The sequence below is a fragment of the Opisthocomus hoazin genome, chromosome 17 (assembly GCF_030867145.1).
Source record: "Opisthocomus hoazin isolate bOpiHoa1 chromosome 17, bOpiHoa1.hap1, whole genome shotgun sequence".
Lineage (NCBI taxonomy): Eukaryota > Metazoa > Chordata > Aves > Opisthocomiformes > Opisthocomidae > Opisthocomus > Opisthocomus hoazin.
In genome coordinates this window covers 4,307,002-4,358,240 of record NC_134430.1, presented here as the reverse complement: position 1 = coordinate 4,358,240, position 51,239 = coordinate 4,307,002, and the positions used below count along the sequence as shown (strand labels likewise).

Here is a 51,239-nt window from a genome sequence, read left to right as displayed (position 1 = left end):
GGGTGGGTGGGTTTGTCTGTGGTGGTGACTGCAACAATCAGTGAGTGCAGCGTGGAGAGAAGTCTTACCTGGGATGAAACTGAGATAAAAATCATGGCTTTGTGCTGTGAGCAGTTATTGCCTCCCTGTAGACTGCGAGGATCCGGAGCACCTGCGCAGGCGTGGTCCCGAGCAGGCTACAGCCAAGGAGACGCAAGTTTCAGGCTTCTCAGAGTTGAGGAGTTAAAGAAATCTAAGTGTCCTTGCTGTAAATGCAAGGTAAATTATTCATTCTCTCTCCCCCCCCCCTTCCCTCCCTCTAGTTCAGTTTTTCTTTTCATGCTTTAATCGTTTTGACACCAAGCTGTACAAAAGTAATTTAAAATTAACATGACTGACACTTGGCAGATAGCAGGACCCAGCGCAGGGCTCCACCTTCTACTCGGGACTGCGGAGAGGGGCTCTGGATTGGCTGTGGGTCTGCAGGCAGCTGATGGCGACCAAGGAAAAACACGGCAAACAATTAATTTGCTAATTTAGTTTTCTGTTTAATTTGAAACCAGAAAATTGTCAGGCGCTCATCAGCCCACGAGCAAGGCTGAGTGGGCTTAGGGCAGTGCTGCACTCTTGACAGCGCAGAGCGGACACATTTGATCAGCCAGCAAAGCAATTTCTTCTACCAATGGCGTTTAATAGGCTTGGTAGGGTGCTTTAGCACCCAAGTTCTGCAGCGTTAGGTTTGTGTCGCCTTGCCTCAATCTGGTGCGTTTTGTGCACGTGAGAACGGCCTCTTTCACGGGGAGAGAGGTAATGTGCACACGCGTGTCGCAGAACAGCTGCAAGAAGTTGCCACCTCAAGCACAGAACACGCCATAGCCCGTCATTAACCTGGTACCTCCAAACGATGCCTCGGTCAGCTGGAATTCTTACAGGGACAACTCCTGTGCACGATAAATGATGGCGAGGCGTAACAAGCCTGTATCAGGACTAATGAATGCCCTTTGATGGAGAAAGAAATGCTCTAATTTGATTTCCTCCCTTCAGCTGTGAAGGAGAGTGTGTAATTTCAGATCTGCATGGAGCAGAGTCCTTTATGCTCAGTTTTGGCCCTATTTTTGATGCAATAAACGGAATTCTATCTGCTTATTTCACATGCCCAATTCAGGATTTCACCAGTGGCTCACCACTCGGGAAAATGTGCGCGTTTGTTGGGACTGAGAAATCACCACGGCTCTGAATTTTGTCTCATGCCTTTGCAAGGATTTGCTGTTGTGCGTGCGAGTGGGTGTGCAAGAAGTTGTGAACACATTAAATCAATTAGTCGGTTACCAGCAGAGGGAGCGTGGGTCAGGGCTGGGTTCAGCGAGGAGTCACTAGGCTAAAAATGGGACAGTCTCCCAAGGAAGCGTCGCAGCACAGCTCTCGAAAAGAAGAACTGTTGCAGCATCAGCACGGTTTGTTTCCTAAATCCGAATGAACCGAGAGATAGGATCTCAGCTGCAAATCTGGGACCTTGCTTGGCCTCCCTGATTCACAGATTTCCTCTTCTCCTTCTAAATGATGCTCTCTGTAAGCCAAAGTCACTAGATGGTACTGTTGCTGTTTAATATTGACGCCTCTGTGGGCCAGCGATTCGGGAAACTCACATTTCTGCTGAGAGCTGAAGAAGGGCTGTGTAATCTGTCAGGGAGACGCAAGCCAGGAGCCAGGGAGAAGAAGTAGGTCAGGTCTGGTTCCTGGGATTCAGTTGTCGGCGGGAGAGCGGAGGGATGGCAAAGATTTCATCTGAGCTGGTTTTCTTCCAGGTTTTCTGCCCAAAGCGGGGAGAGTCAGGCACTTGTGTAAACCCTGTGAAACCCAGGTCTCGGTCAGCCTCGCTCGTGGTTAAACACTGCTGGGGCTCAAGAGGAAGGACGAGCCCTCTGCGGCTGCGGCCGATGGAGGCTGTGTGGCGTACTGACCTCGGCGCACGTGGAGTCAGCCTCCTGGCAGGAGGAAGCGCTGGCTTGGGCAGCAAATCTTGACCTCTGCAGCACACGAAAAACCAACCTGAGGCGAGCGACTGGTCGCACGTATTCCTTAACCACTCAGAAATACCCTCAAGCTTTCAAATGACATCATTGCCCGGGTCCCATCCCCGTTAGGAGGTCACCAACCTCTCCGGCGAGGAGGGTAACAAACAGGTTATTGTGCTCTGCAAACAAGCCCCAGCCTGAGAGAGACTCCGTCCCCGGACAGGCAGGAGAGCTGCCGAGCTGCCTGCCCTGCCTGCACTTGGGTTTCTATTAGAGGGGAAAGTCAGGCCAATTAAATCAGGCAGCATTGAATCTCTAATTGACATAAATGAGACAGACAGACAGCTGGGAAGACTGGGGGAGGGAGGGAAAGGGGAGCAGGTGCCCTGGATGAGAAAAAGATGGAAATCCAACCAAATAGTTCTGCAGCTTTTCTGATTCTGTGTGTTTACATTAGCTAGCAATGTCTTGAAAAGTGTCTGAGCTCCTGTGCAGATAAATAGTGAAATAAATACAAGTTACAACCATTGTGTAGTTGATCGGGATGTTCCCAGAAACCTCCAAACAAGCCCAAAGGAAGAAAAAAAACAAAACCAAAAAACAAACCCTCAACAAGACTTTTTGGAGTTAAACAAAAAAAAAATCTGTTTTTTCCTCATGTAGTTTGAACATAAGGCCCTGCAGCTGAACAATTCCAAAATAATTTGATATCACACTTGCTTAATTTTCCACATCTGAGCAGTGCATGACTAGGTATTTCCCCCTCTCTTTTTAACCAGGGAGTGCTCTTTTTCCTAGAGCAGACCCCGCAACTACTAATTTGTACAGATGGAAGTTCTTTGAATTCATACGTTTCAGAGAAGGAGGCATAAAGGGGAGTAACTCACCGACGTCCCAGACACCGGCGCTGGGGACGGAACCAGAATTTCCAGCCCTTGGGCGGGCGCCTGGCCGGGGAGAGCGGGCTGCCTCACCCAGGGTGTTGCCCTGCTGGAAACGCGCTTCTGCTGCGGGCGAGCCGAGGGAACCTCGCGGGGTGCAAAAGCGAGGGGCAAAAAGCAGTCTGAAGTGGATGGAGGTAACAAGGGAGGGGTCAAATTCAGTTTTGCTGTGCTGGTAAATTCTCCAGTAGCACAACGAGCAGCAGCTCTTGCAAACCAGAACGACAACAACCCCTATCTTAGTTTTACAACAATAAAGTTTGGCACATTAGGGTGCAAGAACACCAGAAATGTTTTTCACTTACATTTCCAGAAACTTTTGAAGTCTCTTCCCGAATATTTCAATACATTTTCCTCCACTGTTTTCCCAGCTGGGATCATTTTTGCCAGTACAGACAATTCTTCTCGGTATCCATGGGAATTGCCTCCATAATTAGCCGTGCACCCAGTGCACAGATCAAGGCGTTCAAGCCCAGCAGCTGGAACTAGGAGGCGGGTCTGATTAAATCTGCTCTGCCACGAGGAGAAAAGCCGGCTTTAATGAAACATCAGAAGAGCTCCCTACCCCTTCTTTAAACCGAGCGGGGAAAGGGGCTCCTGATTTACTCCGCGAGTGGCTGCTCATCGTGTGCTCCCAACTCACTGAAGAGAGAGCGAGCAGTGAGTGATCTGGGGTCTTGAAATCGGGGATCTGTCTCATTAAAAAGGGTCTAATTGCCAGCAATGGCATTTATTAAAGGGGGCTCCCAGTCTGCCTTCAGAATGACAGTACAGGCTGGAAACGTTAGCAGTTGCCGGCCCCAGTTTTCTCCTCGATAGCTTAGGCTCAGCCCTCCTCCAGCCTGAGCAGGGTCAGCTCACACGCGTCTTGCAGAGGAACAACTCCTCAGCTGGGTTTCCTGCCCTGACCAGCAGCGACCATTTGTGCGCATCCACAAAAACACGCGCGCAGCCACCCAGCAACGCTTTTGTTTTCATGGCGAGTAAACGTTTTCTAGAACTGCACACCCAGTCTGCATTCAGCAATCTGCTGTACAGGAAAGGGAGCTGGTGAAAGAGGCTGGATAGAAATTATTAATCCAGTACAAGATTTTTCACCTTTAGGCGCTGGTTCCACTCGTTGTCACGAACCCCACGGCTGCTGGGGGCTTCCCCGCTGACCAAGGAAGGCAGGCTGTGGGCGTGCTGATGGCACAGCAGACAAACCGCACTCTAAACTCACATTTCTCTACCTTTTTTAAAAAAAGTAGAGCTGGGGGTTGGTGTGGAGAAGATGTGTTAAAATTGTAAGTAGTTTGGTGGGTGGGGAAAAAAGCAACTTTTAAGAAATAATGATTTTCCTACTGCTTACGGCAGCAGAGGACACGGCAGGGACTGCGGCTCAAACGCGGCTCTGGATTAGACACCGCTGCAGTCCCTGCCTGCCTTACAAGAACTGAGGACAACTTCGCCTATCGTTTCCCTAATATGATAAAAATGCAGCTCCCTGTCCTGGGGTAGTGACAAACCCTCAAATCTATCGGCATTGCAAGCCACGTTACTGTTCCCACTGCTGAGGAATTCATTCCCTTTCCAAACGCGGCAGCGGAGACGGGCGATGCTCACAGATGCCAATTAATGGAGGTTTCTTTAAGTGAAGTTTGAACTCCGCCCTTCTTGTAATTCTGTAATTCGAATATCATTTTCACAAACCTTGCAAGATGCAGATGAATGAGAGATTCCTGGCTTTGAGTCAAATGCTGCGGTAATTAAATGTTTATAAAACACTTGAAGCATGCGAAGTGCTATTATCATAGACAAGAAACCAATAGATTATGGCAGATTGGAGCCGGATCTTGAGGCGCACCAGCAAACACAGCTCATTTCTCCCACTACATCTCTCTTTTAGAGTTGCTAACAGAGGATTATGGAGAACATTAGCATGTTCCTTTTATTATAACCAGAATAAGTCAAACCAGAATGGCTTTCTTTCATATGAACATATGTGATTCAAAAGTTTTTCCTTCTGCAATAAATATCCCAGTAGAGGGCCAGCTTGCTGTTTATCTTGTGAAGAAACCACTCCGAGGGAAACGAGGAATTGCTGCGACTTCTGATCTCTCACATAAAACTGAAGAGGTTCCACCTGTTACAGGTTTCTAACACCATCTGCTGTTTAAAAATAAGACAGCATTTGAGCTACGCAGCAGATGAGAGCCTGTACCCGTTTGACAAACCAGAAGCGACACCGGCGCATCAAGAAGGTTTTTGTAATTGGCACATTTCACTTTTGTTCTTTCAAACCCTGAACAAATCTCGACTTGATCATAATTATGAAGTGAATTATTTCTTTGCTACAACACCCAGAAACCCAACAAGCACCAGCTGAAAGCCAGGCCCACACTACAAAACTTAAATCTTCATCCGCAGTCACGGCACCCTGTCCATCTTCTCAGGATCGAAGCAGATTTCGAAGCAGTTTCGCTCTACTCCAAACCTTGGCCCAGAAAAGCTACTGAAAAACCTTTTCTTCAGAGACAGCCACAGCCTCCACAGGGTGTGACGAACTCAAAGAAAATCATTCTTTCCATTAACAATAAAAATATTTACCTTTTGCCGTCTCACACTGCTGTCTCCATGACAGAATAAATACTCCAACCAAGGATTCTTTTACTGCTTCCTTATTGAATGCCATACAAACTTTTGTCCCAGGAAAAACAGCAGAGCCCTGGAGTTCCTTACACACCTGAAGCAAAGGACTCGCCACCAACGCTCTCAGTTTTTGTTGCATGTGTTAAAAAGCAGGGAGGAATTCTTAATAACACCACTTTTTTCTAAAAAAAATGACCTTTCTCCAAACGGGTCCCTGCAGAGCCCGGCCGTTCACCCCCAGACAACGCCGGTTTTATCACCGCAGGTTTAGATGAAAACCACCCCAAATCTTCAAGTCTAATACCAAACAGAGGATGCAGCTCTGCAAGCCTTCTCTAGCTGCATCACGTCAGCCCATTTACCGCATCGCCCTCCATATTTAACATTTATAACCCCCTCCGCACACATCATCTGAAGAGTCAGTGGCTCCTTTTGTAAGCGATCGGCTTCTTACCCCAGCACTTTACATGCACTTCTCGACAAAAGAGACCTTTTACATGTCAATTTATTTTCAGACAAGCATATCTGAAAGGGAGTTTCTCTCCGGAGTAGAATTAGTGTTAATGGCAGGTGTCCCCGTGCAGCACAAAAGGAGGAAGGCAGCAAGTTAGCTGAGCTTAAGTCGTAAGACAGCTTGATGTTTTAATAACCAGGGGCAAGAAAATGGAGTGGCAGCGGACCTCCAGCTTTCATAGCATGAATGAAGGTTTTATTCAGAGCCCCCTATGTACTTGCAAAGACCACTTCGAAATATTTTAAATGTTTTCTTTGCATTAAAAGAGGGATTAAATTGTTGAATATTACATGAAAGCGCAGCATCCGCCCCACATACCGTCGAACACACTTGCAGTCACCGAGCATTTCCGAAGCCTCCGTGTTGCTGGGAAGGCGGCAGTGGCTGCCGCGAGGAGGTGGTGGCACCCGGGAGGCCACCGGCTGCACAGCTCACTGTCCGCAGATGGCAAAAGCTGCAGGAAAAAGAATGAAATGAGCTAACTTCAAGGTGGGGATTTGAAGAGGAGATTTGCCTTTGTCGGCTGGAAGGCTAAAAAGCAGATCGGTTGCTCGGTGAAATTTCACTAAGAAAGAAAAAAAGGGTGATTGCTGAGAAAGTTACTGGCCTTCAGTTTCAAAGGCAGCCTAAATAATAAAGATGGGAATATTTATCAGGGCAAAATACATTTATTTACGCTCTGTTTAATTTGACAGAGGTCAGGACCACATCATTAAGAGGAAGGCACAACTACTTTACACAGTGGGAAGAAGGGAAACAGCGTCTCAGCTGGGTCGACCTCTTTTACAACAGAAAACGTTGCTGATTTACATCCCCAAACAGGAAAGTTTAACTTTTCTTGTACAGAAGCTCTATTATATAAAGAGAGCTGCTCAATATTATTTTCACGCTCCTTGTCTACGGATGAACACGGTGTTTCCGCACAGGTTAATTCCAGGTAGGCTCAGCTCTTAGAGGCTGGATTCCAGGATTTCTGCTCCCTTGAGCTTTCATATAGACGCACAGGACAAAAATCTTAAAGGTCAAGTTGACTATTAAACACCTGAAATAATGCCAGCAGTTTTCCTTGTAAAGACTTCCTTATGTATGAAAGTTAAATACATTCTTGTCCCTTTTCAAATCAACACAAAGGTAAGCTGTATATCCTCTTTGTCCCATGTTAAAGCTGAATGACCTCAAACTCCTGCGAGAGCAGACCATTTGGTCTTCTCTAGGACACCTTCTAGCTCCCCCCAGCAGGCTTTAGAGACCCAGCCTGACACAGGTCCAACCTGCACCTCAAATAATGAGTTAAGATGACAGCAGTTGGTCCCAACTGTATTTTGGCAAAGGTTTAATATTGTCAGGACAAAACCAGAAAGGGAACGAGGGGGCCCGCGCAACCCGTTACAGACACCTACAGTCCTCATACACACAGAGGTCAACAAGTCCATTTTTATTGAGCACTGGAATTAAAAAAGTAAAAGCACTTGGTTGATTTGGAAGTAAAAATCAAGACTTATTTTCACTTATCGAAGGATCACTCAAAACAACTTGGTTAAAAGCACCCCAGAAAGCAAGGTATAGCCCTTCTTGGTCACTCTGTTCCCCACAGTGATGGAGGTCCCAGAAACTACCGCTGCACCAAACAGTTCCTCTGACTGAAGACCCCAGTGAGGCAGAGGGGTTTGACGCTCTGGGTATCGGGGTTTGACTGCAGTCAGCCGCCGGCTGCCCTCCCTGCGCCCACAGAGCTCTGCACCTCCTTGTCCTGCGCATCTTGGAGTTGTCACCAGTTGGCCTCACACCAGCACCATTACACGGAGGATTAAGCAGAGGGTGTCATGTCTTCCTGACTGATCTTGGAAACATTCACCATTTCATACAAACAAGCCAGCTACCATCCAAGCAGGGTGAACGTTTGGCCTAAGACCATCCCGAGGGTCCGTGCTGCTGAGCAGCTCGCAGTGAGCGGTGATCACCACCAACACGTCCAACCCCATCCACCGTTTCAGACTCCCCCCAACACAGGAAATATCCTGAAAAACTGTCAAAGTGCCTGCATCAATCCCAACAGCACCCAAAGGGACTGACCCCAGCTCCAGAAAGAAGCTATTTATAGTTACTGTATTTGTTTCAGCCACCTAACCTTTGCACACCTTTTCACTGGCACAGGAGTCACTGCGGTCGTAGGAAGCGTAAGGCAGGTTTGTTGACACCAATGCAAACATCGTGCCAGAGGTGCAAGCAAGTATTTTGAAGGAAGGCATTTTTGCCTGGTGGAGCATCCCCCTCCCCAGTTCTCGGGAAAACATTAAAACCAGCTCTGCTGGGGGTTGGTGGCAAACCCAGTGAGATCCAGCGTGCACCGGCCTCCTCCTCTCAGCAGCACCGGACATTAGTGCAGTACTTAGAATAAATATAGAAAAAATAGTGACTACTTCAGCTTCTCACTGGCTGCTCCAGGGAGTAAAACAGGACCTGCCTGGATACGAGTAGAGGAGGAGAGAGCTGTACATCTCAGAGAAAATTATTTTGTGGAATTCTCCATTTTAGAGTCAACTGGGACTAAATAAAAGGGAAAAGCAAAAGAGACAGTTTCCCCTCTCGTTATAGGATCGACCAAAAGTAGCAGAAATTCACGAGAACCTTTGCTGGCTTCAGTCACCTCCTCCAGCACGTGAGCGTTTGCAGTCCTTGCAGCAATCCCGCTCCTCCCGAGAAAACAGCCAGCACCAAGCCGGGGAGCTCCAGCAATTCCCTGCAAGTCAGAACGGGTCGGGAATTTATTTCTAGCGCAATTTGCCTCCAAGCGTTCGTTTCTATTAGCACTAAAATGTCCTGAGAATACGAAGTTCCCCTCCACAGCCTGCGTCCTGCCCCCTTTCTTGCTGATTACGGCCTTATTCCATAACCAGTTCCAATTACTTCCCACTGCAAGGTGAGGCATCGCACCGGAGAGAAGGTGGCGTAATATGCAGCCCCACTACAGTACTGCTGGTTTCCCCATCACTGGGCCAGATGAAAAGGCTCTGCAGATCTCCCAAAAGGCAGGCGAGAATCATTATCCCCGTACGACACGGGGAAACGACCGGGGTCGCTTATTCTGCAGCTAAAAGTCAATCAGTAAAAAAACATCAGCTGAATGACACATTTATTGTACAATTCAGAAAGAAACCCTGAGTTACCAGCTGTAGAACAAAGTTAAATTAAAAAAAAAGGATGGTTTGTTTTGTAGGTTCCTGCTGAAGGAAAGGAAAACAAAAAATGGTAAAAGTAGCAGCCAGAGCCAGCCCAAAGGCTCAGCTTTGCTGAGGAGAAGGTTCCTTTGCCATCCCCACCAGTGCAGGTGACAAAGTCCACAGGGCGTGATGGGGAGAACATGAAGATGGGAGGGCAGAGGGAAGGAATGAGCCAAACCTAGCAGGCATCCTGGACAGCCGAGCATCTAAGGGGGGGTTTGGAACACCCATGGTTTATGTCATTCAGAGAACTGCTGCCTGGGCTGGGGGAGGCTGGGAGAGAGGAAGAAAGGGAGTCTGAAAAACCGACCTTACACTCTGAACACACAGCGCAAAAAGTGGAGGGGAGGGAAGTCCTTTACAAGCCCCAGTTCTGCTGGCCGGGAGTCTGCAGGGCTGGCTTTGGGAAGGGCATCCAAAGGTTCAAGGGAGGAAAAACCCCAGAGCCTAAAGCCCAAACGTTCTGCAGTCTTCCAGCTGCAATGGCGTTGGAGAGGACCCATTCCAAGAAATGATGTAGCTACAACAAGTATCTGGCCCTACACAAGAAAGGGTGAATCAGAGCTGCTTTTTAGTGCCACTTGACATCGGGTATACATTCTAGTTCTCATATACACAGACGGATGTCTTTAAAAATTGACAATTTACACTTCAAAAACAGTTTTACAGTGAAGTTCTCTCAGCGAAGATCAGTCCACACAAGGAGGAGCCAGTCTTTCAGAAACAGAAAGGCACTTGGCCTTTGGAGCAGTCCTCAAGGGAGCTCCTGTGCAGGCGTTGACCACCCGATCTCCCGCTCCCCGTCCTCAGGAGGTGTGCAAAGTCCGGCGCGTGCAGGCACCGCACCGTGCGGCCGCTGAGCGCCCCAGCTTCACAGTGTGGTGGAAGGAAGTTTCTTCACCCGCCTCTGTGCCAGAATGGAGGATTCGATGGGCTTCAGCTGGGGGCTTGGCTTGGAGCTGTTCAGTGCGGAGTAGGTGGCAGCCATCGCCCCCTTGGAGAGAAGGCACCAGAGAGGTCATTCAGATGTAGAAGAGATATTTCATACTCATGGCTTTACAAGACAAGAGACAAGAGTAGCCAGACCCACAACCAAAGCCAGAAGCATCTTTCTTTTTAGTTTAAGTCTCCCTCCTGTACTCACACGCCGTTACAGAACCTCCCTAGGTCTTCCTGCCAGAAAAAATGGCCCACACCTCTCGAAGCTGCCATCCTGCTTTGCCCACACCACCATCACCCTACCCAGACCGCTGCTCTCCAAAGAGCCCAAGGTACATGAGGGACCACCTGAAGGCCCAGCCCAGCCTCGGTACCTTTACAAGCTGAACGTCCTGGTGATTGAGCTGGCTCTGGGGTAAGCTGTCCTTCTGGGTTATCCACGGATGCTGCAGGACCTGCTTGGCTGTTAGACGCTGGTGAGGATCTACGTGAAGCATCTTTGATACCAGATCCTAAGGGCATCGTTTGGAAAGTTAGATTTCAGAAGATTTCATACTTCAAATGTAAAAATACCACCTGTCTGCCCCCAAATTAGGATTTAAATTCAGAGGCCAAGTTCAAAGCCCCCAGACCCCAATCTCCTTTTGTGTAAAGTCTGTTTTCGTTAGGCCTGGGAAGTGTAACATAGCAGCAAACCCTGCATGGGTCAAGCATGAGGTTCGTGTTCCACACAAATATTCACAGTCAGAGCTAAAACAAGACGGGGAGAGGCACGCTGCTGAGCTGCCATGGGGCAGATACGCATGGGGTAGAACCTACACTACTGGTTTTCTCCTATTCTGCTCTCCCTCCTCAACTTGCTTTAAACTTACCCTACAGCAAACGGCCGTGCTTGACCCCAACCCTTTAATGCAAGGCAGACAAACATCAACCCGTACCTTGGCCATGTCAGAAATAGTGTCCCAATTGCCCCCACTGACGGAGAACTTCCCCCCGCCTATCCGGGTCAGGATCTCTTCTGGAGTGTCACTGGGACCATTTGCAAACGGAGTGCAGCTGAGGAGAGCAGAGAGAGCATCTGAGTTACTGTCCTGTGACCAGCCAGGGAGTGCCTCTGGGCAGCACCGACCGGCGAGGAGAGGTCCAAGTGCCACCACAGAGCACATCTGAGAGCAAGGTGGTCACAGCCCCAGCTGCTGCCTTCCAGCGAGGCGCTTACCCTGCGAGCATCGTGTACAGGAGAACTCCCAGGCTCCAGATGTCACAGCCCTCGTCGTAGCCTTGGCGTTTTAGTACCTGAACAGAGGAAGCAAAGGGGAAAAAAGAATGTTCGGTTCTTGTTGTTGAGCTCACTTCAGCTCTTGAAGAGAGGCTTGACCCCTGTGTGCAGTCTGTACGCAAAGCTCCACGAGCCCTACTGAACAGCAAAGTTTGGGACTCAAGATCAGGATTCAAATCAGATTTTGGTTTTATGAAACAGAGAAGCCCCCCCAGAGACATCAAAACAACAAGCGAGAAAGAAACCACGTTCCAGTGTGGCGCACGCATGCTCCATTGCATGCCTGCTCTTTTTCTATCTTCCACACCAAGATCACCGACTGGAAAATCATCCCAGCTCTTGTAAAAGCTCAGTTAACCAGGGAGAGAAGCAGCCTGGAAAACCAGTGGGATTTCAAAGCCTCAGTACCCCAAGCAGACCCCCTCATGAGGACAGCGCAAGTTGGAGGACTGCAGTGGAACTGCGCTCGAGATCCCCTGTTTGTCCACGACTACAAGCAGTACTTCTGTAATTACCTGCTCCAGGCCAGGCTGGAGTTAGGAGCGGGGCAGACCTGCACGTGCCGAGTGAGAGCACAGGCCAGGGGACGGACGTGACAGCTACCAAAGGGTCTCAGGTCAGTAAGGTGCTTACCTCGGGTGCCACAAAGTTTGCCGTATAACAGGGAGTCATGAGAAGGCCATTCTCAGCCCTCAGCTGCTTGGCAAAGCCAAAGTCACAAATGCGAATGCTTTCGGGGTTTCCTGACTCGTCCACGTAGAGAATATTGCTGGGTTTCAAGTCCCTGTGAACCACCTGTGGAGCAAAGACAGTGCTGTTCTCCTGCCCCAGGAAGACGCAGGTCTGAAGCTGCGTCGGGACTCTCAAGCCCTGCTCTGGCCCCACAGCTGGCTTGCCAAAACAGCAACACCAGCTAGAAACCATAGTTGGGACAGGCAGAGTTACTCCCTGGAGGAGAGGGAGCGTAGCGCCATGCCAGACAGCTTCCCAGGAAAACTGATGTAACCGTACTCACCCCCTGGGAATGCAGATACTCCACTGTTTTACAGATCGTGTGCAGGACCGAACTGGCTTCCCTCTCCGAGAAGAATTTCTGTCTGAGGATTTTATCCAGCAGCTCCCCGCCCCTCATCAGCTCGGTCACCAGATACACGTACTTCCCATCGTCGTACACCTACCGAAGCAAGCGCAGAGGGGTTAACCCAAAACTGCTTCCAGAGCTTCCCTTTTGTACTTCTGCCACCAAGAAGCAGACAGAAATCAGCAAGGCTGAGGTGGGTCTGGGGATGCTTCCCCACCCCAGGGCGATACAGTGAGCAGGGGCATGGGGTGGCCTGTGCTGGAGCTGCTTTCTGCCCACCACGGACCAGTCTGCACTTCCTAAACCAGAATATAGGAGAAGTCGTTCAAGTCACACTCACGTCTTTCAAGGTGATGATGTTTGGGTGCTGCCCATATCGCAGGAGGATTTCTATCTCCTCAGAAGGGTCTCGCTTGCTCTTGTCAATAACCTGCGAGAGCACGGATAAGCATGAGCCACAACAGGGTGGGAAAGGGGCCAGGACAAAGCAAAAGTGTCTGGAGCCCTGCAGAGACCCTGCACCACAGCCATTCCCTGTCCCCTGCCCTCTTTAGCAACAAGCTCCAGAAACCCCCTAGTTGCTTCATCAGTTCTGTGTCCCCAGACCCCAAAGTTTTAAGTCTGGCTTATTTGTTAAGAGCCGACACAGCCACAGCAAGCTTTGCAAAGCCAGGTGAGATCCTGTCCTCCCCCGACAGAGGAGAACACTGCTTCCCCGCCATTCCTCGATAAGAAAGCTTGTGCAGTCGCATGCACAGCAGCACGGAAATTGTCTGCTTAGGCCCTACGGAAGCAGGGAAAGCAACTTCACTCCTGGATGTTATTTCGGTCATCACGGGGATGAACAGAAACCTAACCGGGGAGTTCAGTTCAGATGGTAAATCTCAGACCTTGACTGCGTATTCCATGTTGGTTGCTTTGTGAACGCAGCGTTTACACACTGAGTAGGAGCCGACGCCGATCGCCTCTTTCACCACGTAGCCGTCGCTGAACTGGACATTCTTGCCGTGCAGCTGCTGCAAGAGGCGAGTGGAGAGTTGATGAGCTGGGAGAGTTCAGGGAAGGGTTTGTGCAACGTGATGAGTTAACTGCAACCCCGAGCGAGCTGACAGACTGCTGTCTGCTGCATCCCACAGCTTCTCCTCCCGGCTGGGGAGAGGGAGGAGAAGAGAACAAGGCAGATACAGGTCAGTGGGCTAACACTAGCTGCATCTAGCGGGGTGTGTTTTGGTGGCACCTTTCAACCCACGGGCATTTAGACAGACCTCCCGCTAGCTCGGGTCCACCTGGGGAGGGGAAAGCAGGCAGACTCGCATTGCCCTGCTGACCTTTGCCCATGACAACCATAGACATGAAAGAACAACAGGATGCAAGAATTCAAAACGGAACGACACTGCCTCCGGCTTCCTGTTAGCTCTGCTCCAGGTGGTAGAGAGGCCTCGCAGACCCACTCTGGAGTATGACTGCAGCTTCACACTGTTGTTCCTCCGTCCCCACTTCTTACCTGCACCACCGAATGCAGAGGCGACTGAGTAGGTTTCACCTTGCCGTCCTCCATCAATCCGGTCGCTACAAAACTGAAGCCTCGGAAGAGCTGATGGGCCCCCGCACTAGGGGGGATGCCTGGGGAATCTGCAACAGGGGTTGAGAGACAACTTCAAGAGGGCTAGCCTCCTCCTCCTCCTTCTTCTGTGATTCTGTGACTCTTCTTCTGCGGAAGCAGAAGCCTTCCCTTGCTCCCCAGGAGCTACGGCTCCTCTTTAGGTTATTCGTGAGAAGAACCACACCACGCGGCGCTGATCTCACCCCGTAACACCCCACGTATCTCTGGCTGGGCCACCTCCCCGCTGCTGCAACCACCTGGAGCTGGCAGCAGTGGCCAGAGGCAAACCTTGCCCTGCTGGCACCGCACGCCAGCGTTCAGCCGCGCAGTATCAGTTCAGACAGGAAACTTTGGCTCTGCGTGAATTCAGACGAACCTTTAGGTGTACGCGATGTAAATTCTGTGTCAAAATAAAAGGTGTCATCTGGCTGGCCCACTGCAGGCTTGAAGGGCGGTTTGATCTCCCTGCGGTACAGCTTCTGCAAAACAAAGACAGCTCGAAAGTGCTCCGACAGGTCAGCGCTCTCGTACTCGCCGGGCGCACAGGCTTGCTAGGAGCAAGAGGCCAAGAAGAGATTTTGCGAAACAAGAAAACTGCTCTGTGGCTTAGCATTTAACTACAGCTCAGCAGCCTGAGGGAAGACTTCTCGGCCGTTGGGGTGCTTTTGAGTCAGTTTGTGGAGAAATACTGCAAGTTCTACCACGTATTAAATCAAGAAAAAAAGGTGTTCTGTATGTAACTTGGCCCCACTCCAGAGGCAGTATCCACAAAGTATTGACCTTGCCAGGTCCTTCCACCTCCTCCTAACTCACATTAGGGCTTTGCTGACACGTATCTCTCTCCTGGGACAGCCAGAGGAGATGCCCCAGGAGGGCGTTCGTATCCCAGCACTCCCACAAGCAGCCTTTTTAAATTGCTTCTTGAAGTAAGAAATGGAAATAAGCTTTACTAGCATTGCTGGAGGTTCAGTCTAGCAGCTTGCTGGGTCCCTCGAAAGCATTAGAAGACAGATCTCCAAAATCTCTTACCAGGTAAGGGAAAACAGGGAAGAAACAAAATTATGTGGTAAAGTAGGGAGTTGGCCAGAAGCAATTGAGAAATGTTGGTTCAGTTCTCGCCCTGCTTCTCTGTACAAAACAAGGTATTTCCTTGCCAGAAATGTTTCCCACTTTGTGCAAGACAATCTGTGTTGTGCCAAACCACAATGAAAACCTGCAGCTTACTGTGGAGAGAGGAGTGAATTCAAACCAAGGTGGGACCATGGGCAACTCAGAGGTGAAACAGCTATTCACATGACAAACAGAATTATAATTTTGGGAAGGATTATTTGGAAAAGATGGAAGGAGGGACTGGTAGCTCTCCCATAGCTGGTCAAGCATCACGACCGTGCTGGTACTGCAGGCAGCACAACTCCATTACTGGTGCTGAGCGGTGAAGAAGTTTGCTCTTCTGTTTCTGATACTCACGTTCCAGTCAATGGTGGAGTAGAAAGGATGGCGCTTGATCTCTTCTGCCCCATCTGGTCCAGAACCTGAAAGATGCACCCATGGAGAGCGCTGCATTAAACCACCGACAAAGCGAAGGCTACTACCACGTACGCGGTATTACGGGAACCTAGCCGTAATTAAACGAGCCCATTAACCGAGCGCAAGTGTGGACATGCTGCTGACCCACGAGGATGTGAGAGGCCCCGGTACGGCATCAGGTGTACTCAGAAACCAGAAAAAATATCTTACCTAATCGGTTGGCTGGATTCCTTTTGAAGAGGGCTCGCAGGAGGCTCTGTGCTTCAGAGCTCAGGAACTGCGGCATGCCCAGCTTCGCTCTGGAGAGGAAGTTGTGCAATCAGTTGCAGGTTTCAAGAAGTCAACCCACAAGCCGACTGCAGCACCTCCACCCCCAAAAGTACAATTATCTGTTTGGCATTTACGCTGCACCCTTCAAACTAACTGTTGATACAAACTTGCCAAATAAAGCCATTAAATTGCGAGAACCCTCAAAATTGCAACACGAAGAAAGAGCAGAAGCTTGCCTCCTAAGCATATATGTAAGAGAAACTTCTCTTACTTGAGGATGAGGGTCATCGTGTCCTTACGATCCTTCCCCTGGAAGGGCAGCGAGCCGGTGAGCATTTCAAACTGGGGGGGAAGAGAAGAAGGGGAGGTCACGTCTGAGCAAGTCCGAGGGTTGCAGAGTTCCCCCGATCCTCGCCGAAGGCAGCGAAAAGCTTGCAAGGGATCAGAAGCCCAGCTCCAAAAAAGATGGCAGACGTCGTGTTTTCCCAGAAGGCGCTCGGCTCGCCCGCTCTGTGGTGGGAATACGTTGGGACTGGCGCCTGCTCCTGCGGGAGCCCTCGGACTCAGCGACCACCAGATGGTGGCACCAGATCTGCAGAGCCCGAGGTCCCAGCGCTGGGGGGGACACGGAGACCCCCGCGCACCCCATGCTGCGTGCCCTATGCCATGCGCCCCAGCGCACCCTGCCACAACAGCCTCCGGAGCTCTGCCTCCCCCGAGGAACTCGCCCTTTCGGCATGGAGCCCTTTCGGGGGGCTCGGAGAACACCCCCGGGTCAGCACGCCTGCTGGATGCGCGGGATGGGGCGAGGGTGTTTCCGAGCCGCCGCGGAGCAGCCGCCGAGGCAGGTCCCCAGCCACGCTCGCCGGGTACGCACCATTAACACCCCATAGGACCACCAGTCAGCACTGTGCGAGTGGCCCTGGCGATTCACAACTTCTGGGGCCATGTATTCCACCGTCCCGCAGAAGGAATAGGCTTTCTTCTCGTGGTCTATGGCCTCCTTACTCAAGCCAAAATCTGTGTAAGAGAAAAAACTGTCAGCGTGTGCCCACATGCTCTGAACAATCTCTTGGGCAGGGAGGCCTAAGAGGAGCGCTGTATTTCAAGAACCAAGCTTGCTGGAGCACACGAAGGCTTTTGTGGAGGGCCTTACCTGTGAGCTTGATGTGCCCTTCTTCATCCAGGAGGATGCTGCAGCATGAATGAAAAAACAAGTTGTTATCGGCTGTGATAAGGGCTGGTGAGAACAAGCACACACAGCGGAGACTGGTCTGAGACGCTCCCCGAATCCACGGGAGAAAATCATCTGTCCCTTCCCCGAGTGCTTTAAGCTCCATCACCAAGATATGAGTGGGACAGAGCAGCTCCCTGATCTCTACGCCCTCAACTTCACATCGAGCGAACAACCCACGCAGGTTCCACCACCTTTGATCCCCCCCACCCCAGGTAAGAATAACGAGCTCATGCAGCTGGTACAGAATCACAGAATCACAGAATGGTCAGGGTTGGAAGGGCCCTCTGCGGGTCACCCAGCCCAACCCCCTGCCCAAGCAGGATCACCCAGAGCAGGCTGCACAGCACCGCGTCCAGCTGGGGCTGGAATATCTCCAGAGAAGGAGACTCCACAACCTCCCTGGGCAGCCTGGGCCAGGGCTCCATCACCCTCAGAGGGAAGAAGTTCTTCCTCGGGTTCAGCTAGAGCTTCCTCTGCTTCACTTTGTGCCCGTTGCCCCTTGTCCTGTCGCTGGGCCCCACTGGAAAGAGTCTGGCCCCATCCTCCTGACCCCCACCCTGCAGATATTTAGAGGCATTTCTAAGGTCCCCTCTCAGCCTTCTCTTCTCCAGGCTGAACAAGCCCAGCTCCCTCAGCCTCTCTTTGTAGGAGAGATGCTCCAGTGACCTCCTCATCCTCGTAGCCCTCCGCTGGACTCTCTCCAGTAGCTCCTCATCTTTCTTGAACTGGGGAGCCCAGAACTGGACACAGCACTGCAGACGGTGCCTCACCAGTGCAGTGTAGAGGGGGAGGAGAACCTCCCTCGCCCTGCTGGCCACACTCCTCCTAATGCATCCCAGGATCCCATTGGCCTTCTTGGCACCCAGGGCACACTGCTGGCTCATGGTCACCCTGTCGTCCCCCAGGACACCCAGGTCCCTCTCCACAGTACGCGTCGCTGCAGAGGCCCAGCCTGGTGCCTCTTCCCTCTGAAGGCTCTCCACTGCTCAAAGACGGAGCCCGGGGCCTGCCGAGAAGAGCTGCTCAGAGGTGTGGGGCACACACCCGCAACTGTGGGTCTGAGGAGCGGGAGCCTCGCTCAGCACTGCCGCCCTCCGCCTGCCTGGCCTCGGGGCACCCTGCAGCTCGGGCTCTGCGGGAGAAGGCTGACCACAGGCTTGGGACCGAAGCGAAGGACTCGGTTCCCTGCCTCCGCTGCGCCGCACGTACTTCTCTGGTTTGAGATCCCTGTAGATGATTCCCAGGCTGTGCAAATGGTCGAGGCCCAGGGCCAGCTCTGCTAGGTAGAACTTCACGTCCTCCTCGGTGAACATGACCTGCGGGAAGGCAGAGGAAGCCGATGGGAGCTGGGGTTACAACGCTGGCAGCGGTACCACCTCTGCTGCACCCACGCAAGACCTTTCCCATCCACGTTGCTCCCTCCTGCCCTTTCACACCTCATTTTTCCAGGCTTTGCCTGCCATCCTAAAGTATCAATTAAGCAGAAACACCAAAAAAAACCCCAAACCAGGTTGCTAAGCAGCAGATGGCTTTTTAACAAACTCTTCGTTTACGTTCACCAGGTTATGTTCCCAGTTGTCTTCACCTGGCACAACTCCTCGTCACCCCTCCCGTCCCCTGCCCTCGCTCCGTCCCAGCGAGGCAGCACAACCAGCCAACGCCGCAGCAGAACATGGTTCTTGCCTGTCTCGGTTGTTGGCGTGCTGCTCAGGAGAGGTGAGACCTGCCTCCTGTGCTGCTGCCCTTCCGCCAGAGAACAGGGCTCCGGAGCCATCCTCTCCTGTGGCCCGCTCTGGGCTCGCAGCAGGCTGGAGGTTGTTTCCACCCCTCTCGAAGACTTTGCGAAGGTCAATCGCTTCTCCAGGCAATTAAGCCCAGATGAACCGAGAGCCTCAGCAACCCACCAAAGATGCCAGAGCATACCCACCTCTTTGGAAAGCCGAGTGAAAAGGTCACCTCCGCGGAGGAAATCCAAGATGAGATACAGCTTCCCCTCCGTCTGGAATGCTGAAACACAAGCCGGAGCGGGAATCAGAGCCCTCCGCGGAGGGAAGGCTCCACGCTGTTACATTAAGCACTTAAATCCCAATGGCTCCAGTCGTGCAGATGCCCTGCATGGTTACTAGGTTAAACACAGGTAGGGCCAATTATTTGGGGTAAATGAGATAGCCTGCCCGCGATGTTGAAATGGGAGCTCGCCAGCAGCACTCTGGCACTGCAGAAAATCCTCATTTTATGGGGGGTTGGCTCCCTTTCAGCCAGCGATGCCCTACTGAAAGGGCTGTTTTTCCGAGAGAGGCAGTGATCACTTTACAGGGAAAGAAGCTGTCCTCGCCTTCCTCAGAGGCGAAGCGTTAACCCTGTCAAACTCTGCCTTGATTAGTTAACTCTGCCTTCTCAGTTTCACCTGATCTAATGTTTTAAACCCAAGGATTTGATGTTTTAACTTCTTCTCCCAGTCTATGCTCTCTTCCCCATTCAATAGCTGGAGCAGGCACAGGACCAAAGACCTGTCCAGGAACAGATCTGTGTTAAAGGGATTGTGAAGGCTCCAGGGCAGCACAGCCATTGAGTGACACAGACTGACCCAGGCCTCTCCTCCATTTCAGGTATCTCCAGAAGCCTGCTAAGGACCAGGAGAGGCTCTCGGCATCCTCCAAGCAGCCTGCTGCTGGACGCCTCATGCTCATCTACCTGCTCGCGGCAGCTGTGCCTGCAGCTGCATCTTTTTTCATCGTGCGTAAAAGCAGCCAGTGGCTGTTCGAGCCTGCAGCCCCTCTCCCAGTGTCCCAACTAGCTCCACACTCACCGTAGTGGAGTTTCACCACAAAGGGATGGTTTACATCAGCCAGGATGTCCCTTTCTATCTTCGTCCTTACTCGATCACGCACTGCGGGAAGAGAGAGGAACAGCTCAGACACAAAGGCACACAGTACCCCGGTGTCAGCCTTGCCCCCAGCCCGAAGCCCTTTGGTACCAGGCAGCTTGAGCCTGATCTTTTCTACCTCCAGCACTGCAACAAGGGTTTTTTTTATAGATGGAGAGAAAAGCAGGCTGCTTGGCTGAGGTAAAGATACTTCTCTTTCACCCAGACCACCCTGGGGCCAGCAGTGACTGCTGTGACACTTCCCCCGTGCTCTTCAGGACACGCAGGACAGGAGCATCGCAGTAAGAGTCTCCTACCTTTCAATGTTGCCTTCTTGAGCACTTTCATGGCATAGAGGTGGTTGCTGTCTGGCGGTGTTATTTTTCTCACCAAGAAAACCTGAGGTAGAAGAACACCACATTAGCTGAGCACTGAACATGAGCAGTAGGCGTTGGGTGCCTCCCAACGTGGCAGACCTCGTGGTAACCCTAAGAAGCAGCTGCCCACAGGACTGGTAAGATGCACCCCAAGCTCTCCATGTGAAATCCCATGAGGTTTTCAGGCAGGTGCTGTGTGTAGACTCCTCTGCCCTGCTATCTCCAGCCATTACCGCACTCCTGCTTTTACACCGCGCTTTCCTCCTCTCCCGTCTTCCACACATCTCGCTCCCTCCTGCAGTTACCATGGGGCTGTGGCTGATGCCTGGGAGCTGCGACTCGAAGCACTGACGCTTCCATGTACCTCAAAGCCTCCTGGTGACTTACTGGTTTGACAGCCAGATCAACTCCTTATTATTCAGGTCCTGCATCCTCCTTGTATTTTTACCTCCTTCCCTTTCCTGACATCCCATTCTACCTGGTTTGAGCTTCAAAAAGACAGCACCTTCCTTCTGCGTAAAGCCACTGCTGCATCTGCCCAGGCACCAGCACGCAGTCCTGTGCAAGCCCCCACTGTTCGCGCTGGTAACGGATTGACATGAAGTTGATTTAACGTGTGAGCAGATGGTCTGCAAGAGACCTAGATTATTTACACACGGAAACAGATAAGAGTTACAGGCTACTTCCTTCCCCCTCTACAGAAGGGAAACCGGACCGTGAACAGGGGCCAAAACCAGTCCCTGGCACACAGCATCGTTTCTGAGAAGAGAGGAACACGCCCGAGTCCTCGATTCAACGGACAGCTTGGCAGCCAGCTAGAGAGCTGCAGGAGGGCCTTCTGCCCCGTGTGCCACCCGTGGTCACCGGCACGACGCTACCCCTTCCCTCCCAATCGCCTGAAAAAAGAATGACAGGGGAGCTTTGGACGGAAAGGCTGGCCCTGGTGAGAAGGCATCGCTACTGTTGCCTTTCAGGTTACAAGCAATCACTTGCTAAGAGGGCTCATCTGTCAGATTCTCACAATCCGGTGACATCAGGGAAGTGGTTTCGTTGGGGATCGTCCCCTTTCGTCACCAAAATCATTGATCTGGCATGACACGTCGGAAAGAGTGAACTCACCTTGCCAAAAGAGCCCTGTCCCAGCACCTTCAGGAGCTCAAACTGCGAAGGATCGGCTTTCTCGGAGCCTTCCTTCACGTGGTGTGTGATGTTGATTTCTTTCACAACACCTTCACCCTGAAAAAGAGGGGACACGGTTGACCGGGCATATACTGCTGAGCAAGGGAAGGCAAGCCTTATGGGATTCCGGAAGAAGGATCGTAGCTACAGACTCACAGGAACCACATCTGAGAGAGCCATAAAATCGGTGCTTGTCACAGGGATCTCCTGGCTTCAACATCTGGAATTAAACACGTCATCGGTGGGCTCGCCCCGGGCAGCCTTGTTGAACATCCCGCGCTCTCCCCAAGCGCTCTGCTCCTCGCGCCGCAGGCACTGCCTTCTTTTGAACTGCATTTCAGAAGAGTGCTCGAAAAGCACCTTCCTTTTTAAGGCACTGGTGGCAAAAACAGGAGTGTTTATGCCACTAAAAATCCCACAACACAAAAATACCGCACTGTTGTCAAAACACGGCCAGGGCTGGCAAAAACCAGACATGTTGGAGCCCATCTGCTCGGCAATCTGAGCAACTCCGCAACAGAAGTCTTAGTGCATCTTCAGCACATACAGATGATGCTTTAACAGACTCAAGCCTTCAAGAAGATTGAGGGGAAGCCAAGGTCTCTGGCACATGTTTTGTTTAAAACACATTCTTTTATTTAAAAAAAATAAAGATGAAAAAGAGATTTCATCGGCAGTATCTAGAATAAACTCACTGACAGAGCTAGACCAGCACACACGAATGGCTACGGACCCGGAGGTGATGCTGAAACACCTTTCCCCAGCAAACCTTCTCCACGCCTCTGGTGCATACAGCCCAGAGTTCAGCTCAACAGAAACACTTTGTGTCGCTTTCTATCTGCATCCCAAATACAAAGAGACTTTTTGTACCACCAGTCTTCCAGCTGTGCCTTTCCCTCCACTTCTCTTGACCGTACCCAGCCAGGACACCCGGACTTAGGTTTCCTCTGAGCTTGACCTGGTCCAGCCCCTCGCCCAGCTGACCACAGGCAGAGCCCACAGGGCAGGTTGGGCTCAACCTCCCTCTTCTACAGACGTGAATCCTACTCAGGCCAGAAGTCCCTTGTAGCTGTACGTCTTGTAAGGGCAAGTCCAGGCTTCTCAGCACTTCAGTCCCGCGTTATCCAGAGTTAGGCGTGGGCTGGTTGCTATTTGGACCTGAAGGCCAGCAATTATGTTCCAAAGGGCATTAAACCTGGCTGCTCTCTGAGCCTAGGGCAGATGTGGCCATCAGAAGCTGCCAGAAAGCTGGGACTACTATTTAGCTTTTCCCCTTGCAGAGTTGGGGGGAAAAAAAAAAAGCTATGCTTTGTTTTCTAAAACCGTTCAGATACTTGGTCTGGAACCCAGCTAATCAAAGCAGCTGTTAAAAACAACCGGAACCAAGCGTCAGGCTCTGCCTCCCCCCCGGCACCCCAGCCCACTCCCCACCCTCGCAGCACCTTCTCGGGGAGGGTGGCCTTGCCAAGCGCCCGCGGATGTGGTTGCCTACCTGCACCGAGCACCCTTCCCTTCCCGCACTCATGCTTGGTTTTTCTCTAGATTAGGAAATGGCTTTGTTTGCACGTTGGCAGCTTTGCTCTCTCAAGACCCTGCGTTATTCAGACACTAGCAGAGAAGCCCCCGCTCTCAGCGGTGCAGCACGTACAGCCTGAGCACGGGGAGAGAGCAGGAGCTCCTGTTGCTGGTCTTGGTGATCACGGACAAGAAAGATCTTATAATCCCTGTAACAACAAGTTTTCACGCTCCCTGTGATCTCCCAGCTTAAATCAGCCACCTCACACTTCTGGTTTCGTTTGCAGGCTTAGTCCGCGGCAGACAGCTGTCGGCTAGGAACAGCTTCCCACTTTTGGCCAAGAGCCTGAGTGGGAGTCAGCCAAGAGGTCTCCTCCGGCGAGCCCTTCCCTGCTGTTCAGCTCTCCACGGAGAGACCCCACAGCAGGGAGAGACCCGGGGATGGGTCCAGTGGAAGCTGTAGGCTCTGTCCCTAAAACACTAGAAACCAGGTCTACAGAGCATCAGCACTTGTACAAGAATGCACATTTCACCTTGCAGCATCCCACACCTAGGCAGGGAGGAACATCTGAAACGAACTCCTGTGCCCAGCTCCGAGGCAGCTGGACCCAGCCTCCCATCACAGCTCTTCAGGCGCTGCGCAGCGACACGTTTTCGCAGCTGTGGGAACCCTTCGCCTTGGCCAACAGCAAGACCCAGTGTGTGACCCACTGCAAGTGGTTTCAGCAGCCCGAGCCGTATCTCCGGGCAGCAGAGATTTGCATACGCAGCCTGGCAGCCCGACCACATCAGCAAACATGCTTACACGCCAGCTGGACCAGAAGTGGCATCGGTAGCAGCATCGTTGATAGCTTTCTGAGAAAAGCTTTGAGAGGCCATTTGGCATCTCGCTGACAGGAGGGAGGTCTCCTCCCATGGACTCATCCAGGAACTTGCAACCCAACAGTTCGGACTCTGGAGACCAGGTCCTACAGCCTGTTCAGCAGCACACCAGAACAAGTCCCCAGCACAAAAGCGTGCCACTGACCTGCAGCACGAACAGGCTTGGCTCGCACCGAGATCAGTTTCTTCCAGCGGCACCGTTAAGCAAACTATCCCAGAAGGCAGGAAAAGAAAAGCAAACCACACCGCTCCGAGTACCCGTCTGAAGCACCAGCCCACCCGGACGAGCAACCAGCAGCACCAAGCGAAGCAGAGCGAGGTAGCGGCAGTACTGACCGGGCTGGAGAGCTGGCTGGGGGCAGGCAGCTGCAGGCTGCAGGGCTTGGCTCGATGCTTCCTCTGCAGCCAGAGCGCCAGGAACGCGCAGATGCGAGGAAGTTTAGGGTCCCTCTCCATTCTCCCATCCCGCTCAACATCGCACAGCCCCAGCAGCCGCCACCCCCGCCAGCTGCCGGGGAAGCACGGCCGGCTCCCGGGGGTCCGGGGGGCTCGCGGGGTGCTGCGTGGATGCCCCACGCTGGAGGGTGCGGATGGAGGAGATGCAGGTGGTTGCAGCCCAGCTGGCGGATGCGCAGTGGAGATGAGCGGCTCGGTCGCACGGAGGCAGGTTCACGCTCCCACTCCCCAGCAACAGCGCTTGTGGTTGGGGCTTTTTTTTTTTTCTGGTTTCGCTTTTTTGTAAAAAAAAAAAAAACCAACCACCTCACTGCTCCTCGTTCACATTTGGGTTCCCCGGTTCAGACAAGACGCTGGCAGAAAACATACACGGTCTGGCTAAAGTGACTTCCATCTAGTGCTGCACAAACTTCACGTCAGGCTGTGATATTTGGGGGTATTTCCATTACAGGGCAACATTCTGAGAAGCCACTTGCTCTTTACATAGGAAGAGAAAAACTCATGAAACCCCACACAGAAGTCTGACGCCACCTCGGGAAGCTGCACATCTCTCTGCTCTCACACTGGCACGGGGACGATGGGTCTCCCACGATGGGGTTCAGGGTGCATCAATGCCACGGGCAAATCCTCTGGCACCACTGGGATTTGCATCCAGCCCTTTGTTTGCTTTTTGCTGCAAAGAGTCCCGGCTTCTTACACGCTGGAGTTATCCAAGAGCCACCCTGGGAAGTTCCACGTGAGGTATTTTTAAGGGTGTTTCTGACGCAGGCAGCTTCTGAGCCCACTGCTGCTCGGATTTATTGGCAGGACAGAGGAGAGGTATTTAGATCGCTTGTTTTGCCCCCTTCCCCCTCCAAGCCTGGTCCCCTTTGACCTTCCCCCAGGGTCAGGACAGACAGATGTTTTCTGCAGCAAGACCCCAGAGACTGCAGGTAAGAAAGAAACCCCTTGAAATGAGTAAAAAGACACCTACGCACCTTTGCAATTAGAATTAACCTCGTATCAGCGCTGACTGCTGAATTTCTCCAGAGCGCAGAGTATGAAAAGAGGATCTTGGTTTGGACCCAGAAAGACTACTTATGACTGTCTTGCCTCCTCCGCCCCCGGAATGTGCTCTTTGAGAACCGATAACGAGAGAAACAAATGACTTCAGCCCAGCAAGGCAGCTGGTCCCAGCTCCACGGAGGGAACCGCGCGAGCTGGTGAGGTCTGCAGCAAGGGAGCTGGGAGCAGATGCCAGAGATAAGCACGAAACAGCACCGTGCAGCTGCCGAGCACGCGGCTCCGGGACACTGGGTTCACACTGACACCTCTTTCGCTCTGCCACAGTCCCGGCGAAGCAGGAACCGCGTCCACAGGTTGTGCCGCAGGACGAGCATCGCCGCTTCCCGGGCGGCTTTGTGCTGCTTGGTGAAACCGTGTAGGAGCTGCAGCCAGCCCGCTCTCCGCGCGTGGGCCTGGCGAGATCTGATAAACCTCGTCCCGACCAGGACCATTCTGCACGTTGTGCTGTCAAGCGCTCAGCGTGGGGAGAGGAGCCTCAGAAAAGCAATCAAAAACCCCCACGCTCCATCCATGCGACTACAACGCTGGAGCGCCCGCCCCAGCAAGGTGACAAGATCAGAAAAGCCGCAGGAGACGTAAATGACGGCATGGAAAGGGGGTCGGTGTGGGGAGGAAGGAGGAGGAGGATGAAGTCAAGTCCAGGATGTCATGTGAGCAAGTGAGTAAGAGCTGTTTTCTGCATCAGCAGGCCCACCGAGCTGAGACGGGCTGGCAGGGACGTGCTGCGAGAAAGGGCTCGGTTCTCCGAGGTGCTTGCGAGCACCGCTTACGCCCTCGCACACGTGGGAGGACCCGTCATGGGACAAAGTGCGAATTCAACGCAGGAGTCTCGAGGTGTAACTCTGCAGCAGGCTCTTACCTTGTCGGCTGAGTCCACGAGGTCTTTCTCTATCCAAGTGATGTCTGACTTTGCCTGTGGGACAATAAATGAGCGTCAGCACAGAGGGGCTGCGATACTCCACTGAAGTTTTCCCGACAAAGTTGTTTAGCAAGACCAGGTGAGCTGATTAGAGGCACGGGCGGTGTCCCACCAGCCACCACTCCTCGGGATGCCGTTCGGAGCTGTGCCGGTGGCTCCGGGAGAGCACCTGGAGCCAGCTGCTTTGGTAAACTCTGACGGGCGGTGGAGAAGGACACGGTACCGGCACTTGGTTCGACACACTCCCCAAGAATCAGAGCACCTCCACCAAGGAGAGAGAATTAATTTCTGGCAGGCTGATTAACGTCTAGAGCAGATCTTACTCTCAGCTACACCTGGACAAACCCTAAAAGCATCTGTTCTGGTCGTGGTGTCCCGGCTCTGCGGGGAAGTTTGGCAGCCCCACGGCGAGGAGAAGGCTTCTCGCCAGGGGCAAGCTCAGCGTTTCTCAAGCAACCAGGAGGAACACATTCAAACAGCAAAACTCACCACAAACCTCGAGGGCAGGGCAGGGCCAGCCCCGCCGCGCTGACAGGTCCCCAAGCACTAGAAATATCAGTTTGTCAGATGCAAGCCTGCGAACCCTTGCGGGGAGGGATGCAGAAGCATTGCAAGGGAGCTCAGGGGAGAACTGCTCCTCAGCTAGGATATGGCTCTTTCTCCCCCAGAGAACTCAGACTCAAGTGAAGAAGTAAGTTTTTGCAAGGTCAGTCCCCAAGCCTGCTGTGTTTTAATGAACGTACATTGATTTGTCATCACATCTAGGTGCTCCTTCGCCTGTTTTTGAGAGAACGAGCCAAGTTTGAATAGAAAAATCACCCCCGAAAAAATGAAATCAGATTTGAAACATTTCCTCCGAGAGGTTTGAGCCTTTGGCTGCGGAGGAGGCAGAGCTCAGGCGACCGTGACAGAAGGGATCCGAGAGACGCTCGAGCTGTGTCTTTCCCAGCAGCCTGTGGCCGCGACGGAGCCCGCAGCGCTGGCCGGGCTCTTCGGCGCCGGCAACGTCGACCGGGTGGGTGCAGCGTGAGGCAGAGCGACCCGACAGCAGGGCGGGAGCTACGGCGAGGCGAGGGAAGAAGCAGCAAGCCTTGAGGGAAAGGAGGGTCTGGGCGAAAACGGCGAGCTTAGAGTTAAGGATTAACTGATTCTCAGCTCCGGAAGGACTGAATCAGATCGGAGGGGGCCCTGGCAGTCACCTCTTCCCCTTCCTTCCCTCCATCGCTCTGCCCTTGCTGCAGGAGCAGCCGAGATCTCTCTGGCTCTGGGAGAAGGTGGCTGTCCGGCTGTCGCCGTGGGAAGCAGATGCCCGGGGAAGCCGGCTGACACAGCTACCAAAGCCATGGGCAAACCCCTTCCGAGCACCCAAAAGCGATCCCCAAAACCTCAGCGGATCACACCCACCCACAGGGAAACCAGCTCCTTCCCGGCCCCTTCGCTGCCCCGACCAGCGAGCAGGCACCAAGCTCTGCCTTGCACTGGGAGGGACTGGTTTCCCTCCCACGAGTGAGGATCTCTCTGCAGGTCCACCCCACCAGCCCACCACCTCCTGTGAGCTACCAGCCATCTTCTGACACCCGCAGCCTTGGGAGAGGCCATTTTACACAGACCTCTGCACCGCTGGGAAATGATATTGGCTGCTCCTGGGAAATAAAAAGACACCCCGGCCACCGGCCAGGGCTGAGCCCAGGAGGTTGAGGAAGGCGGAGGAGGAGACAACTTCTTCTGAACTTCCCAGTGCTGCCTTTGACCTGCACAGACGGCTTAGTCATCCCAGAGCAGGGGGCTGGGGACCGACCTACGGGTTTGGGTTTTTTTCCAACACCAAGTTCAAAGCACAAGTCCTCGTCCTACTTTCCCCTTTTCCGAGGAAGGATTTTACAAGCCAGAAGCCAAGAGACAGGTTTGTTTTTTCTCGCATTTTGTCGCTTTGCTGGTTGAGACCCATCTAAATGCACGAAAAAAACCCCAACCCTGCAAGAGCTAGAAACAGATTACGCTTTTTGGCATTTCACTTCCTATTCATCAACAACTAACCAGAAGCTGTTTTAATTTCTGTTGCTTCAACACATGCTCTGGTCCCAAAACACTCCCAAATTCTGGCAGCACCTAGGAAAGCCGCTTCTTAGAAAGCAGTTTTACCGTCAGAAATGCCTTTTCCAAAAAAGCAGTCGTTAGTTAAAACCGGATAAGGTCTGGCTCTCTAAGGTCAGGCGATTCACCAGCTTCTGGCGTCCCGCAGCAGAGACAGAGCACAGCGCTGTAGGCAGAGCAGACATTTTACCAGCTAGACACTTGCCTCCCGGATCCTCGGCTTGCTGCGGAAGAGGAGCCTCAGCATCTCCACAGCTTTAGGCTGCTATTCTCCCATGCTTTGCAAGCTGGCTTCTGAACTCAGAGCACTCTGCGGCACCCAGACCAGCACGAGAACCCCGAGTGTAGTAGCTACGTCACCGGGATGTATTTTGGGAGTTTTTGCTGAAAGGAAACTGCGGTTTCGTATGGGGAAATTGCATTGTGTGGCGATGGCTGCACAATACCAGCAGCCACACGAAAACACTGGATGGCTTTACGGGTGCTTAGGCATGGCTCTTTCCATCAGCAAATCTCAGCAGGCTTTTCAAGAGGATCAGTACAGTCCCCCACGTCACAGGCAGTGAAACAGGCATAGAAAGAGCAATTTCAGTCACTACATGAGGCAGCAACAAGCACCTGAGAGTCTGCATAGCTCGCTGCCATGAAGTTACGCCGCCCCTGCTCCGAGCAGCACAACTGCTGAGTCCAGCACCAACATTCTGCCTGTAGGATCAGCTGAATTGCAGGTCACAGAATCACAGAATCCCAGCATGGCAGAGGTTGGAAGGGACCTCTGTGGGTCACCCAGCCCAACCCCCTGCCCAAGCAGGGTCACCCAGAGCAGGCTGCACAGCACCGCGGCCAGCCGGGGCTGGAATATCTCCAGAGAAGGAGACTCCACAGCCCCTCTGGGCAGCCTGGGCCAGGGCTCCGTCACCCTCAGAGGGAAGAAGTTCTTCCTCGGGTTCAGCTGGAGCTTCCTCTGCTCCAGTTTGTGCCCGTTGCCCCTTGTCCTGTCGCTGGGCACCACTGGAAAGAGTCTGGCCCTGTCCTCCTGACCCCCACCCTGCAGATATTTATCAGCATTTCTAAGGTCCCCTCTCAGGCAGCTCCTGTTTCCTTCCCTGTTTGTCCCTGCCCCATGTCAGAGTCACTGCTTGGTTATCCGCCATATCGGGGCTTTGGGACGCTGCTTCGAGGCCCCACGTGAGGTTTGCACGCTGACTTCTTCTGGGAAGGTTGCACAATCCTGCCTGCCCGCTCAGGGGTCGGCTCCTGCACCGTGACCCTGCTCCGCACCCGGCTCCTGCACATCCAGGGATGCCTTAACGCGGCCAGAGCGGGAAGGAGATGGGAATCGGCCCAGTCGGGCGGTGCGGACACGGGGAGCAGAGCGGAGAGGGAAGAAGGGGTTCAGCCCTACGGCTTGGAACCAATTCTCTCCCAGTTTCTGCGTTTGCAAGGAAGAGCAAGCCACGTGCTTACTCCCAGTTCCCGTCAAGAGGCCATCTGCGTTTCATCTATGCAAAATGGATGCCCTAGATAGTTTCAAAAGTTACCCAGCTGTTTCACCAGTGTCACTGCAAGGTCCTTTGCTGTTCTACAGAATCTCTTTAGCTGTCCCCGCTCCGTACCTTAAAAAAGTCACAGTTCCTGCTGAACTCCTTTCCAGATCCTTGCAACTTTGGCAGCTGCCAAGTTGCTTAGTGCTGCCCTGGACTGCAGCATTCAAACCACTGCCAGGCTGCAGGTGTGCCTACGTGGAGCATCCCAACAGCTCCTTCCCACTCCCAGAGCCTGTTTCCCGGGGGGATCGCTCCCTTCTCAGCGGCAGGAGGCACAAGGGATCCCAAAACAACTCTGCAGCAGAGGAACACAGGAGCTGGAGCTTACATTCAGGCAGCTACAGCTTGTGCAAGGAGTTAAAGCAGCTGCAGAAGGCGGGCATGCTGTGGTGTGAGATGGGATGATGCAGTACCCTGGTTTGTGGCCTGGCCTCTCGTCGGATCGGTTTTCTAAGCCGTGTGTTAATATGGGCACAAGGAATTGCATCCTCACCCCGTCCTGCCTTGCCAGGGGCCTGGCTCAGCCTACCTTCCCCTTTTCTCCCCTAGAATCAGCGCTTCGAGTTCCTGGGGCTCTTCATGGGGATGAGTCTCATCCTGAAGCCCCTCTGCTAAACCTAGAGACCATCGACCAGTCTCGGTCAGAAGCAGAAGCCACCAGCTCTCTGCTTCAGACGCAGCTGACGGCCACGGAGGGAAAGGCAAAACCTCTGTTGTTTCGCTGCCTCTGCTCCCAAGAGAAGGGACCAGAACCAGGTAACGATCCCAGCATAAGGCGATAAATCTAAAGCGAGAAGCCAAACCAAAGGCAGCTGCACGGTCTAAGGACAAGAGACACGTGGGCCTGACCGCAGCAAGAGCCTTCCTCCATCACACTTCCAAACGGCCTTACACATCCCGGGCGAGTGTCACACTTTTAGGGCAGAATTAAGTTGCTTCTCGGCCTTATTCCATATTTTTGAGAAGCAAAAAGCTGGGTCCTGGGAGAAGCACGATGCTGCTGTCTGAGCAGCCGTGGGCCAGACGCTGGTACCCAAGTGCCAAGACCCGGCTGTAAACGCTGCGTGAACCTGCTGTCACTGGCACGTCCGTCCTGGGAACGGGGATCCCTGAATCCAGTGGTGCCAGAGGTCCCCAGCACATGGCTTAAGACGCTGCAATCCAGTTCTGTGTCAGCAGGCAAGACCGTAGGGCTCAGCTCCGGCAAGTCCCAACATCAGCTCCGTAAACCAGGACACTTGCTAACCCTATAGATTTAAATCAGAATAACTGGGGACTGCCTTTGCCCCCTGCCAGGACCCAGTTACATCCCACTGAGCACTGGGAACAGCACTGGGGAGGGACGGGTCAGGGTTTCGTAAACAGGAAGGCGATGGTGTGCAGAACTCCCACCCGAAGAGAGCCAGCTGCTATCACCTCAACCTGCTCCAGAAGCAGGGCTGGTGCCACCAAAGGGCTTTCTCAGCAGAGCTCCTGGCTGCTGGTTGGGAAGCACTGGATGGAGCCCTCCGGCACAGACTGCTTCCGGTGCTGGCCTTGGGAGCTTCCCGCTCCCGAACTTCTGCATCAGGTTATTTCACACAAGCGACTCCCGAGCGAGAACCTCCCTGCAGAGCAGCCGCTCCCGCGCTGGAGGGAGCCTGGAATAAACGGGAAGCAAGCGGTGCCGCAGCCTTGCAGAGGAGACCAGTCCGCTTCTCGCTGTTGTAAAGAGCAGAGAGGCAAAAGCTGCTCTGTCTGGAGCTGGGTTTTTTTTTTATAAAGTGGTGGTTCTCAAAAAGGGGAACAAAGCAAAGCAAAGAAACCTCCCCAGCCGCTGCCTGCCCTCCTGCCAAGGCCTTATTTGGGCAAGGCTGATGGTTGGTCTCGTTTGCAACCAAAGCACTGGCCAGAACCACGTTCTTTCCTCCGCACTTCTTCGGTGGGTCGCTCTCAGCGCTCCCGGGAGCCCCCAGGCTTGGCCCCAGCCTGAGGAATCCCACGGGACACTCGTCCCCGAGCAGCACCGCTCTTCCCTGAGCAGGGACACCCTTGCGAAGCGAAGGGCTCCAGCTCACGGTATCCGCATCTGCAGGGACCCAGCGGCCAGCGTGGAGGAAGGGCTGGACCCGTTCAGAGCTGGGATGGGGAGAGGGGCTGGGCCCGTTCAGAGCTGGGATGGGGAGAGGGGCTGGACCTGTTCAGAGCTGGGATGGGGAGAGGGGCTGGACCCGTTCAGAGCTGGGATGGGGAGAGGGGCTGGACCCGTTCAGAGCTGGGATGGGGAGAGGGGCTGGACCCGTTCAGAGCTGGGATGGGGAGAAGGGAGCTGTGTCTCGAGGCAGAGCCGTTTTGACACGAGAGGAAGCGCTGCCCACAGCAACAAGATGCCCGTATCGGCAGCTGCAGATCTGAACTCGCTCTCTTGCCATCCACCGACTTCCAGGAAAGCAAGGCAGGCGCCGCTGACTACCCCCACAGGAAACCTGCCCTCCGAGCAACGCCTCTCGAGACGCCCACAACCACTCCGGGACCTCCCGGGAGCTGAGAAATGTCACCCTGTGCCAGTCCACACGCCCGTCCCGCACGCGGCAGGGTCACCGCGCCAGCCCACCACCGCTCCTGGGTCTTGGCTGGGAGGGGAGAGCAGGAGCTGGGTCAGAGTAAGCAAGGTGCTGCTACTCCGTGTTTACCAGGAGAGAAGATGTTTCCTGGGCTGCCACTCACTGCGGCTTAGAAGAGAAGTTGAAAACAGAAGTCCAGCCAAGCAGAACGTTTTGTGAGATTGTACCGATTTCATTCGATTGCTGAAGTTCAACAAAACACCTGGGAGAATTCAAGAGTTTCGCTCTGTCTAATTAAGCGGGCATTGCAGAATCAAGGTTGTAATAAAAGATTACACACCAAAGCCATCTCTCTCGTGCTTACAAGTACCACAAAGAAAAAAATAATAATTTGAAACCTCAAGCAGATTTAGAAACCTCTGTGCCCAAGAGGAGACTCTGTCCTGTTCTCCCGCACGTGTTCCGGCAGGTCTGATCCCAGCCCATGCTCCCCGGGCCACGCAGCTGCCCTCCTTCCCAGGTATGAAACCTTGCGGGCTCTGGTTTTCCCGCCCCGGCACCGTCCTGAACACCCCCGCCCCAGCAGCATTGCGGGGCCGCCGGCTCAGAGCAAAGGTCTGAGCACCGTTTCCATCGCGTTTTATAAGATGGGGTTACCTGCGCTTAGTACGTGCACGCCCGCATCTGCGAAAGGTCGGGGAGAAAAGACACGAGACCTCTCACTTCAGCTCCTCGGGCACTTCCAGCCGCACTCGGAGCAGGGAAAGCTGCAGAAGAACTCAGTGCTGGGGGTTTTAGAAAAGCAGGCGGCAGATGGAGGGCAGGGGCGAGCACACGCCCCTACGAGACAGCAGAGAATCACAGAATCACAGAATAGTAGGGTTTGGAAGGGACCTCTGTGGGTCATCTAGTCCAACCCTCCTGCCGAAGCAGGGTCACCCAGAGCAGGCTGCACAGGACCTTGTCCAGGTGGGTCTTGAATATCTCCAGAGAAGGAGACTCCACCACCTCCCTGGGCAGCCTGTTCCAGTGCTCCGTCACCCTCAGAGGGAAGAAGTTCTTCCTCATGTTCAGACGGAACTTCCTGTGCCTCAGTTTGTGCCCATTGCCCCTTGTCCTGTCACTGGGCACCACTGAAAAGAGCTTGGCCCCATCCTCCTGACACCCACCCTTCAGATATTTGTAGGCATTTCTAAGGTCCCCTCGCAGCCTTCTCTTCTTCAGGCTGAACAAGCCCAGTTCCCTCAACCTCTCCTCGTAGGGGAGATGTTCCAGTCCCCTCATCATCCTCGTAGCCCTCCGCTGGACTCTCTCCAGTAGCTCTTCATCTTTCTTGAACTGGGGAGCACAGAACTGGACACAGTACTCTAGATGAGGCCTCACTAGGGCAGTGTATCAGCAACAGCTTTTGCGGGAGGGAGAAATAGGACAGCGTAAATGCCTGGGGTCACGGACAAAGCTCAAAAGAGGGAGATTCTTGGAGCAATCCAAGAGGGTCTGCAGGGAAAGAGACGGCTTCGTTAGTCCTTTAAACTAAACTCACGCTGAAGGAGGGCATTTGCTGTTTTGACAGCCAAAAGCCTCGGGAGGCAGGGCTCACCACGGGGTGGCATGGAAGATGGAGGCCTTGGACAAAGTCTCTTCTGCGAACACAGCCAAGGAGCACCGGAGACTCCAGCAACTGGAACTTCCCGATGAGTGGATAAGGACGGGGGCGGATTCTTGGCAGGGGCTTTGCTGCTGGAGGGTCACAGGGAGGGATCACGGAGAGGGAACAGCGCTGGGGTGGGAAGGGAGGCACGTTTCACCCCACACCATCTCTGAGGATGGATTTATTGGTCTTCTGAAAAACAAACCAACCAACCAAAAATGGGGGAGGGAGAAGAGAAGAAACCCCGGACACACAGCCAGACCTCCGCACAGCGAGGCCATCGGTAGCGCTGGCAGCTGCAAGTCTTGTTCACTGCTACCTTCGTGCACAAGCTCTTACAGGACCAAGGCAGCCGGGAGAACTGAACACCCAACTCCACCACGGCGCGGAGAACGCCAGGAACCTCCCTCCGTATGGCTTCGAACAAAAGCCTGAGACTCCCAGCATCCTAGCAGCACCCTGCTTTTTTCCTCAGGGCAATTCCTCTCCATTCAGAGAGGCAGCCAAATGCTCAGTGCAAAATTAATTTGGTCACCCTTGGGAAGGACTCTGCTGCCACTTGAGCAGCGATCTTGGCTCCCCACAATGGGGGTTACAAAAGCAAATCCCTAAAAAGGGAAAACTCCGACAAAGACAGCTCAGTTTTACCCTGTTTGGTGTTTAGATGGAGCAGGTCCAACCTTTTTCATGGGTCCCTTCTCTCACCAGCAAGTTCACTTCTCTTGTGTGCAGGAAAGTGTCCCACATCACCTTCCGTGGAGGAGGACAGAGCTGTCACGGGGAGGGAACGCTGTGAAATCCTGGAGGCCACAAACAGACCCCAGCACGCTCTGGGAACGGACAGGAGAGCGGCAGCAACGGAGCACGGGACTCCGAGTGCAGAGGGACAATGGTGACAGGTCCTGGTGCCTGCAGCTGTGGGACGGGCTGTGTCACCCCAAAGGGCTGAGGGTGACAGGTCCCAGTCCCTGCAGCCGTGGGACGGGCTCTGTCACCCAAAGGGCTGAGGGTGACAGGTCCCAGTCCCTGCAGCCATGAGACGGGCTCTGTCACCCAAAGGGCTGAGGGTGACAGGTCCCGGTCCCTGCAGCCGTGGGACGGGCTATGTCACCCCAAAGGGCTGAGAGCCCCAGGGGACCTGCCAGGCTGGCTGCCCGGCCACCGCTCCCCCCTGAGCACACTCCAGCAGGTGGCACTCGGAGCATCTTCAATGCCCAAACTGCGTTTCCGTGCTGAAACAGGAGGGTAAGAGCAGCGAGCACCCATTTCATAAACACCCATCTCCTAAGCACCTCTGTGGGAAGACTCAGCACCCCTAAACCAGGGGGGATCTAGGAACGGATAACGCGATGTTTTCCCACGCAAAGCCCGATGTTCAGGAAGGGAGAAGGCAGAAGGTGGCCTGGCACAGCACAGCTCTCCTGGCAAGGCAAGCCCTCCTGCTTCACAGCGTCCTTTTGGATCTGGTGTTCCCGACTCATTTGACCAGGAGCACCAAAACATCTGCTTTAACGCCAGGGAGCTCGGGTCGCTCATGGGGTGGGGAGAGCAGGGAGGCTCAGCCATCCCCCTTGCACTCCCCGCTCTCCTCCCTGCCCCTGGCATTCTGGGGCATTCTGGCACCAGATCCTGCAAATTTCTTTAAAAAAAAAAAAACAAAACACACAACCTCTCCACCCTTTCCAGGCACTACAAGCCACAGCTGGCCAGGATCAGCTGACAATGAGCAGTTTGGGCTGAAGATACAAGCACAGGCAAAACATCTTTCCAAACCCCGGCGAGACTTCCCGACAGCTCTCCTGACTGCGGGGCTGCGAGAGAGGCACTGGCAGGACTCTGCACCCAGCGAAATGAGATGCCAGAGAGGAAAACACCTTTAACTGCCAGGAGATAAGGAACTACTTAGTGACGCATCTTCTACGGAACAAATTAGTCTCCATGTAGAAAGTGCAAAGGATGCTGCCTCCCCTTCCCACAGCCCTGCACGCATTTCCCAGCAAGGAGCAAAGGTCCAGCCTCAGCAAATTCCGATCAGCCTGTGCTTTGATGGTGGTAAAACCAGGATACCACGGCCCAGGTTCTTCTAAATGCAGAATATTACTCCTAGGAACCAGCATTAAACCACTACCCTCCACCTAGACACGACGCAGTTTTCCTACTTTCAGTACAGCAGATGACGCCTCTTTCTAAGCGACTTATAAAATATAACGCCGGTTTCACAACGAGCACCAAGACTTGTTTGCTGCCTCTGGAGTTATCGTGGGATGTGGAAACTATTCTCTATCGCAGGAATTCCATACTCCTCCCACAGCACACATGCTGACGGAGGTTTTCTTGTTGCAAGACACATGAAAAGTGGTCTCAGGACTTGGTAAAGCCCTTGCGTGGTACCTACCGGCTTTTGGTACGCGCACGCTGGGAGAACCCCGCTCTCTCCCCCGCTCCGGGAAGGGGACACGTGCGAGATACATAGAAAGAAAAATGATCATCACCTTTTCCTGGTGGCTCTGAACTATAGCAGTGCTAAAAGAAAAAAAAACCCCATACATCCAACCCCCCCCCCCGAGCTGTGTGTTCCCAGCACCCTCGTGAGAGCGTATGGGGTGAGCGCCTGCCACAGCAAAGCACAATTTTTTCATTTCACACTCGTAAAAAATACCACTGCAGCCAGCGGCTGCCCCCTCCGTGGCTCAGCCATGTCACGGGCACACGGCTGCCCTGCGTGCCGGGGACAGGAACGTGAAGATCAGGGTCCATCCCCTTCCCAAACACCACAGTACAGGAATCACAGTCACCCTGAACACTGGGAATAACATGTTTGGTCCTGTTCCCCTACAATACAAAACATTCCATTTTAAGGAGCTTTTTCCCCCTGCTCTGTCCACGCAGAGACCCCGGTGCTGCTGCACCAAAGGAGTGACCCCCCCAAACACCGCTGCCAACCCCAGTCCCAGTGCTCTGTGACGGCGCAGAGCCATTGCCTCCCCTCGCCCTCACCAGACGCTGCCTACTCCCGAGCTGCCCGGCTAAATACACCGCTCCGACGGCGAGGAAATCGATACTGCCACATCTCAGAGCGCTTTCGGGAGCACAAACAGATTGTGTCCGCAGCCCGTTCGCTATTCCCAGAGCCGCGCCATCAGCTCAGCCGAGACGGAGGTTTCAGGTACAAACGAGGGATAAAAGCCCTCATTTTCCATAAGTGACACTTCCCGGCTGTGCGCTCCGGGACTGGCAAGGGAAGGACCCAGGTTTCACGCTGCAGTTGGGAAATCCTTTCTGCCTCAGAGCATCGTTGCAATGAGCTCTGCTGGAGCTTCTGGGAGGCAATGCCTCTGCTCCCCTCGCTGGCTTTCCTGAAGGGCGAAGGAGAAGGGCTCCAGGGTAGGCAGGAGACCTTAGAGAATAGCCAGGGCTCAAAGCTCTCTGCAGGCAAGGTTTGTCAGCGCTTCTTGCCCCCCACCCCACACTTACAGCACCCATGGGAGCTGCTCGTGCTCTCTGTGCCATCACGCTGTGCTGCAGGATGGTCCCCGGCCCCATGGCAGCTCCTGGCAACCGGGTGGAAAAAAGTTCTTGCAGCTTCACCTGCAGCTTCACCTGGACGGAATTTACTGCTCGTGTCAAAACTAGGCTGCAGCTTCCAAATGCAGCTGGGACTTGTGCCACTGCAGGAGCTTCAGAGAGACGCTTGCGTGTGCAGGGAGAGCCCCGGGTCGGCGTCTGAGCCAGGGACAGGAGCCAGCCCTGGGGACCCAAAGCTCCCGGGTCAGTAACACGCCGGGCTGGGGTGGCACGTTCCAGCGACCCAAGCCCACTGCGACCCCTTCAAAAATCCAGTGTAAGCTCTTCGGTTTGGGCTCTTCGGTGCCAACCCTCTGCCGCACAGAGGGAGCTGCCGCTGCCCCATCCCCTGCGGCCGGTCTCCAGCTCCCTTCTCCTCCATCGGAGAGGAGCCCGCGGCTCCTCCATCCCTCCCGGCAAGCGCCGGCAGAGCTCTGGCCCTGCTCACGCTTCCTCCCGGGTCCACAAAGAACTTGGCTTCGGCAATGCCGTGGCCTCAGCCCCCCCAGCTCAGAGAGCCAGGGGAAGCCTGGCCAAGGAGGGGCTGGCAGGAGCATCCCTCGCTCGGCTGGAGGATCCCTCACTCGGCTGGAGGATCCCTCACTTTGCCGCTGGCTCCAGAGCTCCTTTAACTCTGGTGGGAGGCGGATGACGGAGGTTTCCTCCAGGTACAGCACACAGTAAAAGATTATTACTATTTTTTTTCTTTTCTTCAATAAAAGAGGCTTTCTGGAGACAGAGCTTGAGGCGGTTTCTTTTAACCCACGAGGGGGATGGAAATGGAAGAGAAGAGCCCGGCGCAGGGATGCTGGGTCGGCGTGCCACGCACGAGGGCTGTTTGAGCGCTGCTCGCCAGCTCTGCAGACTCGGCTGCATTCCTCGTGTGCGAGTCCTGTAAACTGACCCCTCTTCAATTATTCATCAGAGTCTGCAGCTCTTCAGAGACTCTGCTCCTCAAACAGGCATTTATTTGTTGGTTTGGGTCTTTTTTTTTTTTTTTAAGAGCTCAGAAGCTTGCTGTTAACCATCGCCCGGCCTCGCCAAGGACGAAGAGCAAACGCTCTGGCAGGACCAAGCCAGGCAGCTGTCAGGCATTATATTCAAAACAAACCCACTTGATTACTTCAGCTGACGAGACGGAGCAGCCAGTTTAAACGAAGAGCTTTACCACTGACAGGCTGGAAAAGCCGAACATGGCGAGCGTGGCAATAGCTGCCGCCAGGCCCTGCGGTGCGGAGGGGAAGGCAGATTTCCAGGCAGCACCACGGCGTGCTCGAGATGTCCTGCTCCCACTGGGTTATCCCAGGTCCTGCACAGCCCTCAGGGACCAGACCGGCTGGAATTCTCTTGGCCGAGTGGCTGGAAGCAACAGAAGAGGGGCAGTGGGCAGAGCAGGGGTTTGACAGTTGGGTTTGATGATGTTAGAGGTGTTCTCCAGCCTCAATGGTTCTGTGCTGAGGTACCCGTCTCTTCCCACGTTCGATAGCTTTCCAGCTCCTGGAGAAAACAGCAGCAGCTGTGCAAACACGCCAGCAGAGCATTTCACTTGTTTGCTTTAAACCCCTTCACGTTAAGAGGCCGCGATTAGAGCGGTGTCCAACACCGACGAGGATCGCACACTGGATGTGTCTCCGTCTTGCGCTCAGCCTGGAGCCGGAGCTCACTGCGGCGCTGGCAGCACGCAGCCCACGCGACGGGAGCCCTCCGTCACCTGGACACGAGGTGGGCACGCAGGACTCGCCCTTTGGTGGCCAGCAGGTCCCAGGTGACTCTTTCTTCCTCCTCCACTGTGAAGAGAAGGTGCTTCAGATTTCCCCTCTGACCATGCACTCAGCGAGGCAGCTCCAGAGAAGACAGGACAACTGCCAAGGGATGCTGTGCCTACGGCAAGAGGCACGGCACAAGGAGGGAGATGCACGGCTGGAGAGCAGAGCTACGGGCAAGCACTAATGCGGCACAGAGCAGCACAAAGCCTCCCTCTCTCACATCCCGCTGGAGCAGCACGAAGAACTCCCCATTTGTGACCAGACCTCAGAGCAGGATTCCTCACCAGCACTGAAGTCCAGCCTGCAGGAACGCTGCTCCGGCTTCATCCAGTCTGCAGGCGGGGGTGAAGAGCTGGGCTTGAGTACCTCCGCAGGTAGGAAAGGAGTTCAGCAAAACCACGAACCAGCCTTATTTCTAACGGCAGTCGACCGCTCTCGAACCGCACGGAGCAGCCTTGTGTCAGCTACCAGGTAGATGGCTACAACCCTCTTTCCTCCAGCTCATCCCATCCCATTCCAGCCCACCTCATCCCACCTGAATTACAATTCCGAGCTGTGACTGCAGCTGTACTCTGTCATCACCAGAGCGCTGTAGCAGGGTGTTTCACCCAAACACCACAAACCAGCGTTAACGCTGCTGATGCAGGTATTTCTCTGGCCACAAGCATCCATGTCCAGGGTTCCTGCCTATGGCTTCCCTTGCTGAAGCTGCTGCAGGGGAGGACCTTTCCGCCAGCTCTACCTGGTCAGGACATGAGGATAAATCAGCAGGAGCTCCAACAGACCTGGGAAAGTGCCGTGTCTCCCCCTTCACTGCGTTCCCACCGCGGTGTGCTGCCTCGCAGCCGGAGCAGGTGGGGCACCTCATGCCTGGTGCCTGCAGCAGAGCAAAGCCCTCGCTCTGGTCTCAAAGGTCTCTTTTATGGTGCAAAGCAGAGCTGGAGGAGGTTACTTATCACTTCCCCAGTTTTCACCCATTGTGATTATCACCCAAGAATAAGCTGATCAGCACTCCCAGCCTGCACCAGCGTCACCTCCAGAAAAAGAGTGGGCACACTCAGCACCGCTAACCCACTCCTCCTCTGCTCTTCATTATGAAGTGATTTCACTAATTGGGTGTTGTACTTTCATGCATAACTCCTCATGCTTGGCACCTTCAGGGGGCACCAGCTCACCCCTCAGCCAAGCGCGCTGCAGAGCAGGCTGTAAAACCCCAATTATGAGAGGTTCCATTTTTCTACTGAATTCAAGCCCTCTGTTGCCGTTCCCTGGCTGAACAAGGACCAATCGTCAGCCTACCTGACAATTAAAATCTAAAGAACATAGGGCAGAACAAGGTTCGGTACCCAGGGAATAACACAGGGTGCTGCTGATTAGCCCCCGGGGCAGAGCAGCTTTCGAGAGCAAGGCGAGAGACCTCCCGTCCTGCAACCGACCTGCACGGAGACGCAGCTGAGCTTCACCCAAGGCTGTGGCAGGAGATGCTGCTCTCGGTGTCAGCGCTGGCTGTGTCAAAGCAAACAGAGCAGGAAGGCAGCAAGCCCTGAGCCCTGAAATGCAGAGGATATCGGGACAGCAGCCCTGCTCCGACAGCATCAGTCCTGCTCCCCTGCCACCAACACAACGTGAAAGAGCAGCTCCGCTGTTCATCAACCCGCAGACGTCGCACCAAAACCTTGCACCGACTGTGCTGCTGCTATCCTAAAGCCAACATCAAATTTAAACAAGGTCAAACACCGCCACCGAAGAAGAGGAGAAGAAAAAAAGCCATCCTTGTACCTATCTTTTCCAAAGACCTCCTGTTCAACGCAGCGTCGGATTAGCAATCTGGTTTGAGGGATGTGGCCAGGACTGCCTGGCAGATTGCAAACTCTTACAGCAGGGACACGCTGGGAACATCCAGATAAGCACAGATTCGGGCATGAGCAATTTAGGATTGTGCTCACTGTCAGGAGAGGGTTTGGCTTGGAAATCCACATGGCCACAGAGCTGGAACGCTGCTGGCATGGCCGTGGCTGCAGCCCCAGGCTCCTCTCCGTGCGACCATGCGAAGGGAGGCAGACAGCTCTCTGCCCAACCTGTAGGATCTTGCAGGCACTTCCAAGATACTCAGATAAACGCATCGAGGTACGATGCTTGCAGGGACTTGTGTACCACAATTGTTCTTGAAAGATGGGAATCCACACAGGAATAAAAGCCACAAGAAGTTGTGAAACGCCCCAGCTGTCCTCAGTAGGAAGCTGAGCTGGAGCTACAAAGGCAGCTAGAAAATACCAGATCACAACCAGCCTGGCCCCAAACATCCCCGTGCTACCTCTGCGGTGACCATTTCACCGCATTTCACGCCCAAAGACCCCAAAGCACAACCACAGCAGGCAAGACGATGACGGAGGCACTGGACTGCATCAGTCTCGTGCTACCAGCTGCACAGTTCCCAACTCTTTTGAGGAACTCTTGGATTTCCTCCTTTGCAAAGCATCTTTGGTTATTGCCCAGGCAAATAACGATTGTACCTCTGGCAGCATCCCACTTACGGGGACAGCACTTCTGCGTGGGCGCTGAGTAATCGCCGCTGTCGCTGCTGCAGGCTATTTTTAGAAGAGATCACAGAATGAGCCGCAAAAGGAGAGCGAGTACAAACCTCGAACCAAGGTGCCTCTTCCCCTTACAGCTCTCACACACAGCTAGAACAGAAGGCCACGGGAGGGATCCAGAGCAACCTTCAACTTGAGAATAGCCAAACTCAGACGCTTACTGCTGCTCACTTCTCCTTCTTTAGCCCTTGTTGTAGGTAGAGCCGGTGCCAGAAGCCGCCGCTGACAACGTCTGCCCCCAGATGAACAGAACAACACGCAGGTATTCAGCACGCTGCCCGCTTCCCCCGTCTGCAGCGTCACCGCTGGTTCAGAGTGCCGGAGCCTGCCCTGCAGCTGAAGGATGTGTTTACAGCAGGGATTCCTTCGTCTGGGCTGGTAGGAAACCTACCTTGTACAAACTTGGAAAATATGGCGAGGTTATTTCAAGAGCGCGTAGCAGGGCTTCACGTGTTCAAAAGTTACCAAAAATGGGATTGTCAGACACCGCTCATGGGCACTTTGGCCGCGGTGCCTCAGAAAAGTAGAAAGCAGGACACTGGCACTCAGCACAGGGCCCCTGCGGCTTCCCTCCCGTGGGACGCTGGACAGCTTGCCCGCTGCTCTGCCCCAGCTGCGACGGGACTTCCCTTCCACGTCCCACACAGGCACAGGCACGGAACAGCAGAGAGAACCCCAAGCGCTGTTTGGCCTCCACCACATGATCCTTCTGTGGGGCCGCATCTACAGATGCCATCAGCCAGGGTTTGTCCCAGCGACGTCCTTTGAAGAAAAAAAATTGTCAGCTAGTTTTAAAGCAACATCCTTCCACAGCTTTTACGGGAGGGCAGTTTAGCCAAGTGTTTGAAGATGAAAGAGGCAACGTCTCAAGTCTTAGCAGCCCAGCTGGAATCCAACCAGAAGAGACAGTTTACTTTTTTTTTTCTCACGCCAGAGATGCAGGCACAGCGAAAAACCATAACCCCACTCTTCCCAGGGGAGGGAAGCGCACAGTCACATTGACCTGAGTTCATCTGACCCATGCCAGATGTCTTGCAGGCCACTGGAAAAGCGCCAGTCCAGCAACTGGGACAGAAATGCAGAACAGGTAGGTGAGATGCAACAGCAACGCTAGAAGTCCAGCAGAAGTTCCTGGAAAAGAACTGGCTGAAAAGTAGCCAATTCTTTCTTAGGTTTAAATTTCTTTGACTAAAAATATGATGGTAACCAACTGGAAAACCAACACAAGAAGCCCCCATAGCCTTTAGCACAGACGGTGACTCAGAAGGAGAAACGGCTACAGGGCACTGGCTGAGGATACGGTGCAGGACAAGCTCTTGACAACCCGTTCAGCAAGGTCTCCCAAGCCAAATCAAACACGTTGTGTCATTCTGCGCGGTTATAGCATCTACGTATCAGAAAAGGAAATCCTGAAAAGCTGAGGATTTCAAGGTACTGAAACGGCTCCTCTGCCCCGCGCAGTGTCTTGCAGGACAGAGAAGTATGGGCACAACTAGGAAATACTCATGCCAAAAACACTGGTCCTCAGAGAGGGCTCACATCAGAGAAATCAAGTCCTTCAACATCACGCTGTTCATGTTTGGAGCAGGAGGAGCTTTAGGTGTCTGAAGAAGGTCTAGCAGATCAAGACCCTTGCCCACAACATGGAAGGCAGCAGCTCAGTTTCCTCTGCCGTTCCCTGCTGATGGTAACGGAGATGCGGAGGGCAACTTGACAGAAGTGGAGCTTCTCCCAGCCCCACCGAGGCAAGAGGATAAACAGATACTGGGCACTCAGTAAGGGCAGCTGTGCCAAAACCATCAAATACTCCTGTATTTCTCATCTGGCAAGAGCACAGCACAGAGAAGGGTGTAAACACGGCACTGAAACGCCCCAGGGATTCTCACTTCCAGCCCCCTGCGACAGCCTCCAGACCATCTCCTGTGTGCTGGACTGAGGTGGCACTTCGGAAAACTTTCCAGGTATGTTCAGATGACCAGAGGGACAGGAAGAAAGAGGGTTTATCTTTTCTCTTCCTCTGCTCTAGTCCTTCACACTCCCACATGCACTCATCCAGATTACAAAGCAGCAGCTTACAGGATTTAAAAATAGCCATCCCCAACCCATGCCCCAAGTCAGCTCGAACCCCACACGCGGCTCAGAGGGATGAGTTAAAGATGTAACCCCAGAGCGTTGTTACCTTGGATGGCGGATTCCCACCTTCTTCTGGAGCAGCCTGCCCATTCTGCAAAGGAAGAGAACCTGCCATTAGCACACGCCGGGCATGGAACCGCTCCTGACACCCCCTTACAAAGGCTGTTGGCTTTGGGAGCCCTTCACGCAGGACAAACAGGGGAGGATGCCGCTTCAGACATGGTACAAGGCAGGCCAACACTCCCCATACACCGAGGGGACACTTTCTGCCAAGAAAAAAAAACTCGTTTAAAAAACAGGCCTCTTGTTCAAAGACTTTCCATGCTCCCTGCAACTGAAACCAGGGCTGCTCAGCTATCGACCATCGCTTGCGGGGCGAACTGCAGTCCTGCGCTCCTCGGGAGGATGCCTGGGGTGGGGGGTACGGGAATCCCACCCTCGGCAGCGAGTGCGCAGAAACTGCTCCAGGGACACAGCCGTGCAGCCGCACCATCCCAGCTCCGGCACCATCCCACCCGTCCTGCACCCTCATTGTGGCTTCTCTGGGACTACTGGAAGGATCAAGCAGGGAAGATCAGGTGAAGACGGAAAAGCCGTGCTAGAGCGCAGTTAACGGCCATTTTGCCATGACGTTGGCTTTAATACGAGCATTTATCAGTTATTTATTACCCCACGGCAGCTGACAGCGCTGCAGGAAATCCGCACCACCTGCCCGGCTCCAGGCCACCCTGGCCTGCCAGCCCAGCTCCTGCTGCTGGAGCTCCGTCCAAAGTCGCAGCAGGGTGACCCGAGCTGCCTGGAGCAGCACCAGCCGCTCGCTCGGCGCCAAACCGAAGCCGTATCAGGTTCAGCACAGCACCGTGCCCGCAGAAGCCAGCCGGAGCAAAAGTGGGTGGGATTTAATTAGAGGTAGATACTCCGAGCAGGATAAGCACATACAAAAGGTTTTCTGCAGATGGTGGGGAAAAACAAGGGCAAGAGGATTTTGCTTTGACGTCTATTTGCACTACAGTCGCCGGCTCCAAAAATCTCAGAATTCCTCTCTTTCTCTGAAAGAACAAGGCAAATTTATTCACTCTTCTTCAGGCATCAAGCTCCAAGAGCAGAGTTGCAATGCGATTGTATTTCAGCCTCAGACTCCCAGTTGCATGCCTGGATTTTGGAACCTTTCAGGAATCTAACAGAAACAAAGCCAGCTCCTTCTCTGGAGAAGCAAGGGGACATCGACCTGACATCTGCCTTGGGACTACACTGTCCCCTTCTCCCCCTTGGGCCAAATTTAACTTAATTGCTTTTAATACAAAGCAAAACTTGCGACTGCTGATCTGGAGAGCGCTTTGGGGCCGCTGAGAAAACCTCCCTCTAATGCTTGCACTCGCTTTCTACAGCATTCACCGGGTGCTTCCACGTTGACGCTCTTCTGCTTTCCAGCAGTCATCACCGCCAGCCTTACACCTCTGGGCTACCTGCTCGCGGCTAGCTCACGACGAAGGGCGTGACGCCACGGAGCTGAACGGCAGCACAAGTCTAGTTTTCAGATACTCCAAATCCACACGCAACAGCCCAGAGTCTCCGTACATCTTCGTCTTTGGGTCTCCCCGCTCCCACCGCAGCACCCCGCAGAACAGCGTCGTCCCACCGCAGCGGGGAGCACCACCGCCCCGGCCAGGGAGAAGACCCCCCGCCTCCCGGCCTGGCAATATCTGCATTTATACGGATCCCCTCGGAGCTCCAGAACTCATCCCAGTACCGACATCAACTGGGCTTAAGCTCCTAAGTATCTTCAGCCAACGACTGAAAAAAGCAACGGCGCTACGACGCACGCCAAGTCCTTCCAGGGGAACGCTGCCCCGATGTTTACGCGGAGCCCTCGGTGCCGTTAGCGCAAAGAATAGCTGAGGAGTGAAGTAAGGTTTTGTGCTTATGTGCAGGCTCCACGAAGAGCGGGGAGACGCCGCGCTCCAGATAACCAGGCTTGGAAACGCGCTCATGTTTACTGGCTCAGCTGTCACCGATCAACAATTCACAACTCGCTGCTAATCAAAACCACAGCTCGGGGAGGGCTGTTTATGTCTAAAACAGCTGAAGAAGTAGAATTTCCACGTTGGACAGAGGGAAGCAGCGCCTGGCTCATGCTTTGGAGAACAGATCTGCAGGGCACAAGCCAGAGAGGGGTGAGCTGATACATGGGAGCAGCTCTTTTCTTCCCCTGGGAAGACCAGCACGTGGCAAGCGAACACGGGGGCTGTCCGACCCTTCAGCTTCCAGGATAAGGTGGGAGATGCGGGTGCTGCCTCCGGACCTGCCAGGCCTCTCAGTGTTGCGTTTCGCCAGCTCCCTGCCCCGAGGAACACTTGTCCTACACGCTGCTGTTGACAGAAATCCATCCTACCTGGGGGTGGAAGGGAAGTGGAAAGCAGGACTGCGTCCATGCCAGGGAGGTTTCCTAGGCATGTAGGTTCATGGTCTTGGAGAGATGAAGCTCCTGATGAAACAGGAATTTTCTCCAGCTGACATAAGGCAGACGTGTAAGGAGACAACTGCAGTATTTAGAGCCAAGTGCTTTCCTTCTACCCCAGAGCAAAACCAGTCCTTATTCTCCCATGGATTCAAGAGCCATTTGTAAGCGTCCGAGATGGAAACACACTCACAGCTACAGACTCATCACCTCCCGAGACACAACACGGCCATTCACCGCCTCGTCCGTAGAGCTGAAATACGTCGTGGGTTTCTCGGTTTGACACTTGTCTCTTTAAAATGCTTTATTTCTGCACTCCCCCTGCATACCACGCGCAGCGAGTTAGCGAGTGTGTGTGTGCTGGCCTCCGTGCCAGATCCACCCTTGCAGCACATCGTTCTCGGGGTTGGAAAGGAGCCTCCTGAACATCCTACTCCGAGAGCAGTCCCGAAAATCTCCTCGCAGGCAGCACCCAGGCAGTGTCTGCTGCAGGAGGGAGGCACAGCTCCGTCCCTTGGGTGCCCAGGGCAGTCAGGAGCTGACGCAGACGGTGACAAAGCAGGGCTTGGGCTACCAAGGCGGCAGCAGCATGAGCCTCACCAGGGGCCAGCAGCCCATCCCTGCGGCTTTCCAGCCAGCCCTGCTCTGTGGTGAGCGGGAACGGGGATTACAGAGCTGATCCGACAGGCACGGGGAGCGGCAGCCTGGCAGGGAGGGCACCTCTGGGTGAGCAACAGCTAAAACTGCCCGAGAGGTAACGCAAAAGCCCTTCTGCACACGTTGCTGCTCTAGGGAGTTTTCCTAACAGCACGCAGAAAAGTACGTTGGAAAGCAAGCGCCTTCAGTTACGCAACTGCCAGCCTGGCTGAACTTGGGAGATATTTATCTTAGGACATCTTGCATTTTAAATCCCTTTAATTCCACATAATCCGCAGCACAGGGAGCAATTTGCAGAACAGGCCAGCACCGCTCTGATCTGAAATCAGGACGAGTCACAGCCCTGGCAGGACCGCGTGAGACCGTGCCCGCTCCTGCTGCCATCAAGGGCTGGGCTCTACAGTTAGCACCACCAGGACAAGTCACGCTGGATCATCGACAGCTCTGCTTGGAAACGCAGCCTGCTGCTATTTCTGGACCTCCAGGTTTTGACTGGTCACTTCTGAGATGCCCATATACAACACAACAAGGGTACCAGGCACCCAAAGACGCTCCTTCACCCAACTTTGATGAACCTCGAAGCATTCAAGCAGGAAGAAACGCAGAGCTGCTGGTCTGACACAAGAACAAGACAATTTCTTCTTATTAAGTGGAATTTATGGATCTTGCCTATTGCAGTTCAGAGAAAGGAAATGATTCTTCAAAAATAAAGATCTCCAAAAGGACTCGCGTAGCCCAAGCAGACCAAGGAGTCTATGCACGAGGCATGTCAGAAACGAAAGCCGCTCGGCTTCCTCCTCTATCTCTCGATCATCGTTTTACGCATTATTCAGCTAAGATGCTTGAAAAAGATAGTTATTTGTGAAGAGCTCCTGCTCAATAACGGGTGATACACATACACAGGCAAAAATCATTAGCCTGAAGTGGCCGGGTTTGGCGCAATCCCACGTCAGCTGTGTTGCTGTACGCTCGTGTAACAAGAGATTAAAGCAAAGCGTAGCCCCGATGGCAGTGCCCATCGCTATGGTGATGAAGTCACGCAACTCCGCTCGCTGCTGCTCGTACTCTGCCCCAGCCAGGTTTTCCTACTACCTAAGCGATATTCTGAAGAACATAAGCAGTGGAGAGAGAACAGAGACGGAAAAAAAAAAAGAAAGAAGTGTTACGCTGCTAGCTCAGCCCCCAGGGCAGAGGGACTTCTCCCCTGCAAGGGGTCAGTTCAAGCTCCCAGGTGTTTCCCCAGCACAGCTCCCGGCTGAGCGCCGGCAGGCCGGGACCAGGGGCACTGGCCGCGACCCATCCCCATCAGCAGACGGCCAACGCTCCGGGAACGCAGTGGAAAAACCCCAAATCCCTTCACAATAGGACCGAGGCCTCCTCCGGCGTGGTGACAGCACCTCTGCTCCGTGACTCAGAAAGCAAAGGTTGGAGGAAGCCGGTTCCTCACCTGGATGGCAGCGATCCCAGGGCAATTTACGTAACTGGTGTTCCAGAAATGTCTCCTCCGCTTCCCAGCGCTGCCACCTTGCCCGGGAGAGGTGAAAACTTTCTCCTCAGGCCCCCACCCTTGGTGATTTCAACCTCCAGGTGCAAATCTCCCCCAAACCCAAGCCCATCTCCGCTGTTCGCGGATACGCTGCCGGATCTCAGGGCATCCCGATGCCCGGCCCCGCGACAGCAGCCAGGTCGAGAGGGGAAGAACATCCGTATTATTTTCCTCACTGGAATCAAGCGCACATACTCGCTCATCTTAAAGCAAAGGGAGGTGAATTACTACCATCCCGCTTGTGATTCCGAGATGTAAGAAGACTGATCTGCAGAAAAATCACCTGCAAGCGGCTCCTGACCCTGACCTAGAGCTCTGCCCGAGGTGCGACGGGGAAGGGGAGAGCTCCGAAGCCAGAGGCAGGCCCTCCAGCTTCGGTTTGCAATTAACACGCCCGTTACTAACGCAGTGGGGAAACCGGTCCTCGCTGCTGCCACGATCGGCTGACGAATCCACCGGACCCGCCGGCCGCTTCCGCTCCGGAGAGATCCCGTGACGCTGACACAGCGCCTGCCGGGCACCTGGGAGACCTGGGATTAAGCAGTAAACGAATCTCGCCCTGGGCACCAGCATTAGTTTCCTCCTGTTACGAGTCTAGTTGCGTTTTCTGGCTTTTCAGGCGATCCTCCTGCTTAGGAAGAGCGAAACCGCAAATAAAAATCCCCATCTCCCAGCAACAACCTGCACCCCGGCTCCGGGCGCACGACGCGGTTTCAGGAATTGGGATCCAGTCACCGCAGGCCCCCCCTCCTCTCCCACCCCGCAGCACAAACCCATCCTCGCGCCCCAAGCCATGCTCCGGGGCGGATGCCCGCAGCCCCCCGCAGCTTCGTGCCGGCCGTTTGGCACCCGCAGCGCGGGCGGCCCCTCCATGCAGCAGCCCACCCGCACGGGGAGGGGGTCTCTGGGAGAAGCCGTGCCGTGTCTGGCTGAGGAAAATTCGGCAGCCCCCTCTCGGGTCGCCAGCAGACCTCCCCGTGAACCGCTGCCTCCGCCCGACGCGGGGATCCCTTTGGAGGCAATTTGAAATGGGAACGAGCAAATCCGACCGATGAACCGGGGGACATCCCGAGGCACGACGGGGCAGCGTGACAGCACCGAACCCAGTCAAAACGATGGGGAAGCACCGGGGGCTGAGCAAACACCTGGGATAAAATCCCCGCCGTCCCTCCGGCTTCTCCCGGCGAGCTGCCAGCTCCGGTTTGGATGAGGAGAGGTTTGAGCACGGAGCCTCGGCTGGCGGCTCCGCGCTGGGTGACCACGGCGACCGGCTGTCCCTTCATTCCGAAATGGCCGTGCCGCAAGCCTGCAGGTGCGGACAGACGCTGCGCCCCGTCCCGCGCGTCCGGCTTGGAGGTCTGCACGGCGGGAGGGAGGAGCGGACGCCCAGCCCAGCGACACCGGACCGCGATGGGAGTTTGGAACGCGGGCCGGGGCGAGCGGCTGGGGAGGCGGACGGTGAGGGAGCCCGGGGGGGGAAAGACCCCCAATCCCGGACATGTATTCCCCAGGGGACGGTCTGGGGAGAGATGGAGGCGCACGCTGCCCACCCTCCCCGAGAAACCAAAGCCCGCAAGAGCAGGGGCGCAGCCAGGGAGCCCCGGTACGGCCCCAGCCCCGGCCCCGCCGCGCACACCCCCAGCCCCGGAGCAGGCGGCTGCGGCCCCCACCAGCCCCCCCCCCCGGCTCGGGGAACGGCACAGGGCCGGGGTCCCCGCAGCCGGGAGGGTCCCGCCGGGCGGGGCGGGGAGGCCGGGCCGGGCGCGCCTTTGTTCGGCGGAGACCCCCGGGAGCGGGCGGGGGGGTTCGGCGCGGAGCCCACCCGCCCGCCGCGGCGCCGCGAAGGGCCCGGTGCCCCGCTCACCTCCGTGTCCAGATGCACCAGCTCCATGTTGGGCCAGGGCTCGGCCAGCTGGGCGAGCGGCATGCTGCCGGCGGGCGGCCCCGGGGGGCTCGGCGCGGCTCCGGGCGCGCCCGCGCTGGGCACCGGCTCCGCGGGCCGGGCCGGGCGGGGCGGGGCGGGGCGGGGATGGGCGGAGCGACACGGGGAGGGGCGGGGCCGGGCGGGGAGGCTCCGCCCTCCGAGCCGCGGGGCGGGGGGGAGGGGAGGGGGTGCCCCGGCGTTCAGGTACCCCACGCGTGTCGGGTTGGCGAAGGGATAACGGGGAGGAGCTGAGCGTGGGTGCGGCG

The 51,239-nt window shown here is 54.4% G+C and overlaps 1 protein-coding gene across 2 annotated transcripts; it reads right to left on the bottom strand.

The window, feature by feature from the left end:
- Positions 1–6,887: 6,887 nt before the first annotated feature.
- RPS6KA1 (ribosomal protein S6 kinase A1) lies at positions 6,888–50,983 on the bottom strand. Of its 2 annotated transcripts, none has more exons than XM_075438035.1 (23): positions 50,914–50,983; positions 44,435–44,479; positions 26,437–26,490; positions 21,600–21,716; positions 20,421–20,502; positions 20,047–20,127; positions 19,165–19,244; positions 18,447–18,553; positions 17,157–17,194; positions 16,878–17,020; positions 16,272–16,342; positions 15,941–16,029; positions 15,671–15,735; positions 14,580–14,682; positions 14,105–14,232; positions 13,491–13,616; positions 12,941–13,030; positions 12,535–12,693; positions 12,153–12,314; positions 11,460–11,536; positions 11,179–11,296; positions 10,615–10,752; positions 6,888–10,295 (listed from the first exon to the last, which is right to left on the bottom strand). In XM_075438035.1, exons 1-23 carry the CDS (start codon positions 50,974–50,976, stop codon positions 10,173–10,175), a joined length of 2,259 nt encoding a protein of 752 aa, XP_075294150.1. In that variant the 5' UTR covers positions 50,977–50,983; the 3' UTR covers positions 6,888–10,172. The 2 variants fall into 2 exon arrangements, with proteins under 2 accessions (XP_075294150.1, XP_075294151.1); XM_075438036.1 differs by having other exon boundaries at positions 13,491–13,613.
- Between the last annotated feature and the right edge of the window lie 256 nt (positions 50,984–51,239).

Bases quoted from the DNA above. Each gene is read 5' to 3' on its own strand.
- RPS6KA1 (XM_075438035.1), bottom strand. From the start codon at position 50,976: ATGCCGCTCGCCCAGCTGGCCGAGCCCTGGCCCAACATGGAGCTGGTG. The intron at 14,233-14,579 runs GTTCGTCTGAAT...CCCCTGTTGCAG, and splicing joins TACATCGCGTACACCTAAAG to ATTCCCCAGGCATCCCCCCT. The intron at 13,031-13,490 runs GTCTGAGATTTA...GTGCTCTCGCAG, and splicing joins ACATGGAATACGCAGTCAAG to GTTATTGACAAGAGCAAGCG.